At 38.4% G+C, this 72,089-nt stretch overlaps 1 long non-coding RNA gene across 3 annotated transcripts; it reads right to left on the reverse strand.

The window, feature by feature from the left end:
• Positions 1-10,479: 10,479 nt before the first annotated feature.
• LOC108712850 lies at positions 10,480-59,230 on the reverse strand. Of its 3 annotated transcripts, none has more exons than XR_001935055.2 (7): positions 59,124-59,230; positions 49,051-49,277; positions 43,635-43,732; positions 41,570-41,864; positions 35,588-35,707; positions 23,414-23,497; positions 10,480-11,897 (listed from the first exon to the last, which is right to left on the reverse strand). It is a non-coding gene; the product is annotated as an uncharacterized LOC108712850 (long non-coding RNA). The 3 variants fall into 3 exon arrangements; XR_001935056.2 differs by having other exon boundaries at positions 43,671-43,732; positions 59,124-59,229; XR_005966616.1 differs by lacking the exon at positions 49,051-49,277 and having other exon boundaries at positions 43,671-43,732; positions 59,124-59,213.
• Positions 59,231-72,089: the final 12,859 nt, after the last annotated feature.

Below are 72,089 nucleotides of genomic sequence, written 5' to 3' on the forward strand. Positions count from 1 at the left end.
CTTTTTATTTTTTATTAACATGTGGGAACCCTAGCCACCAATATTTTTTTTGTTTTTTTTATTGTGTGGTTGGGGGCGGACCTGTGGGCTGGGGAGGGCGGACCTGTAGGCGGGGCTTGCGGTGGGCGCAGCCGAGGATATGTTGTCGTATGGGGCCCTGTGATTTCTGATGGCGGTCCTATTATGTGTAGCAAAGGGATTTCAATACCAGGCCTAGGTGCATGACACACTGGAGTACAGCTGGCATTTACACAAAGTAGGAGTGGTGTAATTATTGTGATGCAGTTGGCAACCCCCCTTCCCATTAGTGAGTATATTTCTGCTAAAATGAGCAAGTAGGTGGTATCCACACCTTGTTACTGGGTAACCAGTGCTCTGTGAATCGCTGTGCCCTTTTAATGACACTGGCCATCTGCTATTCCACAGTGGCCTTAATTACATTGCATTAATTAACATCCTATAGATGGCATGACCAAATAATAACCGAACACTGGTTTATTTAAATACTAGGGAGCAGGGCTGTCCAAACTTGTCTAATTAACTGGGGTGTGCTCCTTTATTCAGCTAAGACTTCCTGCCCACAAATACACAGCCATATTGCCATGAAATATCTCTGTCTGGCAAACTGCTTTTGTAGCAGGACCATGAGGAATGCAAGGCGTTGCTAGGCAACACGATATGCACAACTAGAGTGGGGGGGGGGAGCTGCAGTGACGGAACATTCTAAAACAGCATTTCCAGGCAATAATCTGCATATTCACATGCACCAACTGCTGCTCGGTGCCAGGACTCTCTCCACTTGCTGCTTCCTATTAGGGAAAGAGTTAATACTCCAATTCCATGCATTCTATGCAATACATGGTTTTTCACAGGCATAGCAGAACTTTACTCACTCTTGGCATAATTGTATTTTACTAGGACTGGGTGTGTATCCCTTATCTCATACTGATCAAAAGCAAAGCACATACACCTTAATCTATGTAGCCTTTTTTAGTGCCATAGGGTATGTTTGCACACCTCATGGAACTGAAAGGGTTAAAGAAGAAGGAATAGCATTTTACAATTGTGGTGGCAAAAGTTAGGCACCCCCATATGACTATTTCTACTTACGTAACACCCCGGGCCGGTGCTCTGATCAGCAGAAAACCGCACTGGCCTGGGGTTTTTCTAGTGAGCACCACGGAGAGATCCTCTTCCTGTTTCACCGGTTTTCAAATTTCCTGGAGCAGACGCATGCGCAGTAGAGCAAAATAGCCGGCTTTTTAGTTAACCGGCTTTCTGCACTACTGCGCATGCGCATGCGCAACTGCGAGAAGACCCGAAGAAGCAGGAAGAGGATCTCTCCGTGGTGGTCGCTAAAAGAACCCCTGGGCTGGTTCGGTTTTCTGCTGATAGGAGCGCCAGCCCGGGTTGTCAGGTAAGTAAAAGTAGTCACTTGGGGCGCCTAACTTTTGGCACCCCCAAGTGTAAAATGCTATTCCTTCTCCTTTAAGGGATCCCTGTATAGCTATGTACTATAATCTGACAGATGCAATCATATTATTGCATACAATACTTTCATTTTGGTAACACATAAACAAAACTGCTTTTTTGTGCATTTCAAAGTGAAGAAGGAAACGAAAACTGTAGTTAGCCAGTAGCAAAAATAACAAATAAAAAAAACAAACATAGAGTATTGTAGAAGTAATACCTATATTGGCTAGCAATGAAAATACATTGCAAGCTTTTGGAGTACCAAGGCCCCTTCGTCATGCAGGTAGTTTGCAAAATACTTGCCTGACGAAGCGATCTTGGTGCTCCGAAAGCTTGCAATGTATTTTTATTGCTAGACAATATAGGTATCACTTCTACAATAATCTTGTATTTGTTAATGTAAAGCAGGGAAAGAGTGTACATGTTTACAGTACAAATAACCAATAAAATGCGTGTATAAAATAACTGTTTTGATCCTTCAATAAATGGAGTTAAACATACATATCAGGCTACCCCCCCCCACCCCACGACTGGGAACAGATTGGTCAGTGGCGTAACTAGATATTACGATGTTATTATGTTTAAAGGTTGACTTGTTTTACCAATATTTATTTAAACGGTATATGAATTAGGGCCTCATGGGGCCCCTATACTTCCTGTCGCAGGGTCTGTTTCCTCTATAGTTACGCCCCGGGATTTTTTAAGCAATCAGTTATAGTCTATCATGCAGGATTACACTTATGATAGATAATGTCTAATTGGTTGGTGTTAGCAACTGCACTGGTTGAAATCTGTGCCTGATAAGGGCAAGTATGAGATCATGAGCATGTGAAACGCAATGGAATGCACATAAAACATACTGGGGGTCATTTATAAACTTTGTGCAGGACAAATTGGTTTGCAAAGTGAATATATTTGCCCTGTGCATGGTTATATTTATAAAGCTGAATAAGAGGGTGCAAACAGAATTGCAATTTTTTTTTCACAATGCAAATGTCACAATTCGCAAATTGAGAATATTTATGCACACACTCTGCGAATCAATTACGCCACAACTTTGGTGGCGGATAAAACATTCGCAAAACAGTTTCGCAAACTGCAAATTTAAGTTACTGTCAACGCTATTTTCACGCACAACAACCTTGCACATAGGGTGCGTTCGCGCAAACTGCCATCTTATTTGCGCGGCATTTGTAAAAATTAATTCACACGGCGAATTCACAAAAACCTGAAAGACGGACAGAGCAGTGCAATATATTAGCGTTCAGGAAAAACATGCGCAATACAACCATTTGCGAACTTTATAAATGACCCCCACTGTGTCCCAAATTCATTTAAGCTTCGATCACCCCTCCAAATGTCAGTAAGCTGACCTGAGCCTATATCTACTGAAGCCAAGGGACATATAGTTTTGAACAAGCTACTGCAAATTAAATAAAATAAAAAGCAAATGTCTAAGTAGCTGCAGTGGTTTAATGTACCTTTGGTGCAACTTTGCTCAGTGTTCTTAAATGAACCCCAATGACATTTATGTAGAGCAAAACAAAATAAAGCATGGTTCCATCTAACAAGCAGGGGTCACCTAAGGGAAAACAACCTTAAATTCAGTTATTTGTGCTCTAACAAATCATGGTAATGTGAATAATGCAATATATTAATTTTCTTACCTGGGATCAGTTCAATGTCCCATCAGCAAAAGCAGAATACTGAATGTTTGTGTTCAGCAGGGGACCCAAGCAGAGTAGTCATAGGTGCCAGGCTCATGGCTAATATGGCTAACTTGGCTCATGTGTAAATGAAAGCAAAAAGAAGAAATTGATGACGAGATGCCATTCTGAAACTACTGCATTTGGCTACATGTTTACTACAGTGATTATGTATGTGGGCTTGGGTGGCTGGAGTGGATTTGCTAAGCACGCAGGTTGTTAGGTTTGTGCCCAGACAGCTCCACAGTACCATGTACAGAAGGACGAATAAAGAGCAATTGTTAGAGGCGAACAAAAGGGATGGCTGCAAAGGATTCCTTGAGCAAAGCCTCAGAACTTGGACTTGAACTTGAGCTGTGTGTCTGTGCAGAATTGATGTCTGGTCATTAAATCATGTTATATCACGGTCAGGGTTGCTATAGAGAACAAGGGACTGGCAAGGAATTATAACTGGCCATACAAACTTGGAAACAGCTCATTATGTAAACATTGTAACTGCAGTATCAAACAGACAAAGAGTCAAACAGAAAAAATAACCATTGTATGTACTAATGTGACAAAGGCGCATTTATAGGAACTGCTTTCATACAGTTCACAGTAGGACAGTGTAAACTCTTTGATGGCCCCTGTGCAAATCCTGGGACTTGCAGAAGGTCAGTCTCCTGGGGGCTGTTGTCATGACTAATGTTTTGGTTTGGAAGGCAGGGGCTGTCTGGGTTTAGGGGTTCCCCCTCTGTAGTTCAGTGGCAGGCTGCTGAGATTTCCCACAGTCTGGAGGCCAGACAGGATTCTCTTCACGTCCCCCAGTCTGCTCAGCAAATGCTGCTGCTATTCAGCACTTAATTAAACGCTAATGGCAGCTGGGGATGAGGTCACCCGAGACAGCCTTTCTCACACATTTTTCATGCAAATCTGCTAAACTCAAAACAAATTTGAATAAAACGCCCTTTGTGTTCCCACTGTATGGACTGTCTTGTGTTTTCCCAAGGCCATTATTCCTTTTTCAACAGACTAAAAACTTCAGTTTGCAACCAGAGAACGGCCCTTGATTGTTACAACCCAACCTCTTTCCACAAAGGGAGGAAAATATTGGCTAATCCTGAAACATTTCAATTCAGCTATTTTCCAACACAGCCTGGCTCATTTTCTGCAAAGGGATGTCTGTTTAGTGCCACTGACCTCATATTGAAATAATAAATGGGTTCCATTGCAGAAGGTGCAATGCAGAATATTCTAGCATCATGTGTTGCCTAATTGTGTTGCTTAGGGCTCCCCTTAAGGTTCAAGCAATGCAGTTCTGCTTGGGCTATAGTGTGTCCAAGGGCTTTTAAGGATCATGTTTTATCAAGGAGCCCCTAGTTAGAAGATTCACATTATTATTGCATATCAACATCGTGTTGATATACACATTTTAATTTAATGCACATGAGATCACTGATCTGACATTTGAATATTTTCCATTTTTCATTTGTTTTGATATTAATAGAAAGGAAGGAACATTCTAGCTTATCCTAGGTGGGAATATCAGCAGTTTAAGCTTAGAGAGGTATGATATATTGCTTTATCATGCACTGAAAGATAAGGAATTCTGCACCATAACCGCAGGAAAGATAAGCTTAGATTCTGTGCCTATCCAAAATATTTTTATTACAGAAAATATATATAAATATATTTTCTGTAACATCTGTGTCTTTTAGTTTTAAAGGGCAACAGAACTGAATTCACTGTACAACTTTGTTTGTGTCTCTACATTTTTAGCACTAAATAGAGGTAAGCTAGTTTATTTTTATAAGGTATTATATAACAGCAGGAGGAAGAAGATAACTTCCACCTTCCTCTCTGGGAGGATATTTTCTATTGAAAAAAAGTCAAACTTTACAAAAGCCTCACATCACTTCTATGAACGCAGGATACCATTTAAAGGAAAAACCTTAACTAAACAAGTATGCTAGAAATGTTGTGCATTATGTTTTGGGCTTCTATACCAGCCCTGGGCAACCAGAGCCCTTTAGCAGTGATAAATTGTGCCTCCAAAGATGTCCCAGTAGCTCCCCATCTTCTTTTCTGCTGATTCACTGACTCAAAATATACAGTGCACCTAGAGACACATTTACTAAACTCGAGTGAAGGATTCGAATGAAAAAAACTTTGAATTTCAAAGTATTTTTTTGGGTACTTCGACCATCGAATAGGCTACTACGACCTTCGACTCGAACGATTCGAACTAAAAATTGTTCGACTATTCGATAGTCGAAGTACTGTCTCTTTAAAAAATACTTCAACTACATACTTCGGCAGTTTAAACCTACCGAGGTATAATGTTAACCTATGGGGACCTTCCCCAGAACTTTAATAACCTTTTTTTGATCGAAGTAGAAAATCGCTCGATTGAAGTATTTACGCTAAATCCTTCTAATTCGAAGGATTTAAATCTGAGGGTCGAATTTGATGGTTAATTAACCCTCGATATTCGACCCTTGATAAATGTGCCCCCTAGACTATAAATGTCATAATATAAAGTTGACTAGCAATTAATACAGATAATTACTACATGTCAGCTTAGAAACCAGTGCAACTAGCATCAGGGTTTAATAATCTGCCTTGTAGCATTATCTTATTACAGATAATAATATCATCAATATAATATAATTTTCTACTTGATAATTTGCGATGACTCCTAAGACTGTGCTCAGAGCCCACTGAGCATGTGACTTTCACAGACACTTTCCAAGATGGTGACCCCCTGTGACAAGTCCTGGATCATTGCTGTTATTGAGAAGCTGAAATTTTAGGTTGGTACAATAAATTCAGTATATAAATCATGGCATTTTTAATCCATATTCATTTTTAGGGTTTAGTTCTCCTTTAAATGAGTCAGCCACCCAAAAACAGCTTTTGTGTATTTTTTGCTTAATGAAAAAAATATATAATACATTATACATTCATTAAAGATTTTCAGTGGTTTTAAAGTGATGTGTAAACATAACTGCAACGGAATACAATATTTTTGTGATGGAAGACTCGTTTAATAATCACACAAATTCCAACAGAGCAATGTATGACTTTGAAGTTGGTGTATGTTTCATCCCTTTTGCTTCATATCATCAAATTCAGAAAATATTAAATGACACTGTTAATTCAACTATTGGACCATTAAAAAAGTACTGCTCACTAGAATAGTACCGCGCTGGTGCAGGTCTGAGGTTAGCTATTACAGTCATGGGAGGTGCCTAACACATTGTAACCACTAATTTTCATTTTTGAGGTCCAGCACTCATTTTGCTTGTGGGGTAGGGATTGGGGTAAAGAATTACAGATTAAAGACGGCTGCACAAATAAGAAATAATTGATGGAAGAGATGAGACCAAATGTAAGAGGATGTACAAATGCATAGGTTAACCATTTGATCCAACAGATCTCAGCTGTACTGAAACTGAAAGCTGGAAAGAGTCAGGAGAAGAAGGCAAATAATTGAAAAACTATAAAAACTAAGGATGCACCGAATCCAGGATTCGGTTCGGGATTCGGCCAGGATTCGGCCTTTTTAAGCAGGATTCGGCCGAATCCTTGTGCCCGGCCGAACCGAATCCGAATCCTAATTTGGGGAGGGAAATTGAGTGAATTTTTGTCACAAAACAAGGAAGTAAAAAAGGTTTTCCCCTTTCCACCCCTAATTTGCATATGCAAATTAGGATTCAGATTCGGTTCGGTATTCGGCCGAATCTTTCGCAATGGATTCGGGGTATCGGATGAATCCAAAATAGTGGATTCGGTGCATCCCTAATAAAAACTATAAAAAATAAATAAATAATGAAGACCAATCGAAAAGTTGCTAAGTACTGACCAGTCTATGACATACTAAAAGTTAACTTAAAGGTGAACCACCCCTTTAATTTATAACTATGCCCATTCTGTGAACATTGCAATTAAACTGTAGTTGAACTGCTACAGATTTGGTCAAATTTGCTACAAAACGAAAAAATGCATCATCACAAAAATGTCAATGCACATTTCTTTACCCCATGTCTGCTAGTAATTCATTCTTTGCAAATCCATACATTTTTTTAAAGAGTGGTTTTCGGGCTCAAATTTCTAATCAGTAGGCACTGTTCCCCCACTATAATGTGCCAAAACATAGAGGTGACAATATTTGCAAATAGTAGAACTGTCATTTGCTGGCCACATTGATTATCATAAACCTGTGACTATAAACAACTGCTTTGAAAATATATATTTGCAGAGAATGGATTACTAGTTATTTTGTAGGAAGGCAGGCCAATTTTCATGTGTAACCTATGTCTAAAAAAATGTGTGCAGCTCCTGGTGATCACTATAAAAAAAAAAAAAAAAAAGCACAACATGCAAGTGAGAATTATGCCTGGTAGCCAGGTAGCCAGCCCTTTAGATAAATGACCAAAGGTAAACAGTTAGATCCACCGTATGGGCAGTACTTTGACATGATGTGTATAGTGGTTTAGCGATTTTATGACTAGAGAGTTTAACTAAAAACTGTTTTTGAAAATATATATACATTCAAAGAATGGATTACCAGTAAAACATGAAGGTCAATGACCTTATTCTGTGTACACTTCCCCCTGTGATTCTATCAAGCAGCCGTGTCTAGTGATGAACACCTGAGCAGTGCTTGCTTTGCTCTTCTAATATTTAGTTACAGTGGGGGCTCTTTACAAAGATGGTGCAAATTAAAGGAAAAGTAACACCAAAAAATTAAAGCATTTTAAAGTAATTAACATATGATATACTGTCAGCATGCACTGGTAAAAGCTGTGTGTTTGCTTTTACAAAGACTATTATAGTTTATATACATAAACAAGCTGCTGTGTAGCCATGGGGGCAGCTATCCAAGCAAGAAAAAAGGCACAGGTTACATAGCACATGATGAGCCATGTCCAATAAAATTATGTTTTATCTGTTATCTGCTATGTAACCTGTGTCTTTTCTCCTTTTTTCTAGCTTGAACAGCTGCCCCCATGACTACACAGCAGCTTGTTTATATAAACTAAAGTTGTCTTTCTGAAACAAACACGACAGTTTTACCAGTGCAGAACAACAGTACATTATATTTTTATTATTTTGATACTCTTTCTGTTTTTGCTGTTATTTTCTAGTAACCAGCTTTAAAGGAACCGATTCATGGATTTAAACTATTGTAAAAAGAACGTAAAATTCACTAAAGACTTATTCCAGTTTTGTGAATAAGGCAAGATATTTATCAAGCTGTGTAAAATGTTTTACACAAAAAAATCTGGAAAAAGTGGTATGAAATAATAGTGTTATATATCAAGCTGAATTATTTTCAAAATTCATGATTTACCACCCTCCATCACCCAAATTTTACTCTCAGCTTCACATTCAATACACAGCTTGAAAAATACACCGTTTGTACATAGTGTAGCACAGAGGTGATAGTGGTGATGTGTGATGTACTCCCTGTTTTTACAGTCTGATAAATATGCCTCTTAGGGTGAAGACACACAGAGCTACTTAGTAGCAGCTACTTGTCATGGCTAAAAAACTCCAGAAAATACCCTGCCATAGACAATAGTGAGAATTGCCTAGAGACAATGTAGAGACAATTATCAGTAATTAAGTGAGATCTCTCTATTTTTGTTGAGGAGTCTTCACCTTTAGGGCAGGGGCACACGGGCAGATTCGGGGAGATTTAGTTGCCTGACGACTAATCATCTCTTCTGCAGGGCAACAATCTCCCCAAACTGCCTTCCCCCTACCTTCCGCCTGCTATAATGATGCCAATGCACTCGCGGCGCTTCAATTTCCGAAGTTGCCTCACGAGGATAATGCCATAAGCCCATTTTATATGTTGGAAATACAATTTTGAAAAATAGAATTTTGAAGAATACAATTTTTAAGAATTTAAGAATTTGAAGAATTTGTCAGATCAACTTAGGACAGTTTGGTATATTTTTGGGGAGTTATTGCTTGTGGTAATATGAAATTTGGAACAATGGAATTCAATTGAAATGCTATTACACCATTTTATGATAGAGGGATATAAAAGAAAACTGAAACAGCAGTTCATGTACACTGTGCGGCACATTTACTAAGCTCGAGTTAAGGATTCGAATGAAAAAAACTTCGAATTTCGAAGTATTTTTTGGGTACTTCGACCATCGAATAGGCTACTACGACCTTCGACTTCGACTCAAATGATTCGAACTAAAAATCGTTCGACTATTCGACCATTCGATAGTCAAAGTACTGTCTCTTTAAAAAATACTTTGAATACATACTTCGGCAGTTTAAACCTACCAAGGTTCAATGTTAGCCTATGGGGACCTTCCCCAGCACTTTTCTACGTTTTTTATGATCGAATAAAAATCCTTTGATCGATCGATTAAAATCCTTAGAATCGTTCGATTCGAAGGATTTTATCGTTCAAGTGAACGATTTTTATTTGCGCTAAAATCCTTCGAATCGATATTCGAAGGATTTTACTTTGAGGGTCGAATTCGAGGGTTTATTAACCCTCGAAATTCGACCCTCGATAAATCTGCCCCTGTGTGTATATTTATGTATGAATGTATGTACTGTATATATATATATATATATATATATATATATAATCAAAATGGTCAATAAACCGCACTTCCAGGACTTCCATAGGGTGTGAAAAAGCAAAAATTATTTTATTATCAACGTTTCGGCTCCCAACTTAAGCCTCCTCCTGAAGACGGCTTAAGTTGGGAGCCGAAACGTTGATAATAAAATAATTTTTGCTTTTTCACACCCTATGGAAGTCCTGGAAGTGCGGTTTATTGACCATTTTGATTATTTATAATTTAACCAGCACCTAGGCAGTGACGACTACTTGGGAGTGCTCCAGATTGCGATTTCTGTATATATATATATATATATATATATATATATATATATATATATATATATATATATATATATATATATATATATATATATACTATGTTGCAGTGTCTACAGTAATTTTTTTCTCAAAAACTGCCACAATTTAATGTATCTTCATGACTTGAAGCAAGCATGCAATTGAGGGTCTGAACTACTCCCACAATGTTACACCATGTGTGCACAATACTTTTTATTTTTTTATAAAAAAAAATTTTCTTAATTTTGTTATGCTCTGGGTAAGAAGTTAACAAAAAAATGAATCAATATGCAGATTGTCTTATTATCTTTCATTTTCATCTGACTCTTTGTAGTATAGATCTGAATATGTCTTACTGGATATACCAGGACAAGTGATAAAATTCTACTGTATTGCATAGGAACCAGGCCACTCTTTAGATCATATAATAGCACAGTTTATTTCTCAAAAATTCAAGGACATGCTGTATATAAAGTTGACAATAGGCAGTTCACAAACCAATTAATGATACATAACTTATTTTACAAAGAATCTGAATGCAATAACAGTATTGTAATATAGAATTGCAGTTCTTGTATGACAACACATGTGAAATTGAAAGGAATAACAATAATTGTTATTTGTGTGTTACTACACTCTCCCATACAGTATATATAGAGGCCTTCAAATTAAAAGACGTGAAAGGATCTGTCTGGGACATATTTTTTGAAGTACTATGGTGGTGTGAGTGAATATTTCCAGATCTGTTTCATTTCAGGGATTCACATACAGACAGCAGAAACAACACTGATGTTATTTGGTTTAATACACTTTTGTATCATACTCAAAACTGGCAGTTCATAAAATGGAGGTGATGTGTCACATGATACTGACTTTAAACCCACTTGTGGTTACGCCTTTCAGCTTTATATTTACAAAATGATTGTCATTTCAAAAGAGTCCAGTCTTGTATTTTCATAAAACGTTTTGGGATAATCCCATTTCGATACACTGCCATTTGAAGCTCCAAAGTCTGTCTCTTTGGGTTGTAATAGGCACTGTGCTCACACACAGACCAGGGGCACATGTACTTGTACTTTTACGCCCACACTTCTTCCTGTTACAGTGAAAGCCTAAATCTATTTCCTGTCAGGTGATCAGTGAGGGAACATCACAAAATGGTGGCCCAAGGTAAAAGAGGTAAAAGGACAATGTTTACTAATATGTATAAGATAAAATAGCTTTAAAATAGTCACTTATGAGGATTATTATTATCTGTTGGTTAAGTTTTCTCTCAAAACTTTTATTTCTCCTATAAACTCCTATAAACTCTAGGAAGAATTTGCAGCACAAGTCCTCAAGACGGGCCTCACAGGGAGAGTCCTGCAGTCGACCTGCTGCCTCAACATGAAGATGGTGTATGCAGCATCTGACCCCATGTTGTTTTTTCACGTAAGGTCTCCCAAGTACAGAATTGCTGGTCAGTCTTTGTGACCCACAAACTTAGAAAGCATTTCACAGGAGATATCTCTTTAAAACCTGTTTAAAAATAATGGAATGCTTCCTGTAGAATACTGCTTAGATAAAACCTTAGCATAGTTTCTTATGAAGGTGTTTGAAGAGGATTTTCGCCACACATTTGCCTAAAACATGGTCAATGGAAAGAGGTGCCTGGCAGATAATCTCCTTTGTGAATCCACTTTTTCTTCGATCTTCTTAGTAGGAAAGGGTGCAGTGGATACGCTAAAACATTGTCATGTATTATGCATGGCCAGCACAGGACTCTCTGCTGAAGCAGTCCCACAGATTTGCTTGTCAGCTGTAGTGAAACTGTAATTTCAGTTTGTCATCATGGGGACCTGGAAAAGCAGATTAAGAAGGACACATTATTTCAGAGAAATTCCAAGAGTCAAACAACATTGGCCAGGGCAGCTCAGTACTAGTGTAATTCACTCACTAGAAGGCAGGCAATGAGCATCTGGATTCTTATTGTGTAGGAGAAATTTCAGGGCTACCACTTGCTTGACATGGATATGTATTATTCCTCCATAAATCCTTTCCTTGTGAGAATTTGATCATGATCTCAAAGGTCCCAACATGTCTTCTGGGCAGAGTGTGTGACTGAGAGGACCTGGGGACACTAGGATTAGCCTGTGTATCACACTGCCTATACAAAAAAACACACTGTGATGTTTTAATCTTTCTGTTAACTTTTTCTGGATTTAAGCCTAAACCCAGGACCCCCTATGGCCAATATTTACTAGAGGCCAAGCCTCTCTCTGAGAGCTGGAAACAATCAGTTTCTTCTACACTTTGTTTTCTATCAACTGCACAGCATGCGTGGGCAAATGGAGACCCTTTATGTGTCAGTTGTCTGGGAGTATGGGACCTATAGTTCAACAGCATCTCTTGGGGCTTCCAATTGCCCATCTCTGTGATACAGTTTTAGTTATTAGAAGTCTTGTAAAAAAATTCATTTCTTGTTACAATTCATACCATGTGTCCGATTAACAGAGTCCAGTGACTTTGGAAGTATGAAGGGCCTATCTACCAGACAAAAGAGATCCCTACTATATAAAGGCACTCTAATACAAAATACAGTGTAAGTTCCCTTCCCTTTTTCTCATTAGCCATAAAAACATTTATTTATATGCTGTATACTGTCTGGAGAAGAATAGTTAAAAAAAAAAGCTAAAAAAAAAAGCTAAAAAAAAAGGCTAAAAAAAAGCAAAAACAATATCACACCACTCAGTAAAAAAAGTTTGGCTAGTAGAATTTTTAAAAGTAATTAAACCAAAAATGTATATTTATATATTTGCTGTTGCCCCTATAGATGTTAGTAATCACAGTGAGTTGCTACCAAAGGCACATCTGTCTGGGTACAGTGCATTTAAGTCATATAGGTGGGAAAGCACTTTCATCTTGTATAGTATCATTCTCTCATACTAGTCTGGGCCAGACTGACTACTCCTAACCTTTTGTACCTATGAACCACAAAATCTAGAAAGCATTTGGCAGCCAAATAAGCATGATGCAGTTCCTGAAGGTTGCAAAATCATAAATGGCATAAGTGCAATGGACTACTATCAGCTTGCAGAGGTGCCTTGTTAGCTGCATGCTTGTGTCTTTGTTTATTTCAACAGGAAAATTCCTTATAAATCAATGGCATAAGAAACTGCTGTGATAATTTTGGGTTGGCTGGCAATAATTTATGAAATAACTTTCAGAAGAGACAAAATAGAAAGACAAAGGAGGCAGACTTAATTCACTGGTGCTTAAAAAATTCTAATGAAAAGCAGACACTAACTTGGGAAGACTTTTTAAAAAGAAATTTCTATAAGGGGAGGCAAATAGAATTGGGACAGCAATTAGGAGTTTGAGGAGTAATTGGATGAGTTTTTTAATTTTTATGTATGATTGGAGACTTGAAAAAACAAACATCATGCTGAACAGTTACGGCTTAAAAAAACATATTTCTTGCTGGTTTGTAGATAATTATTACTGGGGTACTTTCTAGGGCCAGAATTAGAGCAGAGGCCAAGACCAATGCAGATAGCATGCCCCACAACAACCCGTGGAGAAAAAAGAATAAGTAATACTTCCCCTAATGGTTCTAAAATAAAAATGACTCTGGAAGTAAAGTTCTGTTTTTACTACATTAAAAGGCACTATTTAAGGCACTAGGGCACACTGCAATGAACCGGCAGAAAGCCTGTACTTTGCCCCAAGGGGTTGCTATCTAAGGCATGGAATTAAAATAGAATAAAGACTCGCTCTAACTACATTGTTGCCTGAATTCAGTAGCATCGCATTCAGAGGGGTTAGGTGGAGAGTGGCATGTTGAGTCAGAGAAATAGGCCAGAGAACAGCAAGGAGGGCCACAAAGCATAGGAAAGTCTGTACTTCACATATGACAGTAGTGCATGGCTACATATAACTTTACTGTTGGCACAATAAAGTCACAATGAATATACATTATGGTATAATTGTAATATTTTATTAACGTTATGGAAAAGTAGAGCATTTTACTGACAAATTATTCTTCATCCATTTAACATTCTACAGAAAATATTGTGGATATAATTTACATTTTCTTTTTTTTTTTAAAAAACTGGCACATTTTTCCCATTCCGCCTAATAAAGATCTCTTTCTTTGCACGTTTCCTATTCATGCACTTAGGGAGGTGTTACCAACCCACTCCCTCGGTACACCCCATTGCCCATTTCACAGAATCATGGGGAGAAACTTTCTGGACAATTTAATCTCTCCAGGGTGTTACTTAGCTAAACCCCTTTTGCTGTCAGGTTTTCATCCCTCCTCCTTCTCCCTTATTTTTCTTCAAGTCTAGATTAAATTTTGCAACCCCAGATATCTTTCTTTCTGTTGCAGACCCATGCTGTTTATGTAAATGAAGTCCTTTCATACTCCCCCCCCCCCATCTAAGGTCCTCAGATTTAAATGTGTCCAAATGCAGCTCTCCCCTGCTAATTCCTTAGCACAATTACACCTTTATTCTGTTACTGGGGCCTAACAAGGGGGAAATCATTTTAAACTAATAACACGTGCTGCTTGGCTTGGGTAATTACTAAGTCGGTTTATAAGAAAATATGAAAAGGCCGACAGGACATCTGATGACTGTGTTTAACCTTACGTTATTTGTTTGTCCCTATAAATAGCAAATATAGAAATGTATTTCATTGCTTGTTATTTATTTGGCTAATAATAATCCAAAATATTTCTCTCAAAACCAAAGACAAAAGTAAAGAGAAAACACACTTTTATTTAGTGTTTCCAGAATCAGAACCTTTATCTACATACCAAATACAAGAAGTTGCGAGAAATGCTTCCTGGCATGCCCCAAAAAGTGAGGACTGCAGCATTTGAAAAAGCACCTTGCAGCATATTTAGGAAAGCTATGGGTCATCTATAACTGTTCTACGTGCACACTCAGTGGCAACATATACATAAGATTATATTTATCAAAACACAAAATTGTTATGCTTCATTCATGTTTAAATATTACCCCATCCTTTAGCAACACATTTCTCTGAAGAGTCCAGAAAACAATGTGTCCCTCTGCAAATATGTGGAACTGTTGGGTTATGAGGTTAAATGTGAGTCCATGTGAGTTTGTGCGGAAGATTGAGGGTGCAGACAGGTCATGGGCCTTGCACTGAATGGCTGCTTGCAGACATTGTACTTCTAACCCCTAACCCCCTTGTTTCACAGTACAGTTTATGCACGGTCTGGTGTAAGACCAAACACAGAAAACAGAAGGAGGAAAGCTTTTTTATTCTCTCATCCTAGACACATAGGAATGTGTCAAAAGATGGAGAGCGGAAAGAAGGAGAAAAAAAGGATGAGAGAAGAGTGGGAACATCAAGGCCCTTGACTAATGAATATCATGATTGCCCTTGAACCTCAGAAGGCTTTGCCATTCCCAGGACCCAGACAAGGGCTGAGGCATGTCTGAGCCCAGCTGCAGGGGGACTAGGCCATGGTTCATCACAGACACTTTGACAGGCCAGTCCTTTTCTGTGCATATTTCAGGTCTGCGTAGCTGCTCCCCTGGCAACCAGGAAGAGAAGATAACCCAAGCCAAAAACCCCTGTCTGTGCTGCAAAGAGAAGCATACCAGAGAAATAAAACTGACTGTGACATATGAGCCGTACTCTCTATAAGACTCCAATACAAAAGAACGGCTTGTCACTGAATATGTACCCCAGCTTTCAGCATCTCTCCGAAGACTATAGGGGGTGCTGGCAGTTATACTGTAGATCAGGGGTCCCCAACCTTTTTTACTTGTGAGCCACATTCAAATGTAAAAAGAGTTGGGGAGCAACGCAAGCATGAAAAAAGTCCCTTGGGGTGTCAAATAAAGTCTATAATTGGCTATTTGGTAGCCCCTTTGTGGACTGGCAGCCTACAAGAGGCTCAACTTGGCAGTATACTTAGTTTTTATGCAATTAAAACTTGCTTTCAAGCTTGGAATTCAAAAATAAGCACGTGATTTGAGGACCCTGAGAGCAACATCCAAGGGGTTGGAGAGCAACATGTTGCTCGCGAGCTACTGGTTGGGGATCACTGCTGTATATAGACCAATACCAATGGGTGGCTAATTCATCACCCTGATCTTTTTTTACTCTAATTGGACCTCATCCTTGCTAAATTGCTTGTAAACCCCTATTTATAAACTGTGACCCTCACTGTTTTAAATCTATGCTTGAGTAGTAGATCTCTAGAAGCAAATGAATGAGCAATGCAGCCATATCTGCACTGCAATGTTTATTTCAATAAATCTGGGGGTATCTCAAGTGAGTTTGGCGAGTGGAACCAAAAGACCTAAATATGTGAGCCAGTATGTTCCAGACAAACCACCAAAGGTGAAAGTTACTGCTTCTATAGTAACTTGGGGTGTGTTGTCAAAATACATTAAAGAGTTGACTATTTGGCTCCAGATAAACCACCAGTGTCAGGCACAGACTCTATATAGTAACTTAAGGCTTACATAATAACCTCTGCAAGATGAAGATATTACAATACCCCTAATGTTAATATATCTGCCATAAATGAGGCCTGCTGCAAGTTTTCTTAATAGAGCATTGCTGAATTCTATTACTTCTACATTTCTAAAATGATTGCTTATTGGATGGCTTCATGAAACATATATAAATAATGGATGATCATAATCATTGGTTACCTATATCATCAGAAGGAAATCTATAAACAAAGAAAAGCAGAACTTGAACAAACTTAAAATAAGGGTTCTACTGTATCTATTTTTATACATAGCTGGATGTTCTTTGCATATCATTTGTATGCATTACCTACCAACACCTCTTCCAGGTAGATTGTATCAGATAGCTACTTAAAGAGTAGCAATAAATTAAACACAAGGATTAACATGAATATACTACTGACTTTAAAAACATGGAAGGACATGCAGTGGGAACTACAGAAGAACTGCATTCATGGCCTACCATTGACATTGACCATAGACCTGGGTTTACATCCTTTTAATAAAGTAATGCCCCATTTATAAGAATCCCTCTGTAGGTGCAATATGTTATTTTCAATGTGCACTGATTCTCCAGGCAAATTAGCTTTTTTCTAACCTATTTTATTTAAAAGTAAGGATGCTTACACTGCATATATAAACTAAAGAACATGGTGAAAGATTATTATTCTCTGCAAAGTGCAATACATTCAGCATCAGCACCATCATGTCCCTTTTTCTGGACATGATACAGCAGCATTGGAATCCCTTGAGGGCTATTGGTACACTCAGAAGAGTATAAGCAATGGCAAATTTGCCTGATTCTACAAATGTAAAAATAGGAAGTTATTGCCTTCATGCTTTTTCTTTTATATTACTTTTTTTCTACCATAAAAAATCCCCATAGAACCCACCACCAGCACACAAGACCTTTCCACACACTGTGCTTTCACATCAGCAAGTGATGCAAAGCCACGTATGAGTTCTGATCCCTAGCTTTAAATGCTCCTCTGCCTTGAATTCTGTTCCCATCACAAAGCCTCCTGTAGCTCTTCCTTGGATTATCGCTCTTATCTGCAGATTAGGAAGGAAAGAGTCACATCTGGGATTGGCAAAAAGGAGATCATTTCTTCATGCATTTTAACCCTAACTGGAAGACTTGTTTCTTTGGAATCTGGGCCATACCATTATCATATTATCATGTCATTCTCTGATAATTTTACACCTACAGAGAGAGTAGGATTAAATGAAGAATGTGGTATCCACCACCATGCCCTTTTTCACATGAGCCAAATCTGTTGTTATCTGTATATTAATTCATAAAAGGAGGGATAGGCAACCTTCTAGCTGTTGAAGAACTAAAACTCCCAATGTAACTGCTGTGGAATATGCATGTAGTTCTACAGCTATCCTATGACTGACATTGCAAGCCTTCCATATTTCCTGGATATATTTCCTAAATGGACATGAATCAGAAAATCAGTCTAATAAGCATTCTCCAATGAAATCTGAAGATGAAATGAAAAAACCCCTCGGCGATCTTTAGCAGGGACATGCAATCTGCAACCCACCCACTGTGACTGAATCACATCTCCCATGACCTTATGGCCCTGGATGATTTGAACTATAGTGTAGAAACGGCTGGAGGGAGAAATCGGGGCTTCCTTACTTGGGACTTAGCTGTAGGCCTAAACATCCCTCCATGTCTCCACAGAGATCCCAGATCTCTTAGGAATTTGTTTGATATGAAGATTTATGAAAGTAGGCAAAAAAGGTTAAAGAGAGAAAAATCTATGAATGATGAAAGCGACTAAAAACCAGAAGAAAAAGATGATTTCTGAAGCAGCATTATATATACATCAACAGACTACTGATGTTACTAGTAGCCTTTAATTTGCTGAAGGGACAGCCAGAATTATTTCCCATTTTTTCTGACACGTAATATACCTACTGAATAAGGCTTACTGATTGCTTATGTTGAATGTGGAATGCCATGGCAATTTGCCCAGTGCATTGAAGGGGTTAATCTTCTTATTTCAACAAAGCCAGGGCACAGCCTGATTACGTGACTTTAACTGGGCCAACCAGCCTTTCCAGTGAAAATACATTATCCACATATTCATTAAGGAGCTTTTCTCATATGGAAATTTTATCCCTACAGGCACATCTTTTGCAGATCAACGTGGTAAAGACTTTACAAAGCAGGGTGAAGAGATAGCCATTTACACAGAAATGTTTTTTTACAAACATTTTTATTTATTTTTTAATTTGCACCGCTGTTCCAATTTTTAGGATGATTTTTCCATGGCAAACATGAAAAATACAGATCCTACACTGAGTCATTTTTCATAATACATAGGGGCAGATTCACTAAGGGTCGAATTTCGAAGTTAAAAATACTTCGAAATTCGACCCTCGAATTGAAATCCTTCGACTTCGAATATCGAAGTCGAAGGATTTAGCGCTAAACGTTCGTTCGATCGATCGAAGGATTTTTCGTTCGATCGAACGATTAAATCCTTCGAATCGAACGATTCGAAGGATTTTAATCCAACGATCGAAGGAAAATCCTTCGATCAAAAAAAGTTTAGCAAGCCTATGGGGACCTTCCCCATAGGCTAACATTGACTTCGGTAGGTTTTATCTGCCGAAGTAGGCGGTCGAAGTTTTTTTTAAAGGGAAAGTACTTCGACTATTGAATGGTCGAATAGTCGAACGATTTTTCGTTCGATTCGTTCGATTTCGTTCGTATTCGAACGAATTTAACCAATTCGATGGTCGAAGTACCCAAAAAATACTTCGAAATTCGAATTTTTTTCATTCGAATCCTTCACTCGAGCTTAGTGAATCGGCCCCATAGTGTAATATCTAAGCTCCCGAAAGATATTTCAGTGCCTTACATAATCCTTTACTGTCAAGGAACCTGCTTCCAATATAAAGTATCCAACCTTTAGCAAGCATATCCTCTGTGACATATTTTGCCTTAATACTGTAGTTAAACAGCTTGTATTTATATTTCCCACACAAGCACGAACAGAACCCTTCCTTAGATCTTAAAGGCAGAAAACCTTTGTCTCTATTATCTAAATTCTGTCCTATTGTAAAGATAGCTGTAAATTCTGGCTATAAAATAATACTGTTGCTTTTTATAGGAATGATGTAGATTCAGTAAAATGGATAACAGACAGCACACTATATAAAAGCAAAAAAAAAAAACTAGCTCGAATTATTGCAAAGTAAAAGTAACTTTATAATCTTTAAGTATTAAGATAATATATCTGGGCTGTAGCACCCTCACACCTGTACTATTTCACCCCTCTACATCATAATACTTCTAGCGTAAATGAGAAGTTACTTAAATAAATTGCATAAATTAATTATTGATTAATAAATGGTACAAAATAATTGGGGGCATAATAATAATAATAATCATAAATATTCATTGCTGATTCATTTTCTCTAGTACTGGTTGGGTTGTTATTATGCATCTTTGGATAGGTTTTGCCAATACTGTATTAAAGGAACCTAAAATTGTTCATTGAATGATTTGCAATGAGGTTTATTTCATTTTTAAAGACTGTTTGGAACTGGGGTTCCATAAAACAAGCCACAAGTAGACTGTGCTTGGTTCTGCAGCAGATTCCCTCCAAAGCAGTGCAGAAGTAGAGCTCATTGTTAAACCAGTCTTGGAACATAGGAAATTGATTCTATCCTCTGTTGGAGCTAGGAGATACACATGACAGGACCAATTTCATGATTTAAATACAGTTTACCACTAAAACCTTCCTCAGTTAGGGTCGCCAGTCTATAAAACTGAAATCTGTTCCATATCGAGATTTACAGTTGGCTCCCCCAACCCACTTATGCACATATAGTCCTTTTGCATACCCACCTACACAGTAAAACCAAGGTCGAATCTAAATAATAAATATAACCATTAACATAATTAAGCCTATAAAATCCATAAAGCTGAGCCTTTGCCATGCTGTCCCCAATCCAGGGGAACACAGCCAGCTGCCAGTTTAACCTCAGCAATATTAAAATGTTTTTTGTACTGACTATGTGCCATGGGACATCCTTAATTTTAGCTGCTTATAATAAAAAATCCTTGTTATCAAAGCATTTTGCTGGCTTCTGCTGTGCTGATTATTCTTCATTTAAACTGAACTATTATAATGCTGATTTGTGTACTAATCAGCATTTATCCCACTTTTGCAGGTTTGTTTCCAATTTTAATTTGTGAATGCTGAGCAAATCTTCACCTTGGCAAGTTGGCAGTAACCCAGAGCAACCAGTGATTTTTTTAATCAACTGTAGGTAGGACAATGAAAATAAACCTCTAATTTGGGTGTCAGAAGTTACTTCACAGGTGTAAATTTGAGCAGTATTCATATATGAGTCACATTTATAATGACTTTAGAATATGGGCCTAAAGCTACCATGCATTTATTATGCTGGTGTGTACTAGTTAAAACTGATTTATTCCTTATTAAATGTTATCTTTCCTTTATATCTGAAGAAAATAGGGTTGCACGGAATCCAGGATTCGGTTCGGGATTCGGCCAGGATTCAGCCTTTTTCAGCAGGATTCGGATTCGGCCGAATCCTTCTGCCCGGCCGAACTGAATCCTAATTTGCATATACAAATTAGGGGTGGAGAGGGAAATCACGTGATATTTTGTCGAAATATGCAAATTAGGATTCGGATTAGGTTCGGTATTCGTCAGAATCGTTCGCGAAGGATTTGGGGGTTCGGCCGAATCCAAAAATAGTGGATTCGCTGCATCCCGACAAGAAAGGGCATTACCATTAGATAAACCAATATCATAAGCCTTGTTTCTATATCTTTATTTCTATAGCACTTCTTTACATTCATCAAGTTAATTTTTTTTAATTTTCAGTTCTGGCTTAAAGAACAGTTGGGCTGATTCATTTAAATTGGCAAATCTGTACCTGGGCACAAACCCATAACAAGTAGTGTTTAGCTCATGAAAGCTACATTTTTTTTCACCATGGGTTACTGTAGTAGTGCAAATTTACCCGCTGTTGGTAAATGGGCTCCCCCGTGTCTAAAGATATAACTTTATATTTGATATATATGATATCTCATATATTTGCCCAGGAATTCTTTAAAATAGCTGCAAAGAAGAAAGTATGTGTTTCATTTGTAGATTTCAAGTAAAGCTTTTATTTGAAAGATTTGCCCCAATTTTAAATGGTTTCTGTAGAATTGCTAGCCAAGCAATTTAATGTAGATTTAAATTACTTGTCAAGAACAGCCAGCTTGCCTTAGTTGTCATTTGATATGCTTTTAAAACACAGCTAGCATAAAAAATTGTTATGTACTAATAACAGATATGTCACCAACACACAATGGCTGTTGCATCTACCGAATACTTGATGTGTAAACAAAAGTGTGCCAGCCCTTTCCCTTGTACTACAGGATTATTTTCACTATATTTCATTATTATCTGATATATCATTCATTTGAATGTCAGTTTCAGCAGCAAGGTGGTATTTTAAAATATAATGGTTTGTACTCTTATTGAATTTCATGTAAAGGTTTTCCATGTAAGCACATCAGTACTTGGACATTGGGTTTCCGTTGGCTGTTTTTGTCTGATAAGCTAAAGTAGTATTCATACCTTGCACCTACAATTATAGACCTGGACTAAAATTTCTTTTGTACAAGGCAGATGTCCCTTTAATATACTAGGATCACAGGAGTTGGGCCCTACAGTCTGTAAATTTGTGGTAGATGTGAGCCAGGAATATCCAGCACAGAAAATATGCATGAGTCCTGGAGCAGTACTTTTTGCTCCTCGACCCAGGTTCAAGAAGCTGCTCCCCTATCATACTATTTGAGTGGGCTATGGGAGTGGACAGTTATGGTAGGGGCAGTTGTACCCAAACTGTCAAGAAAGCCCTTAAATAGGCTGAACAGATAAACACCTCAACAGTGCACATACGATACAAGTTGCTTGGATATATCACATGCCATGCTACCCCGCAGTAAGACCTTTTCATATACACTCTTAGTTCTCTTTACCATGGTTTTTTTAACACAAAAAATTAAAGTGTTTTTTATGTAATGACAATATCTTGTACTGTTGCGCTGCACTGGTAAATTTGGTGGATATTCTTCTGAAATACAACTAAAGTTTATATAAACAAGCTGCTATGTATACGTGGGGGCAGCCATTCGTGCACAGGATAAACAGTAAATAACAGATAAGTTCAGAAGAACCCCATTGTATACTAAAGATCTTATCTGTAATCTGCTGTGTATCCTGTGCCTTGTCTCCTTTTCAGCTTTGAATGGCTGCCCCCCATGGCTACACAGCAGCTTGTATAGTAGCAGAGTTTCTGAAATAAACACACCAGTTGTACAAATGCAGCAAAACATTATATTCTCATGACTTTGAAACACTTTTATTTTTTGGTGTAACTGTTGCTTTAATCCCCAACCAAGTCCTGCCGCCAAACACTTATGGTTTTAATTCACCGAATACACTTACAGGGCAATTATCTTTGGACTGTGGTCAAGTAGGAATATAATAATACATACATGGAAAGTTTATAAGTATTTGTTTGTGCCTGCATGACATTTAAACAGAGTTTTCCTTCGGGCATTGTAAAGAAAAGTAGAATTCAACTTATTCTCACTAGTTCGGCCACAGAAATATCTTCCATCTAAACAAAACTCCATCCTTATACTGTTGTAGTTTGATGTGCATACATCAAACGCAATATGCTACAATTTGCTATATTTATTGAGATCTTTACATAATGTTTAGGGGCTATGCCCTTTCATGAGTTTTTACAAAAGTAAAATATGATGCAAAGAAGTGAACAAATAATCCAGTATAACAATATACCTCATTGTAGATAATATCTTATATGAGAAGCAGTCCATCATTGTGCAAACAGTCCATGCTTTTGTGATATCTAGTCCATTATAGCTGTAAGAGACAAAAATGTGGTTATCAACATGAGTACATTAATCAGTTTATATATTAAACTTTAAAGAGCAAATAGTAGCCTAATTACAAATCAAATACATACGACCTCAAGAAAGCAAGAGTAAGGCATGCCATCTGATTTTGCACTTTGTTGTTTGAATGACTCTCAATGCAACACACAGATTGACAATCCTATTATAATTCAGTTCAGAGTCTGAGCTTTGTTATATGAGTTTAATAAAGTGCATGCAACCTGCTAAACACTAAGGGGCCATTTACTAAGGGTCGAAGTGAATTTTCGGATTCAAAAACTTTGAATTTCGAAGTAATTTTTGGGTAATTCGACCATCGAATAGGCCAAAATTCGTTTCGAATTGAAAAAACTTCACAAATGCGACCATTCGAAAATCGAAGTACTGTCTCTTTAAAAAACATTGACATCGACACTTCGCCACCTTAAACCTGCCGAATTGCTGTTTAGCCTATGGGGGACCTCCTAGAACCTCTCTGAGTCTTTGGCTAAGTTTTTAGAAGTCGAAGGGTTTTTTTGTACGATCCTTCGAATCGTTCGATTCGAAGCATTTTTACTTCGCTCAAAAAAGGCCGTTTTCGAAGGAAAAAATACTTTGACTATCGAAGTATCAAATTCGATGGTCATATTTCGAAGTTTTTTAACTAAAACTCCAACCTCATAAACTAGTGCAAAAAATAAATAAAACATGTAATTATAAAGCTGTATATTTATCCTTACTGATGATTGGATAATGCCCATTACAATGGCATAAAGTATCCATTAAAAGAACTGGTTGTGATATTTTTAAAGGCATGTCATTTTTCTTTCCTTGCACAAACCATTACAACCAATGGAAAAATATCAGGCAGCAAGTGAATTCCAGCAGAAGCTGATGTGTAAAAAAAACTGCATAAAAAGTGGTCATAGTACTTTACATATTTTTTAATCAGGCGCTGCCTTTTACACTAAATTTACACAAAGCTATGTGATTGCCTAAAATTAATACACAGCTTGAAAAATATGTGGGATTTTACACTCGAATGCCTGTTATTCAGACAGCTGTGTGTGGTGTATTTGATTGTTGCTTTTTACACACAGCTTGATAAATAGGCCCCTTAGAGTGCCATTACATTCACTGCAGTGCAAATACACATACCCAATTTATATGTATAGATGTTTGAAACAATGCCTATATATATGTGTATGGGTGCTTCTTTAAAATGGAAATGTACATCCTTTTTTGAATGAGGAAATTATTTCTGCACATCTGGGTTCAGATGTAAATTATGGTTCAGTGTTGACTGTTGAGTCATCTGTTTACAAATGCTGGAATAAGGATGCATTAACTACTCTGTCCATACAGACTGCTGCTTCAGCTTAATGGGTTAAATCAAGTCTTGCATACCATCAGTTCAAAATGTCTGCCTCAGGCTAGTAAGCAAAGAATGGTGTGTACATGCCAGTGCGGCCAGGCTACTGACACAAACTGCTGGACACACACACACACAGTATGAACACAATGGATACATGGCAGCAAAGAAAGAGAGAATGTGTTGTCTCCTTCTCAGCCCATGTTGGTATATATGCTTCAGCTCCCTCCATCCAGACACCCCCCCCCATGCTCATTCCCATCGCTCCCTGGAATAAATTAAAGTCAGACATCTGTACAATAGCATCAGGCATAAATTAAGAAGTGCTCTGCCAATCTCCCCACAATTTGATGGTTATAGTAGCTCTTCAAATACAGTAACAGCTTTGAGTCCTTTCATCTTCCTGTTCGGTTCCTATTTTCCTTGTGCCCACCCCTACTCCCTTTTATATCCTCCCCCCTTTGTGTTTTCTGTCTTCTGTTTTATCTTCCATCTTTTTATTTTGTCTTCAGACAACACTACCATGGATCTTCTTCGTTTCTCTTAAAACCATTACTGAAGAACAAATTTGCCTTCTTCAATGTGATGGTGCAGCTGTGTTGCTCCCTCATGGATTTCACTAAGGCTATAATTATTATTTATCTATCTATCAACATTATGGCAGAAGTATAGGAGTCACATTAATAACATGAAGTAACAGGGGCACAAAAATGCATGAAATTCTGTAAATCATCCCACTGTAATTATGATGCAAGTCTGTAACAATAATCCCTCATGATCCATTGGTAGAAGCCCAGTTGTTTGTACTACTGTAGCTCATAAAATATTATCTGGTGGTATGATCATTTACTTTAAAAGTGCCATGTTTTGGGAAAAATTATGGGAAAATAAACAATAACCTATGTATGACAGGAAAATAAACATTGTACATAGGTTACTGTCCATAAAATTCCAATTAGGAAATCAGTTGCCTTAAATACTATGGAAAATGAAAGCAACAACAACTACCGGTATGTCTCAAACTAAGGAATGATACACACAATGATCTGAAGAACGAGACACCCTGGCTCATTCTGTCATCCAAGTAAGCACAATGAACTGGGAAGATCTTTCCAAAAGAACCTTAAGAAGATACATAAGATAAAAGTATAAAATATGCCATCTATCGGATTTAGGGATAGAATGATGATTGCCTCAATGGGCCAGTTGCTTGGGTGATATGTGTTTGTATACACTGCTACTTCAATAGTCTTCAAAATGGCACTCTATATGGTACATTTTTATGACTCATTTGCAATAGCTAAACTATATACAATCATTTAGGACTATTTCGATTGTGGAATAAACTCAGACTAACCCCAAGGTGATCAAAACACTCTAAGCCACTGCCAGCTGTTTTCCTTTACAGTCAATGAGAAGTACATTCCCTATAGTGCACAGGGGCAAGTGGCCATCAAGAATAACTAAAGAGCTAAAATGTCCCTATTCTTTCGCAAATCTCTGGAGTGCCACATGCTGCATGTATCTATATACTGTAGTCAAATCAGACTGCCGGTGTATTTACTCTGGGAAGAGTTAACAAATAAATAAATACCTTTAAACTATAATATAAAAGAAAGTTTGATTGCTGTATCATGGGCTCATGGTGTTGGCCAAGTTCCCTTGAAGTACTTCAAACATCAGCTCACTGTAATCGTCACCCATTTCATTTTAATAGAAAATTTTGAAATTGTTAAAAATTGTTGACCACAATTACTATGGCCTTGAAATTAAAACATTCTAACTTTTAATAGATTTTATCATGCTCTCGTGTGCCTTAAATAGACAGTAATTGCTTTCCCCCAAAGATATAAATCTATACATTCTTTATATTAAACATGAACAATTCTGTGTGTAAAATATATAAAACAATTGCTGCTGTTCAATATGGACTTTTTTTTAGACTTACTCCAGTAGGAGAATTAATAAGCAAAAACTTACACTAGTAGGATAATTAATAAGCAATCTTATTCTTTCATAATGTATCTAATAAAAAGGGACTGTGTTTTTAAAAATGTAAACTGCTAGTAGAATAGCAACTGCCAGTACACTATAAGCAAATGACATTATCAAGTACAGGTATGAGACCTTTCCGTAATTTGGGTCTTCATGCCTTAAGTCTGCTAAAATTCCTTTAAACATTAAATAAACCCAATAGGCTGGTTTTGCCTCCAATAAGGATTAATTATATCTTAGTTGGGATCAAATACAAGCTACATTATTACAAAGATAAATCATTTTTAAAAATTTGGATTATTTGGATAAAATGGAGTCTATGGGAGACAGCCATTCCATAATTTGGAGCTTTCTGGATATGGGGTTTCCGGATAAGGGATCCTATACCTGTACATGAAATATTTCTGAGCAATGTTAATGAATCAGGTTTGGAAAGAACACAAGATTTTTTTTTTCGCTCTAAAAGAAAGAATACAGTAAAATGTAAAGTCCATTTTCCCAAATACTTTGCTTGCAAGGAGTCAGATATGATATTACTTTATTTCAAATGACTAAATTGCAAGGTATTTATATTTGCACAATCTTAACATACTGCAATATTTAGTAGGAGCATGTGAATTGGTACTATGACTATATATAATTTATTTTTCTTTTAAGAAGGGATGTTAATATGGGTGCAACTGATTAGGCATAAAACAGTGACAGACAGAAATGACACGTGGCATAATAAAAGAAACAGAACTGAAATGAGGGTGCGATTTCCATTAAGGTATCATTTGTAGGGATTCCCATTCTTTCTGTTTTTATACACAGATTTATTATTTTACTGAAACCTGCCTGCTTTATCCAGCCTCCTCAGGATCCCTTCCCCCCATTCCCATCACATGAGCTCTCAACGTTTGCAGGGACAAAATATTCATTGCCATTCTATCAGACATGCATGCAAGAAACTAATTAACATGGGCAGACATGCAACCAACGATAAAGCTAGGTCTACATTCACACATACACACACACACAAACAAGCCAGCCTTGTCTACGGGGACATTGAAAGAGGCTTTGTCGCTAATTTAGGCATCTGTCTGGTCTGGTTCTCCCGACTGGGCAAATTTTTTCCCACCCCTTCTGACAATGCTGGGAACATGCCCAGAGACCCCTCATTCAAATCCCCCTTAACAATGCTGTCATTGTGCTATCATAGAGAAAAGGGGAAGGAGAGGAGGAAACCTGAATTACAAATGTAAGGCCTTGAACGTGTTTACTAACAGACTCTGCAGCTGCCCCAGAAAGCAGCCATCAGGGGGAATATGGGAGGAGGGGGAGAAGGAACTGGATATAAAAACATTTACTCAAACCTTGTCCTGTGGGCTAATGTCACTGCTTATAAAACCAGCCATTGTTCCCCCCCTCTTTTTATATAGAGATTTTTTTTTGTGCTGGCTAGAAAAACAAACGACAAGTGCACAGACCAGCAGTTCTGTGAGTTTGCACTAATTATGCTGTTTTTATTGGGAGAAAGCAATGTATTATGTGTTTATGGTGGCAATAAATTAGTAAGCTTTGTGGAAACAAAAGGCCAAGAGCAAAGAGACAGTTAAACCAATTGTGTGCTAACAATGGTGGCTGTATAATTGTTCTGAAATGAACACACCGCCATCCTGTTCTGCAATCAACAACGGACAACCCAGTTGCTACAGCACAAAGCCCATAGATTAAATGAGCAACTTTATGGACCACGTATTTGAGAAGATTGTTCTTTCCATATAAAATGAAGCATCTTTAACATTTAATTTTATGTTAGAAAAAAACCTTAGTTAGCCTAATATTTATAAAACCTTAGAATAATAGCTAATAATATAGGTATAAAAAGTTAAATTTTTCAACACATTAAGGTATATTTAAGCAAATGGAATGTTTCCAACAACTGTCTAGCTGTGATATTACACAGCAGAGGAGAATCTTTTGACTAGGAAGCTATAAGTGCAACCAACTGTAGGATGTTTTAACTCGTTTCTATAGGATGGTCTGCCAATATAGTGAAATAGCAGGATTTCACTGATTGTGTGGCTACTTGCATATTTTTGATGTACAAAATAGTCCAGAAACTTTTATACACTAAATAAGAAACCTATATATTATAAAATAAGAATTTTGTTTTATAACTAATTAACAAGTGTCGGCTTCAATTATAACATTTATATATGATTTTTTGAAGTATTGGGAACTGTACTTGACATACCTTTATGTTGGTATTAGCAACCTTCCTAGATGTAGAAGATTTTACGGTGTTTTAGAACAGATTTTCTAATTAAAGAGCAGTACAAATGTCCTGTAAATGGTTGTTTTGTTAATCAGTATTAAGCAATGTAATCCTAAAGTACCTAGTAGATAGATGCTTTAAAACACTGCTCTATGGAGTCCAGGACAAGGTAACCAGTGGGCTGAAGACAATCTAGAAATGTTCAAGAAGTGAATAAAATAAATACTGGAGCTACAAACTAAAGTGCATTATATTTACGTTATTGAAATGTAATAGAACATCAAATATATATATATATATATATATATATATATATATATATTATAAATTATTTTAGCTGCTGTGTAACAAATATGGTCATATAAACAAATACATTCATTTGGAAAACTAAAACAATAGGTTTGGTTTCAATAACTGGTTTGGTTTCAAAAGGCTGAACTATTTGCTAGATGAAGCCCCAGAAATCCCAAAATATTCTACCCCTAAATTGTGGTTACATGAATGGAAAATTTGCCTTCATGGAGAAAAGAGTACTGGAAATTACACTCAGAGCTTTATTGTGTATAAGACACAGTTTAAGGTATGGTCTCCTGGCACCTTAAAGAAACAAGGGGGAAAATGAATGTTGTACACAATGATATGGTACACTGCTCTGTCTTTTCCACTCTAACATAAGAATCCACTCTTACATCCAACAGAGTGAGCAACAACACACTTGTCTGGTTTGTCTTTCTTTGTGTGCACTTCCTTGATAGAATTTAAGTTATAGTTGTTAATGAAACATTATTGAAACTATGGAAGAAGAGGGCCTAAACCTGCAGATGTGGTGTGTCTTGTGCATCCTCCATTTATTCCAAAGAAAACAACTTTGTGGCCTAACACTTCACATCTAAAGCTAGCACAAGAGGGACAAAAATAGTACAACCTCTTTTCACAGGTGCTGCAAAAATAAAAATATATTCATAACCTAGATAAGGCATTACATGAATACCATATATTTTTATCAGTTCTGGAAGGGAAGTAAACCAGTATTATGGCAAAGAAATACAGAGTATGGCAGGCAAAAAAAATAACACAGAGGTATGCAGTGGTTGATAGCACAGATTATAGCAGGCAAGTAAAGGTTGATAGTACAGATGATTGCAAGCGAATTAATGTATACAGCAAAGATTACTGAAGGCAAACAAAAGATAATACAACTGATTATTGCGGAGAAGGAAAGGTAACTTCTGCAGTTTATTGTAGGCAAATTCAGGCAAATACCCAGATTATTTAAACAAAACAAATAAACATATTACAGGTAGGGATGCACCGAATCCAGGATTCGGTTCGGGATTCGGCCTTTTTTAGCAAGATTCGGATTCGGCCGAATCCTTCTGCCCAGCCGAACCGAATCCTAATTTGCATATGCAAATTAGGGGCGGGAGGGAAATTGCGTGACTTTTTGTCAGAAAACAAGGAAGTAAAAAATGTTTTCCCCTTCCCACCCCTAATTTGCATATGCAAATAAGGGTTCGGATTCGTTTCGGTATTCGGCCGAATCCTTCGTGAAAAAAAGTGGATTCGGTGCATCCCTAATTACAGGAAAGCAAAAAACATACTATAGTGCACACAATCATATATAAAGGTTAATATGGGTAAGCAAATACATTTAGACCTATCATAAGCATGTAGAGGCAGGTAAACATATTATTACAAGCCAGTATAGGCAGATGACAGATGTAGAGTTTATACCTATGAAGATTATGCCACCTTGGGTATCACAGACACACCACCCTTCTGTGTCGTACTACTGACTTCACTGTTTCATTAATAATTACGTTTCAGTTTGAGGTCTCATTGCATCCTCATTATTCTCACTGACCCAAAAAGCAAATAACACTACAATAGGGTAAATCCTAAATGCATAATAATGTGCTCTTGCATTGTCCTTTCTGACAACTCCTAAAATACCAGATAATGATTATTCATATTACTAAATGTATTTGTATTATATATTTGGTGTCTAATGCTATCACACATTTCTAAAGCCAAAAAATAAATGTCAAAAGACAATGTAAAGTGACTGGATATTGCATTTCTAGAGGTCATATTTTTGATGTTGCCAAGCAACATGGCTGATGTACCATTGTCCCTAGGCTGTTTATCTGTCTAGAACTTTTTTCATCTAAATTCTACATTATTCCCTTGTCATTTAAAAGAAAAATATGTTTTTTACTGGAGAATCATAAGATATGTATCAAAACAACGATAGTTTGTATAACATCATAGAAGGTATAAGATTCTTAACTTTTTGTTCTCATACATTGCCACTAATCACAGAGACATAGACATATCACAAACTGGTAGTGATGGGCGAATTTATTCGCCAGGCGCGAATTCGCGGCGAATTTGCGCGTTTCGCCGCCAGCGAATAAATTCGCGAATCGTCCGCGAAAATTCGCGTCAAAAAAATTTGCCGGCGTCAAAATGTTTTTTTCGAAAAACGGACGCCGGCGCCAAAAACGGGCGCCGGCGTCGGAAAAACGGGCGCCGGCGTCAAAAACGGGCGCCGGCGTCAAAAACGAGACGCCGGCGCCGTTTCGCGAATTTTTCGCCGTTTCGCGAATTTCGCGCGAAATTCGCGAATTTTTCGGCGAAGCGAAACGGCGCAAATTCGCCCATCACTACAAACTGGTTCTTAAGAGGTAATCACCAAAAAATTAGAAAGATATTACAGGTACAGGTATGGGACCTGATATCTGGAATTCTCGGGACCTGGGGTTATATGTAAACATGAAATAAATCCAATAGGCTGGTTTTGCTTCCAATAAGGATTAATTATATCTTAGTTTGGATCAAGTACAAGGTACTGTTTTATTATTACAGATAAAAGGAAAATAATATTTATAAATTTGGATTATTTGATTATATTATTTGAATATAATGGAGTATACGGGAGACGGCCTTCCCGTAATTTGGAGCTTTCTGGATAACGGGTTTCCGGATAACAGATCCCATACCTGTACTTCTAAAATGGATGCAAAATCTGTAAAATACCTACGCCATGTATGTTGTATACTATAAACATGCATAGTGTTCATTTTGGTGGAAAATGTATTATAATTCAGATGACAGGTTATTTATATATTGTCATTGGAGAAAATCCCAGCAAGGTAAAGTGAATTTAAATATTTTAAAATTAAAGTTTTACAAATTTAAAATTTTAAATGTATTCAATAAAAAATTTAAAAAAATTCAAATGATAATTATTCAAGTTTTTTTAAAATGGTGAATTATTATAAATGAATGGAACAAAGTGATTTTTGTGGTGATCAAGTTTTTTACTCTTAAGAATTACCATTGAGTAGTTTCGATTTTTTAATTAATATGCTAGCAGCTGAGAAAAAAGTGACCATGTTTACAGGACATGTAAACCCGCCCACACAAAATTTTAGTGAACAGCCTTTTTGAAATCTTTAAATACCTGCCACTCTGGTTGTTCAAAGGTTAATAGTAAGGCTGCAGCATCTACTTCATCATCTAGGGTTCCGTCTCCTCCTCTAACCCACTCGGCCCCCTTCCTTGGGAATTTACTGTTGGCTACTGAGCGTGCTCAGTTCTTCTCAGCTCAGCTAATGAAACAAGTCCTCCAGTCTAGCAGCCAATGAAGAGATGGCCTTGCTGTCTGCTCCTATTTGTTCTAGTAACCGCCTCTGCTGAGCTCAGCTTAACCATTATAGTGCTTAATCCAAGTAGGACTTTTTATCAAAGTAAGTTGTACCTGTGTAAGCCTGCATTTTTTATTGCATGAACTTTACAGAGCATGTGTGCTTTTTGCAAATGTAAATGTCAGTGATAATGTGTCAGAGGGAAAATGGCCATTGAGTGAAAGAGGTTGTTTGTTTTGGGAAAATGTGAAGGCATTGGCAAACGGAGGAGATATATGCAGTACAAATGATATCATTTGAGTGGGGGAGATGTGCTCAACTTATATTCATGGTAGGAAAATGTAGGGTTTGCATGTCCTTTAATTGTGGTTTTGTATGAGAGTAGGAGAGCCAGTTAGTTTTAAATATGGGCTGAATTTCTATTTGCAGCCCCCTTGAAATACTTTTTATATAATCCTATTACCTTCTTGTGAAATAAGGGGGCATCTGACCAAATGTTAGTCAGTGTCAAGATAATGATGTTCTTAAAGGAGAAGGAAATTCCCTGGGCGCAAAAAACCCTCCCCTTCCCCTGTGTTGCCCCCCCCCCGGCCTACCTGTCCCGCCGGCAAATGCCCTTAACTTGTTACTCACCCCTCTGCGCAGGTCCAGTCCACGGAGTTCACAAGCACCATCTTCTCCCAAGCCGGTCAAAGCAGGAAGAAGACCACTTGGGAGAAGATGGTGCCTGTGAACTCTGTGGACTGGACCTGCCCAGAGGGGTGAGTAACAAGTTAGGGGCATTTGCCCGGCAGGACAGGTAGGCCAGGGGGGAGGAGGGAGGGGGGGCAACACAGGGGAGGGGGGAGGGATTTTTGTGCCCAGGGGGTTTCCTTCTCCTTTAAGGCAGATCATTGATTCTTAGGGTTACTTATACACCGCCTCACCACTGCACAAAACAATTCCCCATACCCAATCATGTCAACTGCAAACACCACAAAAACACTGCACTGGGTTAATTCGAATGTGCTACAGTATATGGCAATACAAAATAGATGTTGACCTCTACCTGAAAAATTAGGCCAATCACATACAGCTATATAATCACAGCAGTGATGATTGCTTAAATAAAAAAACTTGAATGAACCCAATGTACTAAATGTATGTGGTCACAATTCCCCATTCGTTTTTAAAATATCAGCCCTTCAGGCCTGTGAGCCAACCTGTCAGATATAACAGAAAGACTCCCATCTTTGGCCATTTTAAGCTTGAATTAGAGTTGCTGTTGTAATACTGAGAGTGAAAGGCATCAAACAGTACTGACTATCCTAGGTGGATTGTTAAGAAAATATAACAGCGCATCTGTACCATTATTTTAATTTAAATAATTACACAAAGAGCTACATGTGAAAAATACAGTGGGAACCGGTAGAATCTGGCCAATCAGCTAAACTAGAACAACTACTGCAGGTATTAACAGACCAGCAGAGATGATCCTGCGAGTTGAAGGTTAACAATGGATTCAGTGCCAGTGATTTTATGTCTTTAGAAAATCAACATTCTATATTTTTTGTGCTGACAATTGCGATGACATACAAAAGGGAGCACTAAGCAAGAAGAAGAAGATTTGAATTTTGAGGTTCTGTGCTCTACAGTAAAGGAAATGCACATGTGGGTTTAAAGGATAACTTTACCCCCAAAATGAATATTTAAGCAAATGAAGTGGCATATTAAAGAATCATACCAAACTGGTATATATATATATATATATATATATATATATATATATATATATATTTATATATAATAAGTAAATATTGCCTTTTTACATCTTTTGCCTTCAACCACCATTTCGTGATGGTCTCTCTGCTGCCTCAGAGATCGCCTGACCAGAAATACTACAACTCTAACTGTAACAGGAAGAAGTGTGGAAGCAAAAGACAGAACTCTGTCATTTAATTGGCTCATGTGATCTAACATGTATGGTTTGTTTGGATTGATTGTGTGCACCATGAAACCTAGGATCCCAGGGGGTGGCCCTTGTTTTTTAAAATGTCAATTTTCTATTTATGATTACCCAATGGTACATACTACTAAAAATGTATATATTATGAAAATGGTTTATTTACATGAAGCAGGGTTTTACATATGAGCTGTGTTATGCAATATCTTTTTATAGAGACCTACATTGTTCTGTGGTATAGTTTTCCTTTAAGCCTCAGTTTGTGTCTATAGCAATATATATTAGATTTCTAAGAAATCTAAATGTTAATGCAACCTAACAGGAGAGAGCTCCATCATCAATTCTGATCTGATTTTATGTGCAAATTAGTTTTAAATCTGGTCTGCTGTATGCAGATACAGACATGTTTTAGATACCACAAAGAATACATTAGAGGCATCAAATAAATATAACATATATGTCGGGACGTGTTATTTTTACTCACATTAAAACACTGCACATTTATATATCAATATTGTGTTCTTCGTCAATTTATCTATCTACATATATATGTTATTTTTGAAAATCATTCCATGAGCATCTATAATTATTCAGTCCTTCCTTACTTAGTAAAAAGTCATCAAAACAATATCCCGTTGATTAAGGGATGATTTCATCCAAATTAGATGTTTCAGTTGCTGAACTTGACAATTCATTGATACACTAAAGTATAAAACATAGCAGAAAAGAACTTGCACTGATGTGCATGAGAGTGATAACTGTCCACTAAGTACATATAGACTCAATGACAGACTGAGCGTGTACATTATGCCATTGGCAATAAAAAGGTAAAAATGAATGTTATTTAAAGAGCAAGGTACCTGGAAGATGTATTTTTCATGCTTGAATTGCACGAATAAAGGCTGCACAACTACTGAAAAGCTCCCAGCAGTCTGAGGAGATTGTGATGAAGTCTTGTGATCCCTTGATCTTCTTTTAACCTGAGGAAAAAGGATAATTCACTGTGGGAAATGAGAAAATTCACTGCACAGAAAATCGAGCCTGCTTTTTGTTTATTGTGACATATGCAAGGACATTCAAAAATTCAAAGATATATTTCCAGTCAATTCTCAAAGTTAAAAAATCACTTTTTATTCATCATAAATATTAAAAGTAGGCATACAGACCAACCGATACTCCGCCCTACGCGTTTCGCACCCACAGGCACTTATTCATAGGCATCTTGGCCCTTTTTGACAGGCCTATATAGACTGCAGCAGTTGAGTAGTAAAGTTTTTTTGGATATGCAAGGACATCACTCACAGGTGTACATGGAAATGATAAAATGGAAAATCAGTCTATCTTTAATTATTGCACTGCTTTCTGGTATTTTCTTAGGCCCATGTTAAAGAAACCTTAATTTAAACAAAAATACTTATACTTCTGATATAATCCAATGATGATGGCCAATGATAGTCAAATATTTACAGTTTGTGAATGAATAAAGAACATGTTTTTATGGGGTCGATTATTGGTATCTGTAAAGCTCTTTGTCAATGGATGAAGACTGAAGATCAGTAACAACTGGAAGGCCAAAGGTTGGCCTGTACAAGAATACAACATTTTTGCCAGATTCCACCATTTCATAATTGACCCCCCCCCCCCAAAATAGCCAGATAAGACCAGGAATTGCAACAGTGCATACAGTAAGCATCTCCTCCTCAGGAAGTATTCAGAACCACACAGCTCAAATGTAACTCATTTGAACCAAAGGGTAATATAACAAGTAGTTAATTTAAAGCTCAGAACCTTCCACTGATGTCAGATGAATATTCAGTGAAAACTATGTATTCTTATTTAGTTAAGAAAAGCATAGGGCAGGCAGCCAAATGTGCCACCTTCTCTCTTGGGAGTTGGAGCTCCCAGAATGTTCTCAGCAGTCTTTGAGCTGAACTTAACCACCACTGAGGTCCTGAAAGCTTGAGATCCATGCCAGAGGATATATATATATATATGGACTGGTACAAAAAAAATGCTCAGAGTGACAGATTGACAGATGGCGCATAATTGAACACAGCAGCAACGGAATATATAATGCATCATTTGTTAAGCATACATTAATAATTATAAAACCTTTGTGTATTTAGCTTCACCGTGCTATAATGCACCTTAACATTTTAATAGATTGTCATAATGTATGCCAACAGAAAATAAAAATGAGCAAAAGCTACTGGGAAACCATACTCTCATTTAATATCTTTAGTAAATTATTCCATATGTTCCACGTGTATTTTATATAGCTATGAGTTTGATATCATGCTAAATATACAATGCAGCAATTCTGAAATCTTACTAGCCCCATTCCCCAAATAAACATTCAGTTACAGATACACACACATTTATTTTATATATTTATTAATGTATTCATTACTTTAACTCATTAACACTATAAATATAAGACTAATACAGGTCGGGGGGGCGCTAGTGAGCAGCGATCCAAGATGGTCGCATCTTGATCACGGTCGTACTGCTTTTCACTATTATAATTCCCTACATATAGGGAAGAAACTAATTTCTAAGCAACCTCTTACTGAAAATATGTACATAAAAATTACCCAATGATGTATATGGCTAACAGCACAATGAAAACCAAAGGGGTTGCGATCTATATGAGGAAGGGATTACAAGTACAGGTACTAGAGACTGTAGAAGACCTGGAGGGCAGATTTATAGCATTGAAAATGCTACTGGCTGAGATGAAGATAAATATTCAAACTATGCAGCTCGGAAGGATGGGTAGATATTTGGAGGAACCCAGGAACTAGGCAATTTACTCATTTATCTCCTCCACATAAACTATATACCAGGACTGATCATGTATGGGTTTCACAAGGCCTAATGACAATGCCCCAGTCCTCCAGAATTTTAAACATATCTTGGTCAGATCATTCCCCCATACTTTATAAACTGACCTTTCTCCATCTCCCCAAGAGTTCAGCGAGATGGCGAATGAATGAATCCCTTTTAAAAGTCCCTGACATTCATAAGCAGCTGGAAACTGCCCTAAAAGAATATTTTCAGAACAGCTCCACAGTTTCCTCCACTGCTATAGTTTGGGAAGCCCACAAAGCGGTAATACGAGGTGTGTTAATTCAATGGGGCTCACAACGGAAAAAAGCCCAAAACATGAAAATCACCAATTTGACCACACAATTAAATAACTTATTGTTACAACAAGGGAAAAACCCTAAAGTAGACCTGAGAATTCAGATCAACTAAACCCATACAAAGTTAGATCTGGCCCTTACCCATAAGACAGAAAAAGCATGGAAATGGACCCAGCTGAGACTGTACTATCATACAAATAAACCAAGTCGCCTCTTTGCTAGGAAACTCCGGAACCACTTAGACTTCGCTCCAATCACTAAAATTAAATCCTCTAGTGGTTTTACCACCAGTGCTTTACAAGCGATCCTGCGGAAATTCCACTGCTTTTACAAACATCTTTATCAGGCAACACCAAGAACGCCATCCCACAAATTTGACACATTTTTCCAAGATATTGTTTTACAACCCTTGACCCACTCCCAACACTTATCTTTAAATGCGGAAATTACAGAAGAAGAAGTTAATGATGCTATTAAACACCAGGGCCGGACGGATTTCCAGCTTTATACTATAAGAAATTCTCACGTATCCTTTACCCCCAATGAACTATAATGTTTAACCAACTACTAAAGGAAGATAAACTCCTAGCCCAAAACGTAATGGCCACAATCATCCCCATCCCCAAACCAGACACAGACTCGTCAGAATGTAAAAATTATCGCCCAATCTCTATCTTAAATGTGGATATTACAATTATGGCTAAAATTCTCGCTACCCACCTTAGTATAATTTTACCACACCTGATTCATAAGGATCAAGTGGGCTTTGTCAGAGGTAAACAGTCTTCAGACGCTATAAGAAAACTAATCTTATTGATAGAAGGAGCTCAAAAAACATCCACCCCCTCCATGTTTCTCAAACTCGATATCAAAAAAGGCTTTCGACTCCCTGGCTTGGCCCTATCTTTATTACACTTTACAGAAATTTTTTTTAAATGGGTCCAAGCACTTTATCATGCCCTGACAGCTAAGGTACAAATTGGACCATATGCTTCTTCCCCACTCCAGGGGTGCCCCCTCTCCCCTTTGCTTTTTGACCTGGCTGTCGAGCCCCTTGCAATTTCTATTAGAAACAACGCTGACATTTTGGGCTTTAGGGATAACATCTATCACCACAAACTTAGCATGTTTGCAGATGATGTGACGTTATTCCTATCCCGCCCAATGTTGTCAGTTCCCAATTTATATAATGTCCTAGGTAAATTTATTGAAATCTCAGGTCTTACAATTAATCACATAAAAACAGAGGCACTAAACATAAACATGCCAAAGGATCTGACCAAGCTATTATCCCTTAACTTTGAATTTCAGTGGAATGCTAAGTACATAACCGTGTTGGGGATCAAATTAACTAAGTCATTCGACCAGCTATACACAGTCAATTACCCTACTGTATATCGAACACTGAGTAAACTTCTGGAGGACTGGGGAAAATACCACATTTCATGGTTAGGGAGAGTCTCAGCAGTGAAAATGGTTCTTCTGCCTATCCCTATCATAAAAAAGACCTACAGAAATTAGTATCCAATATATCTAAATTTGTCTGGAACAACAAAGTCCCTCGAGTTTGTCTCCAGGTACTGCAACGATCCATATCAGAAGGAGGTTTAGGGCTCCCGAATCTCTGAAAATATTATATAGCAGCGCAGTTGACCCATATACCTGCCATGCATGCACACAGAAATCCCCCTCTATGCTGTCTCTTGAGAATTGGTTCACCACCCCTTATGCGGCAGACTCTTTACTCTGGTCACAACCAAAGGACAGGCCAATGATAACTAGCCGCACTCTGAGACACACCATTAAAATCTGGGACAATAATGCCCGCCTCTACTCACTATATACGGCCTATATCCCCCGGCAAAGCCATTTTTCAATAACCCTCAACTTAACCCTGGGCTTCAGAGCAGTGCCTTTAGCTGGTGGAGTGACCATAACCTCTACAGGGTGAAAGACCTGCTTACAGTCAGAGGCCCAGCTACAATAGATTATTTAAAAGAAACTTATGACCTCCCAGAAACTGAGTATTTTCTAGCAAATCAATTATTACATTTTGTAAATGGTGTATCGATAGGAATACCCCCCTGAAAGCTATCACCCTTATATATAGACATATTAACTCTCCAACCTCATTAGTAGGGGAGCGTTATATCCAGTCATGGGAAAAGGACAGAAAGGGAGTGGTGTAAGCTCTGGGACAATTTAAGGAGAGGCTCCAACAACACGATATTACTCGAATCTGGATACAAGGTCCTCTTCCGTTGGTATCTCACTTCCAACATGTTAGCCCTTATGTACCCAAATGCGACCCAAATGTGGCGTTCCGGGGTCAGGCCCCTTTATCAAGCATGCTTGATAAAGGGGCCTGACCCCGAAACGTCGCATTTTCTGCTAATAAAACGCAAGGGACTGTCCCTGCTTGCACCTGCCCTTTGAGTGCCAGTGATTTCTTACCTACTTGCAGTTGGAGGGTGCCGATCCCTTCTATTCGAACTTGCAGAAATACCCATACAAATCATTAATGGGGGCTCCTCCACAAAATGTAACAAAGGCACAGAGAAAACTAATAAACCATATTTTCTTGGCAGCTAGACAGGTCTTAGCTCGGTCCTGAAAATCTCCAAACGTAAATTTTAATCTACTCAAACCCAAAATAGATTGGATATTTGTAAACCAACAATTGACTAGTATCGCGCTGGATACATTTCCCATGTTTCTGAAGGTGTGGCAACCCTGGATAGGTTATAGATTTGGAAGATCCTTCCCTTCCCATTAACTGACACTTTAACCTAAGGATAACGTATAGAAAGCTCCTAGCTGGGGACTGATATTTAGAGGGAGCCGCAAAGGGAGGAAATCCACTTTCTATTTCTTTCACTTTTTTTTTAGTATGTTTCCTTTTATTACTTTTCTTTACAGTTTGTTTTGGAATGTGTACAATTGTGTAATACTTTAAAGCTTACAACATAAATACTATTTCTTAGTTATGAATATTCATGTTGGAACTGAATTTCATTCGATCACAAGATCTCAATTGATCACAACTAATACAAATCAATACCTATGTTGAATATCTCATAAGACATGTAATGTAAAACTAATTGATATATCAATGTCCTTTCATTGGTTAAACATGTGATATTGTTAATGTCTTTTATTTGAAAAAGAAATAAAAATATTGAAAACAAAAAAAAAATATTCCAAATCCTATTTTATCACGTTAGTCAAGCAAAATAAACTTTAATTACACTATAAAAAAAAAAGACTAATACAGCTCTCAATTTTACTATAACTATTTACTTTTTCATTCATGAATAAGTTATAGGATTTAATTTCCCTTCAGTTTCATTTGCTATGCTACATAAACAGTCTTATTTTGTCAAATAACTGAAAAAAATTGTTCAAAAAACTGTATTTCTTTCTGTCTGTATCATGCTATTTTATTTTCTCTGCACAAACACGGCACAATAATGCAAATCTGCCAGCATACAGGAAAGAAGAGTAAATTAAATGTATGTTAATTCAATTAATATCAAGGGCAGATTTTACGCTTGAAAGGGGTGCTGGCAGACATAAATGGGTCATGCCAGTTTCATTTATTGTCCTGCTTTCTTTGTTAATTAGTATGATAAGATGACGATCGACTAGGTGGGAGGGAAAAGAGGGCAGAGATTAAAGAGAAAAAAATCAACCTACCTCATGCCCAAGCGGCCATCTTAAAGAGTTCTTTTGATTCCATCAAAATGGCTTCCAAGTACAAAGCAGTTTCTTGCTTGTGGCGAATGAAGAAACTGATGTCGTTTGGGCCCAAATTTTCATCTCAATTAGGCCTCGTATATTCTCATGATTAGCGAGGGTATCACACGGTGATGAGATTCTCAAACGCACATTCAAATTAACAAGCTGTTGATACTGATGCTTCTTCTGCTTCCTATTTGCGGAGCTACATAACCCACATAGGGAAGGGGATTCAGTCTTCTGTCCTAACTCACTGTTAGGGAGATAAAGTGAAATCAGTTCTGGGTATGTTCAACCTAAATAGATGCCAAGCAAGTCTAACCCCCTTTTCTGCCACCACTAAAGTGTTTTCCTTAGTAAATACTTTGGATTGGGACAACAATGTTAACCTAGGAAATAATGTAAATACTATAGAAAAGCATTAAGCTTTTGATATACAAATTTGAAAACATATTTAAATAAAAATACAGTTGACCCTAGAAAATAATTCATGAAAAAATATTAAAATGAATATAGATAATCCTACATTGAATACTTCAAATTCCAATTTTAAATAAATTTGCCCCTCACAAAATATAACAGGTTGATCGTTAAAAAAAAAAAAAAAAAGACCTAAGAAACTACTATACCAAGGAAAACCTTTATCTCACAGATTTCATTTTGCCAAACATTTTCATAATACCCCCTATTTTAAATTTTTTCTCTTGTCTTAATGACTTGGAATATGGTAGCAAAAAAAAAAAATTTATATTCTCTGAGCTGCTAAATAGCAACACATTGATGTTTCTGATTTTCCAGGGCTTTCTTGTATAATAAATCTATCGCAGCTGTTCTATAATATCTCTTTGCCCTCGTTCTGTAACCAAAAGTCATTGACACCAAAATAAGAAAAAAAAATTGTTGAAATAACTCAATTCCACAGAAATTTAAACATATTTAACCCCTTCAATGGCCTACAGTGTATGTGCCAACTACTAGATCTGTAGTCACATATTTAGCAGTGCATGTGTGTAACAAAGAAATTCTGATTATAACTATGCCAGAGAGAGGCCTGATTTTGGATACGCCCAGCATGCAATTGGACGCTATTGTTATTAAGATGAGGTTTAACACATGCAGATTGGAAGCATGCATATTCATTCGCCAGCTTCTAAAGACTTGGCCAATTGCTGCTTCTCATTAAGAAAAGGCTGGCACTCCTTATAAATCACTCTCACGCTCTGCAAGCAGTGTGGGAAAGAACGTTCTGTCCATTGTTTGTTGTGTGTGTGGCAGAGCAGATTGCACCAATTGTGTATCTAAGATTTTGTTTTTTGATCTCTTTAATTCACAAAGATCAGTCCTTTGTTACACTGGACATAAACAGAGTACACATTCACTATACCCTTATTTTTTATTCTTCTATTCCATCCAAACACTATTAAAACGGCTGTGTTTTGGGATGGTAAAAAGGCCCTGAATTTCTGTGAAAAGGCATCAGGCTACATTTAATATGACATTCAGTTTCTTGGAATTTGCACTTAAAGAGGAAAAAAACAAGTCCCCCCCCCCTGCGCAATAGAATAAAATATAAAAAAAGAAGATTTTGCTTCTGGCTTTTCACATTTTCAAAGATAAGCAGACTTTTCATGGATTCTGAGAAATTAATGGACCCAATCGGATATATTTTCCAGTACATAACAGGTGGCAGACATTAGCCAAGTGTTATGTTCCAAAGGACTAATGTGTTTGGTCTTACCCATAAGAACAGAATCATTCAAACACAGTCAAGGCTTTGATTTTAGTGAATTATAGCTATGCCCTTCACTTGCAGAAGAAAATGCTCTAACCATGCAAAGCTAGAACAGTATTCAAAACAGAGATAAATCCTTTGCCGTTCCCTATAAATCCTTGTGGGCAAATCCTGAACACTGAGTTAATTCCCTACATAAGCAGCAGCACAGCTGTGACTGAAAGAGGGGAGTCTGCTTTTTTAGATCTGTTGTCCCTACGTAAAATTATTGCATTTAGGAGCAAAACAAACCTTGAAAACAGAAAGAGGAGTATCTCTCTGGCTTACCGGAGGCCATTTTGAATTCTCCTCCAACAGCTTTCTGCTGTGACATTTTAACCCCTGTGTAGCTGTAAAGGTTAAAAGAGAATATGCTTTATAAAGATGTTCAATGTTCATTCTTCAAAACAAAATGGGTCATTTTGTGGAATATACTTGTGCAGGCCTGGACTGGCAATCTGTGGATACTGGCAAATGCCAGAAAGGATACTGTCAGATGCCATAGACAGTCACAGGGCTGGTGGGGGCTGTTTGGGCCTCTGTGTACATGAAATGCCAGGGCCTATTCTAAATCCCAATCCAGGTCTGTACATGTGCATTGTCCTTAATAAGATTTACTGATTGGAAATCACGCACTGTAATATAACATAACAAGAAAGAGTAACAGGAACACAACTTTAGGATGCCAACAGCATATCTGCCCCCAAATGTATCAAAACACACAAATGCTAATGGTCATGAGATCTGAAGTAAACTTTTGATTGCATACTGAAGTTTTCTTACAGCCCATAGAATACTTGTCTGTCATTCCTTTCAAATGTTTATTTCACACTTGGTCTAAAGATCAGAGAGAGAATTAGGCTAAATTGCACACAAAACCCTAATACAATAATATTTGAATTAAAACCACTTATTAATCAGCAGGGAGAGTCCAACAACATATCTGTGCTTTTTTTTGTTTGTTTGTTTGTTTTAAGAAAGGAAGGTGATACTTCCCCGTTTATGGTATGAGTCAAAAGAAATTACTCTTTTGGATGAGCCATGAGCTTTACCGTGTTTTTAATGTCCCATATCAAAGATTATAAAACTCACAACGTTTACTCAAGGTCTAGTAAGCTATATCAACCAATTATTAAATACCATTTACTGGTCCCCTGTGCTAAAGCAAACATCGGATTACTTGCTATGCATTAGTAGACCTGAGGACACTTTTATTATATTACTCCTTTATGATCAGATTCCAAATATAGGTGCTGTATTTAGAAATGTGTTTGCCAAAAGCAGCCAATAAGTCTTTACTTTCATTTTCCAACTTGTAGTAGGAAAATGAAATGAAAACAACTAGATAAGTGCTAAATTGCACAACTGTGCTTGTGCAATTTAGCACTTATGTTCGTAATGCAGTCCCTATAGGGTAAAGTAATAAAAGTTGCATAATATGCAGGAGGTCTACAAACCCATAGAAACCAATTTGATATTTGTGTTCAATAGGTGACGTGTAAATGCTACCACCTGATTTCTATCAGTAAGGCGCTACTCTAAAATGCAAATATGCAGGGTAGTAGACATTTTGCATTACCATTATTAAATAATATTTATAGTATGCTTGGAATTGTATCTTACTTTTTTTTAAGGTTTTTATCGCCAGGGCATTTTTCCTTTGGGGAAAAAAATAGAACATTTAGTGGAAGAAAGAGATATTATTGTAATACTGGCAGAATAAAACAGGATAATTATTAAAATTAGGGATGCACCGAATCCAGGATTCAGCCTTTTCCAGCAGGATTTGGATTCGGCAGAACTGAATCCTAATTTACATATGCAAATTAGGGGCAGGGAGGGTAATTTCGTGATTTTTTTGTCATAAAACAAGATAGTGAAAAAAAAATTCCCTTCCCACCCCTAATTTGCATATGCAAATTAGGATTCGGATTTGGTTCAGTATTCGGCAAATCTTTCGCAAAAGGATTCGAGGGTTCGGCCAAATCCAAAATAGTGGATTCAGTGAACCCCTAATTAAAATTTACTCTGTTTTTAGGGAAACCCCACATTGCTCTTGAAGTCTTGATGAATTTAAGAACTGAAAAGAAGAATGAAGATAATCCAGCACAGAAGAAAATGTTCCTATTTAGTCTAATATCATGTAATGTGCTCATTATCCAATATACAACATAACTCTGAGCCAGATTTATAAAATGATGATGGCATACAGTATGTAGAAGTCAGTGAAGCTGGTTAGCAGACAGGGGGGCACATTATCACACTATCCTATGGGAATAATCAATTTACTATACCTTTTGAAAAAAATGTAATACTTTTGAAAGGAAAAAATGTTTCTCATATAGCTTCTCATATTGTTAAAAACTTCCCAATAAATACAAGCCATACATTTGCATAGGCATGCATGATGCAAAGAAATTCCATTTAATTCATTACCTAACGCATATTATTTCAAAGTGACAGTACTTCTCTCGGTGAGAATGATCATGGTGCCAACTGCATATTGTACTGGGTCTGTGGCCAACAGGCAGTTGCAGGAAGTTTGAGCGCCAGCTAGAGGAAGCAGGATGCAGGGCAGTCAGGCAAAGCAATGTTACAGTGCTAAAGTGACTGCATTTGTCATGTCAAAGCACCAGAAAATAAATCTGGAATATTCTGAACCCTACAAACCCAGACATTTTCTATTAACTGCCCTAAACACATCAATACATAGTGAATTTGTTATCAGAAATGCCATCGGGATGACACAAAAATAATTTAGGAGCTCCCAGTGTTGAAATGTAAAGCTTATCTGAGCATGAAGTAAGTTTTCTATGGTCTTCTATGGTTTAGATAAATTAGTCTCAGTTTCAGTATTACCTTGGGCCTTCAAAGCTTTGATGAGTGACAAGAGTAGAATTCAATAACAGCAAAAGGGCCAGACGTTGGACTTCCCAACTATAAAGCATGATTTATATATTGAATATGCTTATGTGATTCTGGTTTTGTTTCTCTCAATATATGTCCAATATTTACCGGTGTGTCACTGATTAGAATATTGTATATGCTTTTCATTTATTTTTTTCAAATGCCTTGAATATATTTTAGCATTTGCAATACTGGACTGAATAGCACACACATTTTTTATGCATAACCAAGCATTAATTATCACTTAGAATCACAATCTTCATTAATAACTTGTCACAGATTCAATAATACATGTGAGAACAGGAAAAGGAGGCATAATGTGCTAGCTCATCTGTCTGCATGACTGTTAAAAGAAGGCAAGGTGAGAAAAATGTATTATATAGATAATAGATAGATAGAGAGAGAGAGAGAGAGAGAGAGAGAGAGAGAGAGAGAGAGAATAGATAGAGAGAGAGAGAGAGAGAGAGAGAGAGAGAGAGAGAGAGAGAGAAAGAGATAAAGATAGATAGATAGATAGATAGATAGATAGATAGATAGATAGATAGATAGAGATAAATAGATAGATGATAGACAAACTTAAGTAAGGTCCTAGCTTTTCCTCATATATGTACTCAATTTTTTTTTGTGTTTTTTTAATTCTTGCTAACATTATGCTGCACTGTTGGTAATTCATTTTCTTTTTCAAAGAAACACTCTAATTTTTTTTATTCAAGTGCTGGACATGGCGTGGGAAAAAACTTGTTTGGGCCTTTCACAAAAGCCACTGTCCCCTTGAATGAAAACCAATTAGCCTGGCCCAAGGTCCCAGCATTGAAGAAGCTGTACTCTTTTTCATTTCCAAAGTTTCAATTGCTGTGAACTCAGCCTGGAAGTGAATTAGGTGACCCCACTTCAAGCAACCCTTAAAAACAACTAAGATTATGGAAAACACGACATCTCTATATCCAGCACCCAGTGCTGAAGCACATTGCCCTCACAATACCCTTCCATAAATCCCCATACAACACTGGCCAATACAATGGGATCAGACCTGCTACGGAAGTTAATTTGGCTCATAAATTTCAACAACTAGCCATTGTAGGCAGCCCTATGTGTGGGTGGAGCTATCTTTGTGTGTATGTTTGTGTATTTGCACGTGTTTTTGTCTATGCGGGAGTGTATATATATGTGTTCATATAGGGATATGTGTATAGCTTAACTACAGAGGAAACAGACCCTGCAACTGCAGGGGGGCCCAGGTGATATAGGGGCTACATGAGGCCCTAAATAATGAGCAATTTAAACATAATTGATCAATTTAAAAATATACTGGTAAAAAAGGATAACCTCTGGTTATGTTGGCGGCCTTAAAATGAATTTGCTGTGGGCCCAGTAACATCAAGTTATGCCAATACATATATATATATATATATATATATATATTTGATGGGAATGTTCTGTCTTTGTAAATGCAATTGTGTATGTGATTGCGATGCTTAGCTAGAAATGGCAGATAAGTATGGGAGAAGGAAGTGGGGGAGCAGTGTGTCACTGGTTGTGATGGAAACAGAATGCACATTTCTAAATGTAGTATTTTCCATTGTGTGCCAGAAAAAGTATTGTATACAAATAATATGCCCCAGCTCCACACCTGTGAAACCGAAGAAAGAGCTGTTGGGGAAAGACTGCATGGGGAAGCATCTAGGGCTCAGGTGCCACACAATTAATTAAAAAAAATGCTTACATATTCTTTTCTAATAACCAGGGCTAGAACTAGGGGTAGGCAGAAGACAGAGGCACGTGCTTAGGGCGCAAAACTTTGGGGCGCCAGGCAAGTACCTCACATGTAGCCTACCCCTAGTACGGCAATTGTTACCTCACTGAAAAGTGGGTGCGCTTCGCGCGCAGTTCCACACGTGCGTCCTCGGTTGCGCTCGGTTGCGCACGTGCGTCCCCAGTTGCGCGCGGTTGCGCACGGTTACGCACGCGCGTACTCGGTTGCGCACAATTACGCACGCGTGTCCCCAGTTGCGCGCGGTTGCGCATGATTACGCACGCGCGTACTTGGTTGCGCACTGCTGCGGCCTGGGCCGAAGTGGCCGACTGGGTTGCTTACAGCGCCCGGCTGGCCCGGCACTGCTAATAACTCCTTAGTTCTTGTAAAATGATGTCTGTGTAGTCGACCATATCACTTTCCCTTTCCATTCAATGGTACATGATATGAAGGTAAACGCCAAAGCGTAGTGATGACCCTAACCACAACTTTCCCTTTAAGGGACGCTGAGTTGCTGCATGTGGGCAGTTGAGCGACACTTTCTTGGGGGCGGTGCCTACAGTCAACAAAGGATGGTTAACAGGATTGCAGTTGGAAGGAATATTCAGTTATTTGGGGGTTCTGGGGCGCAGGGTCACTTAGATGTTTGGCATATACAGTAATTATAGTGGGGCCGGTGGCAATCAACCAGCTGGCACTAGGTTTGGCAAATTGGCTCTAGCAGTCCATTTGGTGCTTGGTTTGGGTCTTAGCGCACAAAAACATTTTAAATGTGTTAATACCGACGCCCTTTCACTGTTAACCCAACCTGCCATGTCTCCTGCTCATCTCTAGCCCCCACAGAACTGAAATTGCAAATATGCCTGTGTCCCTTTAAAACACCCATTAAAGCTGAGGTCTCCCTGAGACCTGCATATAACGCAGAATGCGGCAGTTGGAGCCCCTTTACGTCTGCCAATACAATTACTCTGAGAATGACAAGTAGAAGGCGAAAGCAACAGATGTTACCTGGAATGAAAGTCAGAGGCGGAGCTGACGGGCACTGGGGTGTTAGACTGGTCTTCTCCCTCCATGGATGTACCAAAGGTGACGCCTTGGAAGTGATTCCTACTTTCGGTTATCTAGCTTTATGACGGCTTATTGACACTCATACAGCTAGATAACCAAAGATAGAAACAAACTCCCCATCCTGGCCTTCGGGATCCTCACAAATCTTCCATCTGTCACCAAAAAATCTAGTAAAAAAAAAAACAAAAAAACAATACAGATAAGTACAATAATAGCAGTCCAAGTGATGGTACTATGAGGTCATGTATTATCTATATGCATTGACTTACTATCCATTACCATGTGTTCCATCTTGCTTGTCCGCCCGAGGGCAAAGACACATGGTAAGATTTATAATATAGACTGCGAGCTCTGTCTCTTTTACCAACCTCTCTTTCTTAAGTTAATATGACCTATGAGAATGTGACGTCACTACAGAGGCAGCCAATGAGCGCACCGGCATTTAAACTCCAGCAGCTTCCCTCTCTTTTGCCTAAATGGCCCATCTAATGATACTGACAATATGTAAGTGTCCCTTTGCTGAATCACAGCGATTTACTAATTATGCGACAAGAGTCGTTTACCAAGAGAGGGGCAGTTACAATATTTAGTTAGCCAGTTCTCAATAATATGTTAATACACTATAAAAAAACACACATGTAAACCAAAGTGAATAAGAGACAATGCAGTTCATAATTTAGCAAATTTGATGTAAGGCTTTTAGTAGCAGATTAAAGGGTCTTACATTTTAATTATGACGCAATAATGTTGCGCAACAACAAATGTTATATAATATTTACATATTACTTCGCGCTCATTTTCTTTGCTTTTCCTTTATGACTTTTTATTTGAAAAAATGTTTATGTTCTTTTAAAAAAGCAAATGATTACATAAAGGTTAATATATTACACAGGGGCAGTGACGTACAAGCAAAAGCATTTACAAACGCAAGAAATCAGTGGAACCTCTTTTTGCCTCAATTAGAAGCTCAAAAACAGATTTTAACGTACCAAGTAACTGCAAATGTGTAATTTAGCAACCGATAATGAATCCAAAATCAAGGCACATCTCATTGCATTCAATAAAAGACAGTATGTAGTATGAAAATGTAGGAATATTAACAATTAAATGCATATACTGCAATACAACTCTCAAATATAAACTATATGGGAAAAAAATCACAATAATGCCCAATAAAAAACGGAATATTCCTTCTGCACAAGATGGGCAGAAAAAATGAAAAGAAATGGAAAAATAAAAACCGTAGGAATTACGTATATAGATTATGAGAATGTAACTTTCATTAAGATATAATGTGCTGTCACAGAGACAAGAAAGAAAAGCATTGGACTAACTGGGCAGCTAGAGAAAAAGTGTTAGGCCTGAAGGAGGTTATCACACCAAACATTAAAGAAACCTGCATAATTATTTATAATGATGATATCTAGGGAAGTTATTTTAAATTATGAACATATTTCTAAAGGCACACAGACGGTAGTGGACGGTTGACGTTATACAGTAACTGATTAACATGGAAAAAAATCTCCTAGTGTTGTTAGATATACGAATATAGTTTAAAAAAAAATCGAATATTACCGAAATATATTTCAGGAATATATTGGACTGAAATGAAAAATGAAAATGTGCAAATGAAACAAAGATATAACAATAGCTATATATCATTTGGATATTAACTAACAAGACAGGATTGCTTGGAATCAAAAATCATTCATGAAAAGTCCATTTAAAACGCAGAGGTCTCCTTAAAACCTCTATATATCTACCTTTTTGTGAACAAATTGCATGCACTTTAATTGTTTTTTATTGACAGTTTTAAACAAAAGTACAAAATAAAGGGCGAAATGCTTATATTATCTTCCACCTATACTTCTAATTTGTTCGTGGTTCCCAGTAATATACACACACACATATATAGATATATAGATCCATATAGAAATACATATAACGAGTGAAAAGAGCAGGGGACATTCACAAGATGTTTTGCTTTAAAGGAGTCGTCTGTTAATCATGTGGGATAATGGAAATGTTATATTGCTTTACTGTTTTGTGGACAGAGACCCCCCCCCCATCATTAAACGACATGCTAAAAAACCTAAATAATGTATTTTATTTTATCGAGAATTATTATTATTATCACTGTGTGCAATATTTTCAAATGGAATTTATTTTTTTCTCACCATTTGTAGAGTATGTTAAATATAAGTATTAGGGTGTTGGCCAATATTATTCCTGTATGAAAATTGAATCCTTAAATGTGCAGAACAGAGAGTGGGTGATTGTGGGTGTGAGAGGAGAGAGAGAGAGAGAGAGAGAGAGAGAGAGAGAGAGAGAGAGAGAGAGAGAGAGAGAGAGAGAGAGAGAGAGAGAGAGAGAGAGATGGTGACTGTAAAAGGAATTGAGCGTCAGAGAGAGCAAAAGGGCGATTTGGGGGGAAGAGAGAAACGGGGCGTTGATAGAGATAGAGAGAGAAGAAGGAGGTTGAAGAAAGAGGGGAGGTAATTTTTTAGTTAGAGAGGAAAGAAGGGTTTCTCCCATTGAGTGAGTCAGAAAGAAGAGAATGGGCTTGAAAGAAAGAGAGAAAGTAAGGGGTCATTTAATTCTGTGAGAGAGACAGAAGAGAGGAATTTAGTGGATGAGAGTTGTGGATTGAGTGAGAGAAAGAAGAGGGGTTTGTGTGAATGATGATAGAGAAGAAATAGGGATTAGGAGAAAGAGAAGAGGGGATTGAACAAGAGTGAAAGTAGGGGCAATGGAGGAGGAGTCAGTTCGAGAAAATGAGGGAGTTTCTTACAGAGTCCAGAGAAAGGGAGAGAGAGTGCATTTTAAACAATATTAAACAGAAAGAAAGAAAGAAAGAAAGAAAGAACTTTAAAGGCATCAGGAGACTAGAGCAGCATGTCCCATACATAAAAGGACTCATTAATGAATGTCTCAGAAAGGAAAGAAAAAGAAAAACCAATCAGGATTGAGTTCCTTTTCAATTCGGCAAGAGTACGGAGCTAAAGAGTGTCAGGGAACCACGGTACAATGCAGCATGACAGATCCCCAGTATATAATATAAGTTTTTTATAAGCACCAGTATAACAACACTGCTTGTTTCGCTGTAATTCCTGATCGACATGTTTATTTGTCTCTCTGAGAACAAACTGGATATCCACCTATTCAGGCTACAGGCAAAATTAGTAGAAATCTGTTTAAATAATACAACCCAGATAACCCCTAAATCTCTGACAGTCTCCATAACGCAGACTGGGCCGCTAAATGTGCCTTTTAGTGTCAGGCTTTCCGCCCAGCCACTGCTCCATAGACATACACTGGAGATACAGTGGAGCTGACCAAAGTCCTGAAATGTGGCGTTCAGCGCTAGGAATGCGCTCTCCCATTGCACTCCAGTACCGGAGGATAGTGTAAGCCATGCCAGTATGTGGCCAGAGCAGAGACTACCTAAGTACATGAGATCTAAGTGCACACGATATGTTACAGTGAAAGGCCTACATCCAGCGAGTTGATCGCAGAACGCCGCAGCCCTGCACTTGCTACCGAGCAGTAGTCTATAGGATCAATGCGTGTGGTTGTGTATCACTATTTATTGCTTTGCACACAGCATAGTAATGAGGGCACGTTCAATTCGGATATGTGCAGTTGTTTATCTGTTTGTGGGCATGTTGGATGCACCTAGTATTTAGTGCTTAAGTTCCCTTTCAAATTTTCCAGAAAACAATACTAAAATTGTATATTCAAGCCCAGCGCACGGGCAAAGAAATGCTCCACTTCCCTGGCTAAAATGAATCTATAATCATCCTGTTTGCACTTTGTTTTTCTAATCAGCGCTGAAGCCTGAGCTGAGAGTAACACAACCTCGCCTAATAGCGATTGGGAAGCCTCATTCTTCCTCCACGGCGCGACGTCACCATGTTTTAATTGGGTCAAACTATTTTTAACCAACCCGTAGTAACCTCATTTATTTTTGGTCTCAAGGGCCTGACTTACAAATTATGTCCCTGCCAAATTTTTGTCATGGTGCATTCCAGTATCAGGCCAGCCGGGCGCTGTAGGCAAACTGGCCGGCCACTTTGGCCCCCGCCGCAGCAGTGCGCAACCAAGAACGCGCGTGCTTAACCGTGCGCAACCGGGGACGCACGTGCGCAACCGCGCGCAACCGAGGACGCACGTGCGCCGGACTTAGGGTAGGCTGCATGTGAGGTACTTGCCTGGCGCCCCAAGCTTTGCGCCCTAGGCACGTGCCTCTTCTGCCTACTCCTAGTTCCAGACAGTTCCAGTACTATTAAATTGCCAACTGAAAGCATTCTGCATTCAACAAAAAATTTGAAAACATGGTAGAGAAAAACAATGGTGGTAAAAAAAACTGGATGATCTCAATATTATATATTGGTACCAGTATTATTGGATACCAATGCGTTGGGAACATCTGTACACTCAGCCTGAAAACTGGCAGTATTAGGTTCATTCTGCTGGGCATTTATAGATCCGTTAGGACCTAAATCCTATTCTTGTTCAATAAGGATAGACCTAATCTCAGACTAACAGCTAGGGGCTAATATGCACATATCCCTTCTGCCTCTCATTAGAAATAAACTAGCAGGGACCCTGCTTCCACTATAAGATCTGACCTGGTGGGGTCACTTTTCTGTCCTCCTTCAATGAGGACCTGCTGAGAAGTCAATGGGAAAAACATGGAAATCTCTCTTGCACTAAAGACAAGGGATTCATATCGAATCCTCGCCCAAACATGTTATAGATATGTAAGGGTGCTGAAGGAATCACTCATTCCGACTTTTAAATGGCAGAGAGGCCTAGTGTGTTGTCAGCCAGCAGGTAATAGTTATGTACATGTGTAGTATTGGCAATTCCTTGGAAATACAATGAGCAACGGTGCAGCAACAAAAATGGATACAATCACGTGTACTTTATATCTTCCCACTTCTTACTGCAATGTGACCCCCTAGGCCAAATCATTCTATCTATTTCAGAACTGGGTTACTCTCTTTCTTTTAATATTACATTGCAAGGCTCATTCTCTAAACCCTAAAACGCTAGTCAAACACACAGGGTACACCTAGTGACAGTAGATTGCTCTGCTTCTGGGTTATGATAAATATAAATAAGTCTGAGTCGTTTGGCTGCTAAAACTGGTGTTCCATATTTATCAAATAGCATCACAGTAGGGTGATAATGAAATAAAAATACTTTTCCCTTATAATTGCTCCAGCGTTTCCTTGATAAATATAGTCCTAATATATTGGATATCTGCTGTTATTGCCCTTAAATATAAAATAAAATGTGTGTGTCTGGCAGGCTGCATAGCCAGGCACGAGCAGACATCACAAGTGCAGTCTCTTTTACTTGTTACAAATGTGAACCTTGGTATTTAAGTGGCACTTGGGTAAGTGTCACCCCGATACTGAAGATATTACATTTTATGATTTTATGCGAATAGAATTAATTGTGAAATAAAAATGGATTAATTATGATAATTAAGATAATAGCTCTTAATGTGCCCTAGTGAATAGATGATGCTGTTAATATTATCAATGATTGCCCTATTAAATATCTTATTAGTAATAATGCTGATAAATCGTATTCGTCCTGGCAAAAAAAAGCAAAGAAGGTTAAAAAGAATAATAATGCTATTGTTATGAAGGAGTATAGTGCAAGTTGTGTACTAAGTAACAAACAGTAAAGCAGTTTTCAGTGCCATCAGAATATGGAAATGAGTACACGCTGTGTGCCAATCCCAGACAGAAAAGTGGATCCCAGGGCTAATTCCCCCCACCCGTTGGTGATGGTACAAGCCTGAGTTGCGCTCTACTCACAATACAGTGGGCAGTTGCTGCAATGGGGAGGCCTCACGCCCACACTGAACTTCAGGTAGAGATTTATGTGGAAGAGACGGACAGGAGCACGGGTGTGGGTGTGGGGGCCATTGGCCTTGGCAAACTCCACGCGGGCCAGTTGGCCATGGCGACAGAGAGCAGATTCCATCACGTTCCAGTGATATGATGATCAGACTGTAAATCCAGCAACAATAATCCTTCCGCATGTGGCAAACGTGCTGTTGACAGGCAAGTTCCGGCGGCTGCGCTAGCCCTGGCCTATAGCTAGAACAAGAAGGTGCCATTGTTCCTATGGGGGGGGGCATGATCTCTCTCTCTCTGTCACTGGTACAGGCTCAGGCACTGCTGGATCCCACAAAGAGCGGACACTTACACGCAACGGGCATCTCCAGATCCGGGAGGCAGAAGGAGCAGCAGGCGAGATGCAGCGGTGAAATCTGATGATAGGAGGACTTCTCCGGACACGCAGGGGTCCCCATTTAAGGCGGGGGGCGATGGCTTCCAGTTGCACAGTGAGCTGCAGCTCCCAAGCATGACACCTGGCTGATCCGCTAGCCCTCTCAGCTTCTGACTCTATCCCCGGAGCTGCCAGTTGGAGCTCAGACCGCACTGACGTCACCGCAGCAGCAGCTCCCGCCCTCCAACCATGAGCCGAGCAGAGGTGGAGGGAAGCATCGTGGGCGGGGCAAGGAGAGAAGGGGGTGGAGAAACAGAGAGGATGGAGGGAGGATGCGGGCTACCCTCGTTTTCTGCACTTGCCTTTAGTCTTTAATTAACGCTCTGAAGGAATCTCAATTAAATCCCCACAATGCTGCATTCTCCAGGAGGCGTGCGCTGCACTTTTTAGCCTTTAACAGCCACGTGGTATTTCCTCTCCCACCCCCCATCCGTGTGACAGAGAGTGTGACATGTTTGGAGATCATACTTACACTGGCATATCCGCACCCCAAGACTTGTACGTGCCCCCAGACCAGGACAGCCGGGCCCTGTAGGCAACCGCAGTAATGCGCAACCGGGGACGCGTGTGCGTAATCGTGCGCAACCGAGGACGCACATGCGTAACCGTGCGTAACCGTGCGCAACCGGGGACGCGCGTGCGTAACCGTGCGCAACCGAGGACGCGCGTGCGTAACCGTGCGCAACAGAGGACGCACGTGTGCGCAGCCGAGTGCGGTTAAGCGCAAAGCACTTTGACTTCAGAGAGCGCACCCACTTGTCACTGAGGCAACACTTGCCGGACTAGGGGTAGGCTGCATGTGAGGTACTTGCCTGGTGCCCCCCAAGCTTTGCGCCCAAGGCAAGTGCCCCTTCTGCCCACCCCTGCCCCAGCCTATGGGATAGATTCGCCAACGTTACCCACGTCCAACTGTCAGCTCAGGGTTGAAGGCAGTGACATGATCTGATGGTATTTCTTGGCTCTTTAGCGCACTTGGAGATGCCAATCACGTTACACACAACATATTACTAACCGAGATAAATGGCCAGTGCTGGTTATATTAGCCTGCGAATGTCAATGGGCAGAGATTATGGCAGAAGTAGCCCCGAGTCCATGTACCTACACAATGCACCCTGGGCCCAGGCTGGAACGTGTTGTTGTATTGTTCAGTGTTATTATCCCTTCCCTCGCTTCATCCCATTCAACTGTACGCGCCGCTCTCCAAATGCTGAAAGTGAGGGGCAGACAGACTTAGCGCTATCCTGTTAGCTCTGCAATGGGCTACGGCACCTCTGAATGATCCCATAATACCATTAGGGCTATAGAAGTGCCGTGCCGCGGGGGATCCGGCTAAAGGAATGCAGAGCAATTTGGAAGTTTCTTTGATGATTGTTCCCCAAAGAAAGGAATCCCCCTGCGCCGAGGCTGATCTGCTGAGGGCAGCCGGGGCTGATCTGCTGAGGGCAGCCGGGGCGCTCAATCCGCTTGTCAGGCGCTACAGGCCGGCACGAGCAGCAGGGGAGCTACGGGCTAGTGAACTTGTCACGGGCTAGTGCGATCCATCAAACTGCTGCACCCAGACACACAGCAGGGCAAGGTCAGGGACAATCCCATTAACACTCCCAGGTCCGGCCCTAGCAACCAAACAGCACTGCAGGAATCTCCCTTGTGTCTATCTCCAGCACTGGCCAGTATGTTCCCTCATCCCCTGGGCCTGACCCCATCAGTACCACCAGGCTCTGTGCTGAACAAAGGGCCGAGCCCTGGGACAGTCTGATAGGCTGACAGCTCTTGTCTCTCTTTGCCTGACTGTCAGTCTCCATATCTGTCTCTCTAGTTGTGGAGTTTGCCTTTAAACTGACTATTAATTCAACTGGATATCCTATCTGCCTAGTTTTCTGTTCTATATATGGTTTATATCTCATCTGTCTATGTATATATCTAGCATCAATCTCTCATTAGCAGCTATGGCAATCAGCAATGTATAGACTATTTTTTATCTATCTATCTATCATATATATATCTATCTATTTATCTATATCTATCTATCTATCTATTTATCCATTCGTCAGCATCCTTCTATCAACAACCTATTTTATGTTTTTTTGTAAAATTCTGCATTCTGGGTTTTCTATCTATCTATCTATCTATCTATCTATCTATCTATCTATCTATCTATCTATCTATCTATCTAGTATCTCTCTCTCTCTCTCTCTCTCTCTCTCTCTCTCTCTCTCTCTCTCATCTATCTATCTTTATCTAATCTATCATCTATTAATCACTTGTTAAAAATATATCTATTTTATATGTAAACATTCAACCTTTCATATAATAGCGTATTTATTTTTCATTGACTTCCAGTAAATACATTGTATATAAAAATTGTATTTATGTAGCTGCTCAATGCAACAATGGCATACATATATCTGCAGCTTAGTCACCGAAATAGCACTGATTCGCTTGTATATTAAAAGGAGTTTACTGCAAAGCCGCCACTCTGCAATTATATCTATTTATAGACATAGGTGTGTGAGTAAGAGAGAGAGCGTGGGTGTGTGTATATCTGTGTATTCGAGTGTGTCCGTACGTATAGAATAGTATATATATATCACACACTCACATTTTTATGTGCTCGCTGGTGTATCTGTAAAGTGCAAATTGGCCATTTTAGAAATAGACGACTGCACAATGCTAAACCGGAAAATACACAGTACAAAGAAAAATTACAATGCATTCTGTTCCTCTCGAACATTTATAACTGAGAAAAAAATGTAAACTATATAAACGTTATAAAAAAATAAAAAAAAATATATATATAGAAAAAATTCTACTCCATTTTTTTCTTTTTACATAATTGGGAAAATGTGTATATATGTATTTTTTTTTTTTTTTATAAAATGGTCCCACTTCAAAGTTTATTTGTCCTAATAATTAATTGATTCACAAGAGCCTCACTTTGCAGCCAGTCTGGCCATCCTTTCATTAAAAATCTCCGAGTTTCCTATTGAATTATATCTGCTCCATTGCCAGTGAAATAAAGACGCCAAGCAGACTTTTAGCCTAAGTATTTTCTCACCAGCCCAAAGAAAAGTGCTCTCCTTTCTCCCGTGCCTTTTTTTTGTATGGGACTCAAGCACCCAGGCAGTAGACGTGTCCTGCAATTTAACTACTTGTACATTCTTTGTTGCAGTCACACTGGGGCCCTATTGTGTTCCTATGGAGAGAGCTTATTGCCAAGCCAAGCCTGAATGGACTGACACACAGCACCAAGCCTACGAGCCCAGCTCCATTTATTTGCTAACTATGGAGTTCAAAGGAGCTTATAATACAAACACAATCACTGGGTGTGTAGACAAGCTGCAAAAGAAAGACACCTATTTTCTGCCTATGCTTCTCTTATAGATACCATTTATAGTTTTTTTTTTTAAAAAAAGTGTACAATGTATAGTTTAAAAAAAATATATACACCAGATTTTGCCATCTTTTAAAATCGACTCTTAAATCGCCAATTCTATGTACAGAAGGTCTGAGTATTTATTCAGATATCTACCTGCCCGCGCCTGCGTGTTGACTCACAGTTTCCAGGCAGATGCTACTGGGTGTATATATTACATGTCACATCCAAGACCAGGACTGTACACAGTCGACGTATAAATAAATACAGAAATGATACATTTGTCATTTTTATGCATAAATAGGTAAAAAAAATAAAATTGACTTACTTTGAGAGGGTCCAGCTCCAGTGCCACAGTCTTCCCTCCAGTATACCAAATCCCGAAAAGGGAAAGTTTTGGAGAATCTGTCGACCCCCACCCGCCCCCCATCTGCAGCCCCCTCCACTTTTGGCTGCCAGTCTATGGCTTTTCTGTAGGAAAGCTCTCTGGAGCTATGGGGACGTCTCCAGACCAAGAGAGACTGCTTTGGAGAATGAAAGGGGGATGAAATCCGCAAGCAGATGTCATTTCAGTAGGAAAAGCCTATAAGATGTGGCATTTGGGTAAAAAACTGCCCACGTAGTTCATACGTCACCTATAAAAGCCTTTTACTCTGCCTGCAGCTCCTGCTCCTAAAATCTCTGCACACTCCTTGTCTGAATTTAGGGGTCCAATTAGCAGCTAGAACCCAGATCTACAATAGGTAGCACCCCACCTCTGTCCTCAACTGGAATCTGGAGCACTACCGGGACATCATTTGCACACAAACTACTACCCCTGCCCAGAGGGTTAATGCAGGAGATTTTTTTTAATACTTTTTATCCCTGCACCAACAGATGGAGGTGGTTTTACCCCCCAAAGAAAAGTCTTATGGGACCCTGGCAAATGAAAGGTGAAAGGAGAGATGGGGTGGGAAGCAACTATAGCCAATTTATAGAGGGATACTAGATGTGCAATTTGATATAACATACCCCTGCGTTCACACACACCCCTTTTATTGCAGTAAGTGCCTAGTGCAGATTTAGTGTTGGCGGTGCCTTATACCCACGGTAGGTACTTGTGCAGCCTCTTGGTTCTGCAGGTAAGTTCTTTACACATTCACCGATTAGGAAAAGAAAACCGCAGTCATTTTTATATTATTTTTGTTGGTTTATTATTTATTATAGATTTATTTATCTATATATATATCTATATTTCTATATGGCTCGTCATGGGTTATACTCAGTTACCCAGTGTTGCCCTGTTCTATCTGCTATACCTGTATATTGTTGTATCACTACTGTTCTACCTCTTGTGTATTGACAGATCGGTCAGATTTCCCCTTCCAATAGCAGCTGCATTATTTCTGTTTAGTTATTTATTGATATTGGGCAGGGCTGCCAACCAGGGGAAGGAACCAGTTAACCCTGCAACCAACTACATCAGTTTGCAGATATATAATCAAATATGACAAATAAAATGTCAATTGTTATGGCCAGAATCTGGGGTGTGCTTAGGGCACAATAAGAACCCCATAGAACAGAATATCATTCACCTGGAAATTCTCCCAACACCAGGTTACTATAAATAAGAAAAAGTACATTCCCCTCTGTTTGGACCTTTTTTTTTCGAAATAATTACAGACCCTTCATCTGATGAATAAAATCCTGCTAAATTTTATATATTTTTTTCCTTTCTTTTGTTGCCTATCGACTCATGTAAATTCTGTAATATGTGCAAATGAGCTCCACATTCACACAAATATGGACATTGGGCATTGTGTCAACCTCACTGATAGAATGGGGAACCCACCAGAGACCCTCAGTGCTAAGGGGCGACCCTTTTATGATGCGCACAGGGCACAGCGCAGGGAAATAAAAGGAGAATAATGGACCAGCCCTTGACCCCTGCACTTCGGCTCTTGTTATTTTACTATCAAGTGTCAAGTTAATAATGAGAGTCCACTTTCTGTGCATATTTTCAGCCTGGAAAGGGTTAAACAAAACGCTTGTAGCCCTTATTATCTGTTTATGGCAAAAAACTGGTATTTCTACTGCATCCCAATCTGAACTGGATATTACAGTAAGTCCTACCTACACATATTGTCTCTGTGTAAACTGATCATGGCCTTGGATTCGCTACATATCCTACACCAGGAGATTGTTTTCTCTACTGCTGAATTGATCAGGGTTATGTATGGAAATATGACTGCTACTACTTTTAAATATAATATTGGCATGAGTGATCAAACAGATACACCAACCCAACGAATGAATACCAATAGGATACAATTCGATGTGCTGCTCGGTATTACAGTATTTTTATTAATAATAATAATAGTGATGAGCAACACGACGCTTTTTACACCCAATCCTGCATTGTCCAAATGCGAATTAAAACGAAACTCTATGCCTTCCTTTTCTGAAGCCGTTTTCTTTATACACAAATGTTAACACAAAAATAGAGGAGAGCAAATAATATTGGGAAACTGTCGACAAAAATGTTTGATTTATTTTTTTTAACAAAGAAGCATTATATCTAGAAAAGGGACATTGGCAGTTTTTCAGTGTATACATATTATTTTAGTCATTTAAAAAAGCACATATCTTTTTTTTTTTTTCAATTTCTATTTGATTCTAGTGAAAGGATCTCGCTGGGGTAAAAAAAAAAAAAAAAACATTAGGGAGAAAAACAAACACTTATCTTTTCATTCCACTGATAGCAATGTATTATTCCAGGCGCCATCTAGTGGCCAGTTTGAAAACTGACATTGCCCGAAATATTGTCTGAAATATTCTGTAGGTATATTTTCTCTTTGCATTTACTCTACACAATACACAGTGACAATTTACTACCATACATAATACTGCAGCCCCCCATATAATCTCAGAATTGTCACAAATCGAATTTAACAGCCTTTGGCATTAGCTTTGCTTTAAAAAAATAAATATTCCTCCGACTTCTTTTTCTAGTAGGCAGCTAATAAATATATATCCATGTGCAGATTGGTCCATTCTTCCCAGGAAAAGAAAAAAGGCAAAATACCATCGAAAATATTTAAACTCTTCCAAAATGTTTCATTGAGAAGTTTTATTGAACAATTGGTGATAACGTGTTAATATCATAACGTTGGGAATGTTTAGCCATTTTGCAGGTACATTTTTTTATATAAAGTCGCATTAAATGTTTCCGAATCCAGCAGGAATACTAAATCACAAAAATAATGAATTCAATTATTACTCAGCAAGTCCAGTTGTTTATTTTTGAATTACTTGTATTAGATATACCATGACCGGAATGAATGAAAATCTTCATAGTCATAAATCACAAAAGCATACCCCTCAATAATAATATTAATAATAATAATAATAATAATAATAATAATAATAATAATAATAATTACAGCTTCTTATAAATATTGAAGTCTTTGTATTATTAAAAGGACGTCTCTGTAGAAGATGCGATATTATACTGAGTCTTACTCATTCTCTATACTATTATGGTAACATATATACCCCATTTATACATTTCCATCCAAAATTTAAAAAAAAAAGAATTTGTGATCAAATTCGATTTTTTTATATTAAATTATATTTTTTTATATTAAAAGAAAAAAATGTGCAAGTTTAAATTCGTTGCAGAATAAAACTAGAACACCATACCCTTAATAAAATGTATTATTATTTGTAAACATGAATACAGTAATAACGCCTATAATGCACAAGATATCCTGTCTACAGGATACAGTCTTCGTTTGCCTGTATTGGCACTGCTACGAATTCGGTGATATTAACAACTATAATGTATACATCACTGCATGTAGTATACTGGTCATTATTGACAGAGCAGTTATGCAGTGCGCTGGTCGCTAGTTATGTGCATTAAATATGCGCTATCCGAGTGTGTAATGGGTTACAGCTTTAATAAGGGCGTTTTAGTAGCTTTGTGTTTGGTGCATGACACTACACATTCGTACAAGGGTTGCTGGAGTGCAGAAAGTACACAACTCTGTTGTAAGTACAAAAAAATAACAGCCACAACAAATTTCGTGGGATTTTACCCCATCTGGAAATTTACTAAATCCTGCAGTCCAAATGAAATCTTATTAATGCACATAGAACCCTTTCTGCGTCTGGGGGAGAGAAATGATGCGATTGACAACAGTTTGTCAGGTTGCAGAGAGAGGGAGCTTTACAATAGAACCCCATGAGCAGTCACCGAGCTGCTCCGCTTACTTTCCCAGTGTAGGTAACTCTGCCCTTCTGATTATTCAGCGACTGCAAAATAGATTGAAATAAATGCTGTACCATTTGTTTGTTGGTCCAAAAAGCCACTATTACCCTAAAATGCTTCAATGAGATATAGACTGATCCATACGCATAAATACATTGCAGATAATAGATAACACAGACAGACAAACATTCATGTCCAAGAATACGTTATTATGTGAGTAAATAGACATTGTATTTATATAAATTTTAATATATATTTAATATCATACAGACGAGAGATACATACAGGGGAAATCCACAGAATGTCCTATACAAAAGTCATATGATATCTATATATATATATATATATATATATATAATACAAATTACCGATAGATATAGATATTTTAAAATAGATTTAACTCCATATCGGTATTTTACAGATATAGATGATTATATCATTGGACGGAGAAGGTAAGTGGAAAAGAAATGTGTAATTATTATAAATAAATGGCAAGTAAATAGACAACCGATCGACTATAGAAATGACAGAAGTGGTGCTGCAGTTTCCTGACATATCCACCCTACAGCTCATTATACATCAATACATGTGCAATGCGCAGAGACCCCATTTACTCAAGCGCAGGTCGTGTCACACACACACACACACACTTAGTTTCTCGCCTGGATCAAGATCCCACCCAGGCTTGCAAAGGTCCCTCCATTCTTTTTAGAGATGTGACAGGTTCTGTATCCACCTGTGAATGAATTAGATCTGGTTCCAGTAGGAGCAGCCCGAATATTCCCACATTGTGGCTTGGGGCAATGGGAAGCAAAGGGCTTGTATATGCTTCAATGAGGGAAGGGACACACCTGCACTTAGATAAGCAGCCTCATAACTTTTCCACTTGGGAGGCTTTGCCAACTGACACAACACAATGATCACTGGCAGGCCTGGCATACAATGACTGATTACAGCCTGGCATGCATGAAAGTAGGCTTGTCTTACCATCCCAGTCTTACACCTCAACAGTCAACACTCACAATACTAGCTAGGTCTCTCTCTCCGACACTGACTCTCTGTCTCCCCTTCTCACTCTGTCTGTCTGTCCTCTCCATCTCTCTCACACTTACTCTCTCTCTGTCTTTCTCCTCTCTCTCACACTAACACTCTGTCAAGTTTTACCTCAGTGAAAAGTGGGTGCGCTCTCTGAAGTCAAAGTGCTTTGCGCACAACCGCGCTCGGCTGCCCGCGGTTGCGCACGTGCGTCTTCGGTTGCGCGTGGTTATGCTCGCGCGTCCCCGATTGCATGCGCACCCCCGGTTACGCACGGTTACGCACGCTCATACTTGGTTGCAGAGCTGAGGTTGGCCTGGCCTGGCACTGCTTCTGAGCAGTTTCCATTGTTTGCTATTTCCTGTGCCCATTAACTTTGCCAGCCAAACAATCAGTAACCTTTACCCTTTGCAGGATAACACTTCTTGTTTCACATTGTCACTAGTAATTCAGTGGAACTCTTCTCTATTGTATTATTCTGAGTGCCTGTTAATTCATTTATGAACTTCATGATTCTTCTTGTAAAAAATATCTTATTTTCTTTAAAAACATCAACTTTTGCTCTATAACCTGATTGTCTTACTACAGTCCTTGAGAGACTTAAAAGGCAACTGAACTTACCACTCCCAAATGGATTTTCTGGTCATTTTTTACCTTTGTACTTAAAGGGGTAATTTCATTTAAACCGACATTTAGTTAGCCTATTTATCATGCTCTATAAAAAGTGGAAATAAACATTACTGGTGATGTTGCCCATATTTTTTATAAGTGGAAATTAAATATTTTTGCTTTTTTGTTCAGTAGTTCTCCAGTTTAGAATTTCAGAAGCTGGTTGCTAGAGTCCAATTCACCTGAGCAACCAGACAATAGATTAATTGAGAGCTGAAAGATGAATAGAAGAGGGCCTAATTAAAACCATTAGTAATAAAGAGTAATAATAACTAAAATTGTTTTTAGGGGGGGGGTTGAAAAGCAGGAAAGAGGCAGAAAACGGAAAAAGAAGGATAAAGCAAGTAATTCAGAAACTCTAAAAATTTAAAATGAAGACCAAGTGAAACTTTTTATGAACTTAGAGGTGAGCTACACATTTAACATCAAAATAAATATGTTATTTCTTTAACAGCTTCCTCTAGTTTCTATAGAGAATGTCTAATTAATGGAAATGTTTTATTTTTTAAGTCACAAAACACAGTTGACAGCTGCACCTCCAATACACCCTCTACCTAAATCCTTAGATGTAATGTAGAATGTCCCACTGATAAACAGGGCACTTCCCCCATTTACTCTAACCAGCAGTGCGCCAATAGTATTTTGGGAAGGGAGGGAGACTATTCCTAAATACACTGCATTGGTGTTTATATTTACCAAGGGAAGCTGTCTGCCTGTATTATATAGTGTGTGGGCAGTTCCTTTAATGTTCTTTTCTTGTTATATAAGCCTCACCCATTGCTGACCCTTGTGTTTAATTCTGCACAATATCATCAGCAATAAACAGTGGCAGTATTATGGGCTGTACTGAAAAGCTGAGAATTTCAGTCATATGTCTGCCCTGCAGGCCCGGACTGGCAATCTGTGGGTTCTGGCAAATGCCAGAGGGGCTGCTATAAGGTCCCATAGAAAGTCAGTATTTAGTGGGCTGGTGGGGGCAGTTTGGGCCTCTGTGTACCTGAAATGCCAGGGCCTATTTAAATTCTCAGTCCGGACCTGCTGCCCTGTTAGAGCAGGCGAGTCAACTGGAAGTGAAGTCAAACAAGGGAAAGTTGTGCTCACCACTAATTTTTAAAACCATTAGGCGGGGGTTCAATGAGGCTGTGACCACAAATTAAGAAATTAGTCTGGGCTTGTCAGATGCCAGGTGAATACCTGAATGTGCAATGCTGACTTATCTGGGGCTGATTATGATGGTTTAGACTAGGGCCACTGATTCATGTGAAAGCACAGGATATAACAAGATTCTTGACAATTTTGTGCTTCCCACTTTGTGGCAAACTTTGAGGCAGGCCCTTTCTTGTTTCACTGCAGTAACACCACAGTGATATCAGGTTGGCACAGAATAGGTCTGATGAAATGGAAGAATCCATTCAAACAAATGTACACCATTGGAATTATTTCAGTGGAGAAGAAGCCAGGCATGATTGCCCAACATTAGTGTCCAACCTCACTAAAGTTTTTTTTGTGGCTGAAGACCAAACTCCAGCAACAATACTCCAAGAGCTAGTGGAAATCCTTCCCAGAAGTGCATAGTCTGTTATAGCAGCATCTTCACGTTGATCCTCTTGACTGCAGATTGAGATATTGGACTGGCAGTTTTTATAAAAAAAACAAAACAAGACAAACAACAAGTGGAAATCCTGGTACCTTCCACTCAATACACAACAGATAAAAAAACAATGTGTGTTTATTTAGCAAAGCTTAACATGACACCTTTTCCATATCACACAATATTTCGGGTTGGTGTCTAGCCCCATTTTCCAATATGGTGTATTCTAGTGATTTTTATATCTATTACAATGTGCAATACATGCCAAGTGTTTATAAAGAATTTTGTCAGCTTTATTAATTCAAATTTTTTGCAGTTTCGCAATTTTTTTCACTGTTTTCACCCATCACTAAACTCAAGGTTGAGAGAATATTCAGTTTCTCCTCATTTACTGTCATTATTTCAACAAGAAGGACAAATATCTGAAAGTTTTGTGATGCCTTCCTCAAAACCTCAAAAGAAGAAACAGGGAGACATATAAATCTAAGCCAGTCCCTAGAATAAAACAAAAACAAGCATCATAGCAACCACTAGAAACTGCACCAAACCCTACATTTTTGGTTCTGCTGAATACCCAAATCCAGCCGAATACCGAACTGAATCTGAACCCTTCCGTAGCTCCAGAAATGCAGAGACACGAGCTGAAAAGCCACGTTCGCCCAGGCTCTTGTTAAAAATAGCTGGGGTTCAGACAAATCCCAAACCGAATCTGGGATTCAGTACATTCCTACTAGGAACAGGCTCAGAATTTCCCAAAGGATTCATTAGCCTGGGCTGTGAAACATCATTTGTCGGTACTGTCTTGGGTACCTGTTATAGGGTATCATGGTGCAAATCCTGTGTCTCCACTTTATTATATGATGCAGCAAATTGAGCCCTTTGCACCCAGATGGTATCCATACAAGTCATTACTAACAATCCTTGTGGAAACTGGAAAACAGGATGAAGATTGCTATTGAAACATAAAGCAATGCATTCTCATTCCCAACATTGTCTGGTGGAACTAGTGTCTTCCATAGTCAGCTTAGTTCTCATCCCTTTTTGATAAAAAAAAGACCGGCAAACAGGGAAGGGGGATTTTATTGCCACATGTCTCCTATAAGTACTACAGCAGTCGAAACATGACCTGTGCCATAGATCTGGGGTTGGATCATATATTATTATCTTTAGATTTGCTTGCATCCCATAAAGTCTGACACATGCTCTTTAACCACAGAATCTTTGCACCAACTGCAACTTTTTGCAACCAATTCTACAATACAGGCCCTGTATTAGGGGGCATTTGTATGATGCCCAGAAAATATTCCCCAACATCCCCCAACAAATGTGAATAGATAGTCAATACTGTATTTTTACAGGAGACCAATTTGTCTTGGAGTAAGTGTCCCTTAATGGGAAGAGAGCAATAACACAACCTTCAAAAATGAGAGCTTTTCTTTATTCTAATGTATCCGATATAGAATGAATCCACCATATTTGGGCTTGTGCTATTCCTAATGCGCCTACTGAAATAAAAAGCATAATTGTATACTCATAACCCTAGCAGAGGCTTTCCTATACCCTAACAGAAAATCTAATTTAGCAAAATATAACTCAGAGAGAGTGCTTTCACCAGGTATATTTTCTGGAAAAAAATATCTCAGGGGCTATTGTGTTTATCAAGTGCAGGGCAAGGATGCTGGGAGCCAGAGCGACATAATTAGCACGCAAATTGTTTCTGCTAATGTAGTGCAAAATCTTGTCTCTCACTTTTTAAACGCAATTGCATTTAATGTGTGGCAGAAAATGGTTTTCATTTTCATCTATAAAAAAATGAGAGCTTGCATAGATAGGGAGGTTGGAGATCATCACTTCATGCATTTATCATAATGAAACTGTATCAAATGGAGTGCAAGCTTGTTAGGGACAAGTGCCCAGGCATTTTTGTACATTTGGGTGCTGGGGAGACAGAAAACCTGCAAATGCTCATCTATAAAGTTACACCAAATAGCTATTTCTGCAAGAGCTTGTGAAATTCTGTACACTGAGGAATTCAAATAAAATACAGAGAGTTATAAGAGAGTTTACGAACACACTGAAGCCTAATTTGCATGCTATCAGTCTGGCTAATATCTGCAACAAATACACACAATATGATCATTGCTCTTCTTTTCAGTGCACTACCCTGTGCGGGTCTCTATTGGGCAAATTCGCTAAAGGGCGAATTTTCACCTGCGAAGGTTTCACCACACTTAGCATCTCTTTGCCAGGCGCAAATTCACTACTACTACGTTAATTCACTAAAATGCAAAGTTGCGTCCCAGCAGCCAAACACTGGCGAAGTTTGACTAGTGATAATTCAACAGCGAGACTATTTCATAGAGAACTTTGCCTAACATTAATTTCTGCCTAGTGAAACTTCGTTAGTACACTTAAGCTTAGGTCAATTTGAATATATATGTCTTTATTAGAGATGTTGGTGCAAACGATTGAAGAGGCCACTTGTTAAAAATGTCCAAGGAAGCAAAATTAAAACAAAATAGATCCTCTAATGCCCTAGACATGCATACAAATCTGGCTGTTTTATGACAGTATTTTATACAGTACTTTCCTTATATACTTCATCTCCTGCCAGCCCTTGTTAGTTTATTAAGTCCATAAACATATCCTGTATGTAACATCAAAACATGAACATGTTCCACATCAAGGTGCATATTATTGGCACCAGAAAGCATGCCTTAAAATGCATTTGCATTCACATTTCAGGTTTCTTAGGTCCAAGCCATGAATCTGCATGAGCTTAGGTGAAACCTGTGTCTCCAATACTGAATGGGCAAGATGTTCTTTGTTTAGCTGAGCAAATATAATAATCAATCACTTTTTAAGAACAATGGGCAGACAAAAGTGAGTACATTGCTGTTTGTATAGGCTTCTTAATTTAGCATTTTCAGAAACTCATGCTTAATTTTGTGTGCATTAAGTCACACTGCTTTTGGAACATTTTGTCCTTTGTACATTATCACATAAACATGCAATTCCGATTAAATATAATTGGAGATATGGGCCTTATTAGAGACTGGTCACTCTCATTGGTTTGTAGGAAATGCAGAACATTGCTCCGTGGCCAGCTGCTTAAGGACATTCCCATGCCCCCTGGGCCAACTGCTTCAGCTTTCCCCATCGCTTCATTGCTAACTGCTTCATTTTTCTCCTACTACTTCTTGGCTAACTGCTTGACCTCTGTCCCATTCTTCCATGTCTAATGGCTCAAGTCCAATTCCCTTCTTCCATGGTTTACTGCTTCCTATGTCATTCGTTTTTTTTCAGTGTCCCTGTTTTCATTCAGTTAATTCCTGCTTCATTCATTTAATTAGGTTGTGAGACAGCCTAGTATCCCCCGACCATAACACTACAAGCGCCCTGCTTGACAGTTGGCAAAGGAAAGCAGCATATGTGTTTTGATTTGCTTCTTTAACTTTGTCTTATCTGGGCTCATTTACAAAAAACAGGATATTTTTTTTTATACCTTGCACTTTGTGCCCTTCAGATTTTCTCATTTGCCCCCTAAGGCACAACTTTTTGCACACCTACAATGGCATGCAACGAGTTGCATCTCACTCTCTTTGCAGAGCAGCACTATATGAAGGTGGGCAGCCCCTGAAGCACCCCTAGCTTGTACATTATTTAGAACATGCAAGGTGGGAAGCACTGGGAGAGACAAGCTGTATGGCAGTTGTTAAAGAGATACTGACACCAGAAATGTAACTCTTTTTTACATCTATCATAATACTAAAGTTGAAAGCAACTTATAACTTTGCCATAAAGTATTTGCACGATGCTTTTACATTACCTGTCTGATGCCCCATGTTCCTGTATGAGGGGGCTGCCATATTTGTGCAGCAGGCGTCCCTTAGCATTAGAATCTCAGTCAGGTTGGCAAAACAGTCAGGTTTAGGAACTTCAAGTAACAATTACTTACCTCTCAGCATAAAACGATCAACATGACCTATAGGTAACTTTTAATGTCGTTTTTTAGTGTCAGTATCACTTTAACTACAGGGTTCATTTGTACCTGTGTGAGCCACACTCTGCGCTTTCTACCAGATTTTTAATCCTGCCTAAAATGCAGATGGTAGCTTGAATTTGCCACTGGTACAGGTGCAAATTTGCATCCCCTTAATTCTCCAGCACTTGCATCTGTACCACTAAAATATAAGCCCTATTGTGTATGTATTGTCCCTAATAATGTTTTATGCTTTAAGTTATGAGTACCCATTGAGAAGAATGTTATATATATTTGTTCACCAAAGGCATTTCAGGTATAACAGATGCAGAGCCCCGAGGGAACATATCCTGCTCAAAGGCTTTATACAGTATATTTGTTGCATTGCATCATCATTTCCATATAATCATTGTTAAATGGGAGTTTTAGGCTGTACTGGATTCTGAATTTAGAATCTATACAGCGGAACCTCAATTTTACATACCCGGATTTTAAATTTTCCCTTATTTTACATTGTTTTTTGTGTGGTCCCACGAATATATAAAGTATAAAGCATTTCCCTGATTATCCCTGGATATTAAATCATTTTTATGGCCCCCTGAAAAACATACAATGGGGTCTCAACTGTATTTCATTAGTAACATGTGCCTGGCAGATTCCTGATGCATGCCATGCATTGTACCTGAGGGTGTGAAGGTGTGCAAGACTTGATTCCATCTAATGCAGGTTATATGTTCAGCCTGCACCAGGATTTTGTGAAGCACATGTTTCTTTTATCATAAAATGTATATTCCCACTGTACCATCAACTGTAACCCAATCAATATTTGACACAGTCAACAGTTTGTTTAGTGTTTGTGTTAATTTTAAAGACCAGATTTTGGCCAATTCATAAATAATCAAGGAAAGAGTGCCATCTGGTGGCAACACTGGAAAATCTCTCTCCATTGTGAAATGGCATACAATTATTATTTGTTCTTATTTTTTAGATTCGAAAACAGACAGAGAATTTTGATTCTATGTTCACTAAAGAATCATTCCTGGTGGATACTTAATCACTGTACAAAACACCTTCTGGGCTGCAGAGTACAGTATGCAGTATGGTACATTCATGGGGTACTTGAATGTTGGCTGGATTTCCCAAAAAAGATCAGAATATTTAAGAAAGATTATTTGGTCTGTCAGATCTTGGGCAGGAGTCAAGTGAGAATGGCCTATGCTTTCTCCAGGTACAGCCTAAGGGGCAAATTTACTAAAGGGCGAAGTAACTAACGCTGGCGTGACGTCATTTTGGGACTTTGCTGATTTACTAACTGGCACAAATTCGCTAGCGAAGGAGATAGACTGTAGCGATCCTTTGCACACTAACGTCAGGCCAATTTTCATTCTGCCAAATGGGCGTAACTACGCAAATTCACTAAGATGCGGATTTTAATGAACGTTACCTCTTGCGCCAGACTTGCCATCCCCACCTCAGACCAGGTGAAGTGCAATAGAGTAGATAGGCGTTCCTCAAAAAAAAAAAAATAGAATTTTTTTTTTAAGTCCCAATAAACACTGGTGACTTTTAATTTTTCAGGGTGATAGGCTGCAAAAGATTGTACTTTTTTTTTTAGGGTACCCGGCTTCCCCCTACATATGGAACATAAACTATACACTGGGCTCATGTGTAGGGCATTATAACAACTTTAGTTTATTTTATTAAGGTTCCCTGGGCTTGTGTAGTGTAATGTATTTGCTGCAACATATACGTCCATCCGCCGTAT

Source organism: Xenopus laevis, chromosome 3S (genome assembly GCF_017654675.1).
Source record: "Xenopus laevis strain J_2021 chromosome 3S, Xenopus_laevis_v10.1, whole genome shotgun sequence".
NCBI lineage: Eukaryota > Metazoa > Chordata > Amphibia > Anura > Pipidae > Xenopus > Xenopus laevis.